General features: G+C 36.4%; 4 protein-coding genes across 9 annotated transcripts in view; 2 read left to right on the forward strand and 2 right to left on the reverse strand.

Annotated features, from left to right (window-relative positions):
• Positions 1-2,964, forward strand: part of LOC143436449 (olfactory receptor 6C74-like) — a 7,526-nt gene extending 4,562 nt beyond the window's left edge. For both annotated transcript variants that reach the window (XM_076920832.1, XM_076920833.1), the window contains one exon: positions 113-2,964. In XM_076920832.1, the coding sequence (XP_076776947.1) occupies positions 138-1,076 (939 nt within the window). In that variant the 5' untranslated portion in view covers positions 113-137 and the 3' untranslated portion in view covers positions 1,077-2,964. The remainder of the gene's footprint in view (positions 1-112) is intronic.
• Positions 2,965-17,089: 14,125 nt separating this feature from the next.
• Or10a7 (olfactory receptor family 10 subfamily A member 7) lies at positions 17,090-18,096 on the forward strand. Its single transcript, XM_076919206.1, is given in 5 exon segments — positions 17,090-17,190; positions 17,246-17,314; positions 17,316-17,465; positions 17,467-17,687; positions 17,690-18,096. Coding segments are annotated over 5 exon segments (948 nt in total).
• A 25,167-nt stretch (positions 18,097-43,263) lies between these two features.
• On the reverse strand, positions 43,264-49,477 carry LOC143436450 (olfactory receptor OR9H1-like). Of its 5 annotated transcripts, XM_076920838.1 has the most exons (4): positions 49,318-49,457; positions 48,008-48,050; positions 46,815-47,577; positions 43,264-44,198 (listed from the first exon to the last, which is right to left on the reverse strand). In XM_076920838.1, the coding sequence occupies exons 3-4, from the start codon at positions 47,562-47,564 to the stop codon at positions 44,187-44,189; spliced, it is 762 nt and encodes a 253-aa protein (XP_076776953.1). In that variant the 5' UTR covers positions 47,565-47,577; positions 48,008-48,050; positions 49,318-49,457; the 3' UTR covers positions 43,264-44,186. The 5 variants fall into 5 exon arrangements, with proteins under 5 accessions (XP_076776953.1, XP_076776951.1, XP_076776950.1 ...); XM_076920836.1 differs by having other exon boundaries at positions 43,264-47,347; positions 49,423-49,477; XM_076920835.1 differs by having other exon boundaries at positions 43,264-47,577; positions 49,423-49,477.
• A 19,778-nt stretch (positions 49,478-69,255) lies between these two features.
• The window catches only part of LOC143435752 (olfactory receptor OR9H1-like), a 3,070-nt gene continuing 236 nt past the window's right edge, over positions 69,256-72,089 (reverse strand). Inside the window, exon 2 of the mRNA XM_076919207.1 lies at positions 69,256-70,360. Coding sequence (XP_076775322.1) covers positions 69,397-70,341 — 945 coding nt within the window. The 5' untranslated portion in view covers positions 70,342-70,360 and the 3' untranslated portion in view covers positions 69,256-69,396. The remainder of the gene's footprint in view (positions 70,361-72,089) is intronic.

Below are 72,089 nucleotides of genomic sequence, written 5' to 3' on the forward strand. Positions count from 1 at the left end.
TAGAAATGTTGTTCTGTCTGAAAACTGGCTTTTGCAATGCTTATGGTACCTCTACATGGCCTATCACTAGTACAGTTTTGTAGTAACTCCACCTGCTCTCTTTTCCATCTAGATATGCTAACAGTCAGAGAATCACAATGAAGAACCATACAAGAGTGACAATTTTCATCCTAGCAGGTTTGACTGATGACCCACAGTGGAAAGTAGTGTTATTCATCTTTCTGCTTCTTACCTATCTGCTCAGCATCACTGGCAATCTGACCATCATCACACTCACACTGGTGGATAGTCACCTGAAGACACCCATGTATTTTTTCCTTCGGAATTTTTCCTTCTTAGAGATTTCCTACACTACTACATGCATCCCCAAATTGATTGTTACTATGGCAACAGGAGACAAAACCATTTCTTATGACAGTTGTGCCACTCAGGTGTTTTTTGCTTTCCTTCTTGGAGCATCAGAATTTTACCTGCTGGCAGCCATGTCCTATGACAGATATGTAGCCATCTGCAAGCCCCTGCACTATATGACCATCATGAACAATAAAGTCTGTGCACAGCTGGTCCTCAGTTGTTGGCTTGCTGGTTTTTTTGTCATCTTTCCACCACTCGTGTTAGGTTTAGATCTTGATTTTTGTGCTTCCAACATTATTGATCATTTCTACTGTGATACCACTCCACTCCTTCAGATTTCTTGTACAGACACACAGCTCCTGGAGATGATGGGATTTGTCTCAGCTTTGGTGACACTCTTACTTACATTGGTAATGGTGATTATATCTTACACCTACATTGCTATGACAATTCTAAAAATCCCTTCAACCAGCCAAAGGAAAAGGGCTTTCTCTACATGTTCTTCTCACATGATTGTAATATCCCTCTCATATGGCAGCTGCATCTTCATGTATGTTAAACCTTCATTCAAGCAGAGAGTATCTATTTCCAAGGGAATTTCTGTGCTCAATACCTCAGTGGCTCCACTTCTGAATCCTTTTATCTATACCTTGAGGAATCAGCAAGTGAAAAAGGCATTCATTAATACAATCCACAGGATTGTATCTTTCTCAAAGAAATAACTATACTATTTCCTTATATGAAGTAAATGAAGAAAGGAGATTTAAATGACACTAATTATTTCTAAGATAAGTCTGGTTCACTTTCCTCATTTTGTTTTGTTATTCATTTTTATATCTCCAAGAAAATTTTGCTCTAAAGAAGCTAAGTTTATGTTTTGGAGAGCATGGATTTAATTTAACTTAGGGCTTTATACATGCTAATGCAACACAGTACTATTGAGCTTTGATCTCACCTGTACATAATCCAAAAATCTAAAGACATTTTTTCCTAAATCTAACCTTCCTCTTTTTTCTAAGTGGGAAATAATAGAAAATGACATTACTTTTTAATGTCTCTTTTGTTAAATAGACATTATAGTTATGATGTTGAATTTGACTCAGTTGTAGAGGAATCGCCCAATATAAATTCACCTGGTTTTGAGCCCCAACACTACAAACTACAAAAAATGAGTTTTAAAAATACAATTAGTCAAACCTATAAAATTTTGTTTTATTTTATGTTATATTTAGTGTATTGTTTAATGGGAACATTATTAAGCTACTCTGTGTTTATGAAAATTTGTATAAGGCTGAGGCATTATTTAATATTTATTTTTATTTACATCCTTCTAATTTTTAAAATGTATTTCATTCATAGAAACTGAAGACTAGCAAAATGGCTTACCAATTAGAGCACTAGTTGCTAATCCTTACTACTTGAATTTTGTCCCTATGCACACATGGCAAATTGACAGAACCGACTTCACAAAAGATATCTGATCTCCTTCAAAGGTAGTGCTACTTTTTTCTTCTATTTATATTTGACAAATATTTCTAGATGTATCTAAATGGAACTGTGGAAGTCATATTGTTCACTTTAAATCTTAGCAATAAAATGGGTATTGCTGCTTGCAAAATTTTGAGTAACTTACTAAACTCTTTGAGATCATGAGAGATGATTTGTGAAAAATTACTAAATAAAAACAAGGCTAACTCTATCATTTATCATTTTTAAACTTGCTTTTGTGATGTATATTTCAGATATAACTTTTTGACACACATAAACAAATAGACAAAGAGAGAAATATATACATGTATAGATAGATGTTCCATTCAACTTGTAAAACAAAAAAGTTTCAAAATCAAGTCCTCCACTTAAGGGGAATTTTTAACTACTAATCAACATCAAATGGGGACTCAAAGACAATCAAAGTTAATTTGTTAGTTATCAAAATTTCAAAAAGTAAATAGAATAGACAGTAATACTTTTGCAGGTATACATTGTATTTCATGAGCTGCTTTTTAAATACATGTGGGTTTTGTGTTTTACTTTTCACACTGCAATTTTTGAAATATAAATCCTTTTTAATTTTTTAAATTTTTTATTCAAAAGCCAATAATAATTGTTTTGTTTGAAAATTGGAATGTTTAAACACAAACACAGCTTCTGAAAGAATTTTTTTAAATACACACTTTTCCTTCTTAAAGCAAAGAAGAATGGAGTGGGGTGGAGTCATAAGATGAATTTAGGAAGTGAGATGACTTCAAAACAGTAGGTATAATCTTGTTCTTAGAGAAGAGTTCATGGAGATTATTACTATACTTCATAACTTACACATGTTATGTATTAAATACACATTTACTCCTTCAAAACTAAGATTTCTAACAGTCTTATCAAATTTTGTAAATTTTCAAAAAGACCTAGTGTTCCTGAAATTCAGGCCTGTGTTGTTATATGTAAGATCTTAGTATGTTATGACTAGTTTATTCATGGTATTTCCTCCTGGTGTTTTGTGAGATATGACATTAATATCTATTTAAGTTCAAAGTCCAGAAATCTATGTTTGTATCTCTAGGTGAGAACATCTAGATTGAAAACTAACATTAAAAATATTACTGTAGAATATTACTCAGCATGTTTTTACTAAGTATTTCACAGTATTTACGATTCCTTTTCCTAACACAGTTTTCAGGTGTCTTGATAAATAACTTTCTCTTGGTAGTCTTACTTTCTCACATTATGAAAATACAGGTTTACACAAATATATAACATGATAATATAGTAAATTACATTTGAAATTTTCTGATCTGATTTCATTGTTGATTCCAATAGACAATCATACAGGCAGCAATGCTATTTGAGGAGAAGTAGAAAAATATATGTTCAGCTGTTTAGAAGGTAGCTGAGAGAAAAGAATAGCACTGGTCTATGTTGACATGAATCAGTAGAATGAAAAGAAATAATAAACTCTCACAAACTGAAGGGAGATTTGGTCACTGGTTGATATCTTCATGTATTCTGGTCTGTTTTTCAGGAAGCTGGGTCATAACTCTTACTAGTAAAGTCTCCTGAGGTTGTCTGTGCTAGTCTAAACTATAGAAAGGCAAGTCCTGTAGGCTTCCCCTGTCTCCCATGGTGCATAGAGCTGTCATTCTGATGGGCAATATTGAGGCAGTGACTGTGATTCTCATTCCCTGCATGACACTACTCATCTCTTGCCTAGTTTTGCTCCACATTAGAGAAGATCTGTACCCCATAGCAATCACACCACAGTCCTGTCACTACAGGTCCCATCCACAAAACATTGTATGAATCTGGAGTTTTTCTTTTCTTGTAGAATAAAGAGTGAGCCCTTTTGTCCTGTGAATCTTGTTTGGGGAAAAAAATGTCCATGTTGCTATCAGTTGTTGCCTTGCCCTAATTATTCCATATTCTGTAACCCAATGGTTTTTCTGGCTCTTTCCCAAGAGATTTTGTTTTAAAACCAGCTTTTGACTATTTTGAAGATGGAATATGACTCTGGACATGGATAGAGACATGAATGGAACTACTCTGTCTAAAACCACTAAAATAGAAATATACTAGCACACAGCTTATTCTCAAGAGTATAAAGAACATCACCCCATAAATTTATCAGAACAAATTGAGATGATAGTAGTACATGAGCATATTGAAATCTTATCAGAGGAACTACATCCAATAGTTTTAGAACTTCCTAGATCAAAAATGATTTACTTCCCTGATTTGACTTCATAAAGAAGTGAATATCTCACATTGAAATAGTAATGTGCCCCACCAGCTTGTCCTATGATTACCCAAAATGAAGACCAAACAAGAAGAGGATTCTTGACTTCCCTAAGAATATCATTTCCTCCTATGACTTTGCCTATTTTGAGCCAGTTTGCAGATTGAGAAATCATGAGTGAATGGATAGGAAAGTGCCCCTCAGGAAGGACATTGATAAAATGCCTGAATTTTACTTTTAGCCTTTCTCCAGAGCTTCCCTCAAAGCCTTTGTTCAGACTTTCCCTACTTCCTTTTACAAAGGTAAGTGTACACTAGGGAAAAGGAAACAATCAGACTTTCCAGTATCTATTGGAGTCTGGTTTTGAATTGACACTGATTCTGAGAGACTCCATGAAATATTATGATCCAAGAAACAATTAAAATAGGATCTGATGGAAGTTAGATGATTAATAGAACTTTCACTGATCCAACTCACAGTGGGTCCAGTAGATTCCCAAACTCATCTTGGGGTTATTTCTTTATTCCCAGAATGTATAATGGAGTATATATACTTAGAAGGTGTCATGATTTCTATATTAGTTCCCAAAACTGTAGCATACAAGCTATTTTGTTGGAAAGATTTAATGGAAACTTTTTCAATTGCCTCTGCCAGGGAAAATAATGAGACAAAACCAGTATTGCCTCTCAGGAGGAACTGCAATTTTTAGTGCTAGCATCAGGACTAGAAAGAAGAAGCGGTGGTGCTTCCCACTTCATCCCTTCAATTTGTCCTATGCAGAATTCAAATGAATAACAATGGCAGTTCAGTATTTCAAACTTAATAAGTAGATAGAATGATCAAGTCAGCTTCCTTCCACAGCCATCCTTATTGCTAATGAACACGTGTACACAGTGGCTATGGTGGAATTGAGGTTATTCATGAGTCCAACAATATGGACTTTCACTCACCAAGACTGACCTGCCTACAGCTGTTTTTGAGTATCAAGTCTGCTAACAGAGAAAAACACTGAGCCCCAGGGACACCATTCCCCACGGTGACCAATAAGCTACCTGATAGCAGACTGACTATATCAAACCACTTTCTTCATGAAAAAGTCAATGCTTTGTCTTAGCCAATACTCTAGTTATGAATTTGCCTTTCCAGCATGTAATGCTTCTGCCCAAACCAGCATCCATGGACTTACAGAATTCCTTGTACATTGTCATGGTATTCCACATAGCATTGCTTCTGACCAAGGGTCTCACTTCATAGACAAAGAAGTGCAACAGTGGTCCCATGCTTATGGAATCCACTATTCTTACTATTTTTCCCACCTTTCTGAAGCATCTGGCCTAAAAGAATAATAAAATAACCTCTTGAAGATGTAGGTACAGTGCAGTGCCAATTAGGTAGAAGTGGGTTGGTGAACTAGGTCAGGATTCTCCAGAAGACAGTATAGGTTTTGACTCAGCATCCAATATATGGTATTGGATCCAAAACCAGGACTCATAGGTCCTAGAATAAGGGTTGGAAAACAAAATGGTTCTACTCACTATTACTCCTAAGGACACATTAAAAAAAATTGCTTACTATTGTGAAGACTTTAAATCCTAATGGCCTAGAAGTTTTAGTTCCAGAATGGAGAGCTGCCTGTCATGAGATACAGCACACATTCTACTAAAATGGAAACTCAGATTTCCACCTGGTCTCTTTGGGCTTCTAATAATCCTAAGCCAATAGAAATAATAGTGTTAGAAAGGGTGATTGATCTAGACTACCAAGGAGAAACTGGATTGCTTGTCTACAATAGAGGTAAACAAGATTATGTCTGGAGTGCAGTAGATCTTTTTAGGCATCTCTTGGTATTACTATGTCCTATGATTAAAGTTAATGGCAAGCTACAGCAAATCAATCCAGGCAGGATGACAAAGTACTCAGACTTTTTAGCAATGAAGGTATGGATGATTCCTCCAGGAAAAGAAGCAAGACCTGCTGGAAGCACTTGCTGAAGGTGGAGAAAATACAGAATGGGGAATAAACGAACGTAGCTATAAATACCAGTTAGGGCCATATAACCAGGTACAGAAATGAAGATTATACTTAGCATGACCGTTTCTACTGTATTTTAAGTATATTTTTGTGCAGATATTTGTGTTTTTTCATTGGTTTCTTTATCATGTAATGTAACATCAATTGAGAGAATATGACTCATATTCATATTTAAGTTTTTATATACTAAATAATGTCCTTTAAGGTACATTGGTTCTAAGTGGATTAACTATGTCATGTTAAGTGTAATTATTACCAAGCTAAATATATAATGTATTTTCATTTGTACATGGGATAGGTATATCATGTTAGGCATAATTATGACTTGGAATTCATTTTCATTTTGAAATTAATTATGATATAGAGGTATGATTGTGTGTCTAGTTGACAAGAGATAGACTTGTGATGGCAATTCTTTTTTGTCAATTTGTCTACATTTGGAATTAACTAAAAACCCAAGCCATTGGGCATACCCCTGAGGGAATTTTGGTTAATTGGATCATTTGAGGTAGGAACAGTCATCTTTAATTTCATACATTCTCTTGGCAGACTATATAAAGGACAAGGGGAAAAAAAGGAAGCGTTTTCTTTGACTGCTTTCCTGACTCTTACAGGCAAGTCTATTCCAACACTGGTATTATAACCTGCTTCTATAGAATTCTAAGATGTACTAAAGGCCAACTGAGATATCCAGCCTTATGTACCAAACAGCTTCTGGGTTCTTGGACTTTCCACTGAGAGAGACCATTGGAATATCAGATCATGGCTCACAAGCCACTCTAATAAATCCTATAAAACTATAAGTTCTGTTCTTCTAGAGAACCCTGATCAATACAGCTTGAATATACACTATAAGGAGTTTATCTCATGTATTAATCATTTCTGTATCATTTTTTGTTCTGTCCATTGAAAATACCAAAGTCCTGACTTGTGGCTGAATATTAAACAGATTCTTTATGGGAGAAAAATATAATCAAATCATTTCATCTTACAATTATTCTATTTTCTCTCAAACAACTAATTTATTTTGAAATATTTAACACTATAGTATTCTGTAAATCACACTTCACATATAAAATTTTTCTTTACTTTTATCTCCTGAAGCAAGGCTGTGAATAAAAAGTTGAAAACATATGTATCAAACATGTTTAAAAGTTAATAATGCTTAAAACTTATGTGTAACATTTTTATAAGCTATTATTTAAATTGAATATAACCAACTAGGTTTATTTTGTCTTTCTCTTTACTTATTTATATTCTCTTTTCTTGGTGTAACAATTGAAAGATAAATTGTACCCACAGTTTTTAAAACCCCTATTCACAAGAAAATGTATCATTATAAATAGCTCGTTTTATACAAGGGAGTATGAAGCTCCTGGCTCTTAGAATTACATATTCTAATTCTTGTAAACTAAAAGCAAAATGTATTCTAACATTTTATGTATGTGATCATTATGTTTTATAAATTGACACAAGCCTAGAAATAGCTTAAAAGAAGGAATCTCGTGTAAGAAACTGCGTGTATCAGATTGGCCTGTAGGCAAAGCTGATTGCACTTTCTTGATTAATGTCTGATGTTGTGGTGCCATCACTGGGCAGAGTTCTGGAGTGCTGTAATAAAAAATGCTGGGAAAGCCATAGAACAAACCAGTAAGCAGTGTTCCTCCATGCCTTCTGTTTTAGTTTCTGCCTCCAGGTTCTTTTCTTAGCTTCCCTCAAAGGACTGCAGCACAGGATATGTAAGCTAAATAATTCCTTTCCTTCCAATGTTGCTTTTGGTTATGGTCTTGATCACAGTAATAAAAACTAAACTAAAACTGTGTGTGTGTGTGTGTGTGTGTGTGTGTGTGTGTGTGTGTGTGTGTGTGTGTGCATGTGCGTGTGTGTGTGTATGTCATGAGGGAAAGGCTTATACCTCATGGCACACATGCATGTAGAGATCAAGTGACAGATATTTATTTTGGTCCTTGCCTTCCACTCTAATTGGGACAGGGTTTTCCTGTTTGCTACCTCTCCAAGACTAACTGGCTTTCAAGCTTTGAAGGAATCTCCTGTCCTTTTCCTCCCATTTTAGCAAAAGTAGCTTAGGATTACAAATGCATACTAATGTGCTTGACTTAATATGCCTTCTAGGGATTTGAACCCAGATCCTCATGTTTTTACAAGTACTTACCCTCCTAAGATATCTTTTTAAGATATTCAAATATTCTGTAAATTTAATACTTTTCTACAATAGTTGAAGAGCAGAAGACAGAGCTTTTAAGGTTATTATATCACTATCTGAATGCATATGAAAAATAAAAATAATTAATAAGGAAGAGATCTAGTGGGCGTAGATCAGAGGAATCATAGCAATGTATAACAGGCCTCTAAAATGTTTCTAAAACTCAAGAAAAGTAGGGTGTTCCACAGTCACTGCTTCCCTCATCTCTCTTGTTTAAACTTAATAGAAAAAATGGGCTGAAAAAAAATGAAAGACATCAATTGAATTGCAAATTCATTTTATTGAAAGTTTTAGGTGTTCTAATTGTGTTGATTTTAGTAATTAATATTGTTCTGAGAGTCATAGAAACTGATGATTATATAGAGGGCAATATATAGGGAATAAAGAATTGTTGGAAAAATCTGAAACTATTCATAGTTTCCTTTTGGATGAAATGAATCTTTTGTTTAAATATTTCACTCCATTATTTGAAAGCCAGTTACATATATGCAGTATTTAAATATTTTGCCTTGACTAAAAAAAGAATTTAATGACTAGAGTCATCAATGCTCACATAGTTTCTCATTTCAGAATCTACAAATCATTGACTATCTTATTCATAGCACATTGTATAGGCTGATATCTACTTTAATAAAAGTTCTTAAATGTTTCAACCTCTCTTATAGAACACCAACCAAAGGTAGAGGAGGAAGATGGTTACTAGGACAAAGAGAATATGGACCTGTTCAGAAATAGTTCTTTGGGGTGGTTCCAATCTTCATTGTCAGTAGTCCAGTCCACTAGCAAAGTACCAAACATGAATCAGCAGTGGCAGTCCAGAACAAACTATCAGGCTCTGCCAATTGGCATGAGTCTGAAGAAGCAGCAAGAAGTCACCAAAATATCACAAGAAGGTTTTTGATGCATTTCTCCCTATAAAATCAAAAGTGAAGATTGGAAAAAAAAAAAAAAGCCCAACAAAGACTAGCAAAGCAAACCAATTTCAGAGCATTATCAACAAAGACCAGTGACAGTGAAGCCCAAAAATGACCAGCAAGAGGAACCATCCACTGTCTGTTGGGTTATACTTATACTCTTCACAAAAAATTACCTGTCCTTTCAATCATCCACTCCAGCAAAACATCATCAGGCAACTTCCAGAAAAACGCCATATGTCTGTTCTCAGCACAACATGCTCTCAGGTATCTGCTTCAGCAAAACATCCTCTCATAAGACAGTTTCCAGAAAAGTACTATATAACACAACAGAGTCTCCAAAGAAACCAAAAATTTCTGCTTCAATATTGCTATTAAACTTTGAATTAAAACATCTATTCTTAAACCTATATAACATGCAACATTTATAGAACCTATCTACTTTACCATCAGAGCTCCTCCTTGTTAGTATTCTAAACCTTTTCAACTATTTTAGTAAGATAACCGCTAGTTCTCTATAAAGGTATGTGTAAAATAAACTTTGTATTTTGGAAGAGAATGCTTGCCCCTTTAAGGAAATAGATGTATTTCCTAATGGTAAGAACAAACCGTCATCTCAAAGAAATAAATAAGAAGAATTGACTGTGAAGATAGCTGAAATTAAAAATATTTTAAAAAATAAAATGTTATTAATAGACTGATGCTTGCTAAGGTCATGAAAATATTTCATACACTGTAGTTCTATTGCATATACATATCTGCATGTGTGTGCACATTCATGTAGAGGGCAAAGGTCAATATCCAGTGTTTTCACCAGTTGCTTTCTTTCTTATTATAAATTTCTTTAGTAGGTGGGTGTTCGTACCTATTCCATACAAACATGAAGGTCAACTCTTGCTTCTCTTATTACAAATGTTATAAAGATAAAATATTTCTGTTTTGTTTTCATTGCCATATCATAAACACTAGCACTGCAGTGTACCAATTTGAAATAGGAAATCCAAGTTTTATCTTATTCCTCATTTGAAAGTTTAAGGCATTTCAAACTAGACATGTTTAAATTAAATGTATAATAATGTTTGGCTGAAAATATCATCAAAACTTTTTTCTGTATGTTAGCATTAATTTCTACAACTTCCATTTTGTTGTGGATGAAAAAATCTTAGGCTTCTTTTTTAGCATATGTCTATTGCTTTATCTTTCATAAAACAGTGAGTTTTACAATAGAAAATGATAGTAATTTTATCTATTCTTTATTTACTCTGATAAAATCTAACCATTATCTTTGACCATTTATTTATCACTCCCATGTACATTTAGACAGACTTGCTTATCTTTTCCAATATTCAATCCTAGTGAAAATTGCAAATTTCACTGTATCACCAACATATTTAAATAGAAGTGATGGTCTCCATTTCTCTCAGATAAAAGACCAAATGATTTTTCTACCTAATTTGTCCTGTATGATCTGATACCTATTGGGTTTATCAACCTTATCTATTACATGTTTATTTTATGCAATTTTGATGACTTTCTGTGGATTTTCAGTTCTGAAAATAACTGATTAGGAAGACTAAGTTTTATTAAGCATGAAGTCATGAAGCCCCAATAGGGGGCCTCCTTAGCTTCAGAGACTCCATCTTGTATATAGTCTCCATTTTGTATTAGAGTAAATTCTGAGAAACAGCTGAATTTTTAGAAATGTCTTCTGATACCAAAGTGCCCCATATGAACCTAGAACACAATATCCCACCCTACATTTTGTTGCTTAGGATCCAGCTGGGATACACAGAAATTGACATCTGTTATCAAGAAAGCCATCTGGGGTATTTGACAGGTAGTAACCCACTTAAGATACCAGGTATTAAAAAAAAAGGTAAAAACTCCCCTGGGCATTGGGGCTCCCACCCGCTCAGAGTAGAAGGGGAGAGGGCATAGGGAAAGGATTGTGGGAGAGATTGACTGGGAAGGGGCAGCGAGCAGATGCAAAGTGAATAAATAAATGAATGAATATATAAATAAACAGTGAGAAATATGCAACATGCATGTACCTGGTTGGTTGCCTCAACCCTTGCCCCTAACCCAATTAATTTGTAATTTTTTGCTTTAAAAAGGTTGCTCTGTTTTGCCTCTATACACCAACCACTGACTTGGTTTGGATCCTAAACCCTGCCATCTCCATGATATGTCACTTTCTTTTGCTAGCTTAAACTTGGTTTTCATAGTATATTATTTTCCAAATTATTATAACAAAACTACTGAGAGTGCAGTAAAAGCATAGACAGACCATGAATTCAGTAACATGGTAGTATTGTTACTAAATCACTCTCACCCATAATCAACTAAGTTGGTTTGTATTTTAAGCCCAAGATTTTGTGAAAATTAGGAATATGCAGAATTCTCAATATGTATTTTACTTAACAGTTTGCTTTCCAGGTGTTAGAGTTAAAAAACTGTGCCTGCATTCCTCTATTACTCCAACATCAGAGACACTTTTTGGAGTGTGTGTGTGTGTGTGTGTGTGTGTGTGTGTGTGTGTGTGCGTGTGTCCTGAGCAGATTTTTTGCTTTGCTTCTTACTGGAGAAACACACCTCCCAAGTCTCAACTGCAAATTAGCACTATAAAAAGACAAGGATGGGCATGAGGACATAACCTTGAAGAGACAGTCTGAAAGGTTCACACTGGAAGTTTTAATTAAAACTCTGGAGTGTTGGCCTTCCTGTTCAGGTGGGAAGGTGCCCTAGGACTTAGGAGCCCAGGAACCACAGCTCTGGGATGGGACAGTATTCCAATAAAGAGCATCCTGAAACAGGAAGGGTGTTCTCAGCTAAACTCAGGAGCTCAGGAACCTCAGCCCTGCTCCTTCTCTTTGCTTTCTCCCTTCTCATCATTGCTTCTTGGCTTCTTTCCACGAGAAAGTCACACCAGGCAGCAAATCTTATAAAAGAGAATTATTGGGAGTGCCCAGGGTGTAGAGGGATGAATCCAGGGGTGGGTACCCCTTCTCTCAGGAGTGGCCAGCAGGAACCTGAGCAAACAGAGCCTTTGTATAGTGTTTTGGGGAACTAGGGGGTGGAATAGCTTTCTAGGGCAGACATTTCCAGTGTGTGGATTGGTGGGATTTCAAGTCCTGAGCTTTTGGGAGCTCAGGGATTGGTGGATTTTCCTGTTCAGGGACTGATGGGTTTACAAAGCATAAAAAAAGTTTACAAAAGGAGTCCATTGCATGAATTTCTTCCACTTGAGTGTCATGAATAGCCAACACAGAGTTTTTAAAAATTATACTGTTTTTTCATGTTTGGTTGTTGTCTCTTAGAGGCTATCTTAGTTAAGGTCTCTACTACTACTGCTACAATATACTATGACCAAAAAGTAAGTTGTGAAGGAAAGAGTTTATTCAGCTTATACTTCCACACTGTTTTTCACACCAAAGGAAGTCAGTTCAGGGACTCAAAAAGTGCAGGAACTTGGAGGCAGGAGCCATGCAGGAGCCATGCTGCTTACTGGCTTGTTCCCCTGGTTTGCTCAGCCTGCTTTCCTATAGAACTCAAAGCCATCAGCCCAGGTAAGGTACTATTCACAATTCACAAGCCCACCCCAAATCCCACTGATCACTAATTGAGAAAATGTCTTCCAGCTGGATCTTATAGAGGCATTTCCTCAACTGAGGCTATTTCTTCTCTGATGACTCTAGTTTGTGTCAAGTTGACACAAAGGCCTACTTCTTTCTGAAGGAACATGGAAGGGGAGTTGATTTGGGAGAGAGGTGAGGTGGGGGGAGCTGGGAGGAATAGAGAGAGTCAAAACTGTTGTTGGGATATTGTATGAAAGAAGAATCTATTTTCAATTTTAAAAAGTGGAAGAATATTATCATTTCTATTAGAGTTGACCTTAAATGGAAAGAAATATCTCTAGTTCTTTTGTATGCTATAGCCCAAGGAAAAAGAGTAACTTGAGAGCATTGTCAATGGAAAGAAACCATTGCACATTATAAGGCATGATAGAAACCTGTAAATAGCCGGGCAGTGGTGGCACACGCCTTTAATCCCAGCACTTGGGAGGCAGAGGCAGGCAGATTTCTGAGTTCGAGGCCAGCCTGATCTATAGAATGAGTTCCAGGATAGCCAGGACTACACAGAGAAACCCTGTCTCGAAAAAAACCGTAAAAAAAAAAAAAGAAACCTGTAAATACAGTTTTACTAACATTCTAGAATATTCATTACATAAAATAATATATTCTAATGTGTCTATCATTTGTTCACATGATTTTCAGAATAGATGTTTTTCTGTTGGTCTGTTTCTCTTTACTCTGGCAGGATATGTGTTCATGTTGGGGTCCAGGAATTGCCTCACAAATCACACAAACACCAATCTCCATCAGACAGGGATAGTTTAATGATCCTACACTCCAAGACTGATCAATCAGAGCCATGGTCCAAATTCAGGAAGTGAACCGTGACATTGAGTTAAGATCCTACAGGATTTTTAAGCCTAAAATCCACAAACATCTTTGCCAAGTTATTCCACCAATCAGGATTTAGGGATAAGGGATTTCCTTAGGAGCCTGTCTTTGTTGTACATTTATCATGTTCCCACTGGTTGGTGCATTCAACTGTGGCAGGGAACTTGCCTTGTATAATATTCATGTCCTAACTTGTCTACCAGGATAGGACTTGTCTAACATTGATGTATTAACTTGCCAACCAGGATGTCAGTTACCCACATACACTTCTTTCTGCCAAGTAAAATTTCAGTTTCCAGGAAGGTCTTAGGAACTTAAACTCCACCCCTAGTCAAAATGGAAGTCTTATTTTAAATAGATGCAGATGTCTCTCTTATGTTGGGGTCCATCCCAGGGGCAGCTTATAAAAGCAAATACCATAAAAGCTTATACACAGGTACAGGGAGTCTTGCTGGGTGGTTGGTTCGGCCATAGTAGGTCAAAAGGCAGAGGAAACAACCAAGCTGACAGGAAGTGAACATAAGTAAACAGAAGGGTCTTTTGAGTTGAAAGGTATTTAAGCAGCATAAAGAAGGAAACAGAGCTTTTTCCTTTGGGGCCATTGATAGAGTTGGAAGGTCAAATGGACGCTTTCTCCGGCTCTCTGAGCTAGCAGGCTTTCACCACAGCATCTGGCTCCTGAGTCTTCATTTGGAAAATCATACATCTGGGATTTTGTTTTAAAACAACAATTAACTATGTGTATATTCATGATGTGAATTACTTAAAGTAAAGAGAGGTTTTATTTTAATACTCACATCCTGAGATTCAAGTCCAAGTTCATACTGAGCTTTCCATTGATTTGTTTCTTTGTTTTGTTTTGTTTTGTCTTATGGCACATGATAAGAGGAAAACATCATGGTAGGAGTATGCCTAATTGCATCTTGTTCAAAAAAGTAAAGTATGGGAAAGAAAGAAAGAGAGGAAGAGAAGGAGGGGAGGTAAGAGGAGGAGAAAGTCAGGATCTGACAGTTCCCTTTTGGTCACAGCTTCAGTGTCCTGAGTAAGAACAAACATCTCAAAAGTACCACCATCTATGATGCTATCTGAGGGACCAAAATTTTACAAAGGTAGGCCTTTGGGGAACATCTGTCCAAATGGCAGTATCCTCCCCACCATACACACCCCCAACACACAGTGTTTAAGAAATAATTATGTAATAATTTAAAAAACATTCTAAATATAGTAACTATAAGTGCTACTGCCTGGATTTTAAACTATTTTTATTTTCTGGTGGTATAGATTGAACTTAGGATGTAAGTACATTATGCAAGTACATTAGATATTGAGCTATATTTGGTCTAAATAATTATTAAGTTATAAATTGATTCACTATTACAATTTAATTTTTTACTTTATAAAGCAATGCATATGTAAAATTAAGCAAATATTTTCTCCTCGGTCTCTACATGCAGTTGCCACTAGTCAAGAACAAGTAGAAAATAGTTGCTGATAACAAGTGCAGTGATCTAGCAGTAGCATTGTTCACCTATAAAAGTAATAATCTACAATGGGTATATATAGCCACAAATTTACAGCAAACTGTACACATCTTCAATTGCATACATTCAAATTGTTTACTTACAACAAATGCCTTTGTAAAAAAAAAAAAAAAATTACAACTAAATTTTCACATTACCAGTACTGTGAGTGTGCTTTATACTAAACAGTGAAAAATTGAGAACACAAAAAGCTCTGCAGCGACATCTGGTGGACATACCTCACAATGTTTGTAGCTGATCATGTCTAAGCACTTTGTTGATAGATAGATAGATAGATAGATAGATAGATAGATAGATAGATAGATATTTTCCCACTTTTTGGGGTATTTTATTTATTACATTTCAAATGTTATCCCCTTTTCGGTTTTCCCTTTGGAAATCCCCTATCCAATCCTCCCTCCCCCTGCTTCTATGAGGGTGATTCCCCCACCTACCCAACCACACCTTCCTCCCCTCTATGGCATTCTCCTACATTGAGGCATCGAGCCTTTTGAGGACCAAGGGCCTCTCCTCCCATTGATGTTCAACAAAGCTATCCTCTGCTACATATGTGGCTGGAGCCATGGGTCCCTCCATGTGTACTCTTTGTTTGGTGGTTTAGTCCCTAGAGCTAAGAGGAGGAGTGAGTCTGGTTGGTTGATATTATTGTTCTTCCTATAGGGTTGCAAACCCCTTCAGATCCTTCAGTCCTTTTTCTAACTCCTCCATTGGGGACCCCATGTTCAGTCCAATGGTTGGCTATGAGCATCTGCCTCTGTATTTGTTAGCTTTCAGGCTTCTGTCAGCAAGTACTTCTTGGCATCTGCAATAGTGTCTGGGTTTGGTGTCTGTATATGGGATGGATCCCCAGGTGGGGCAGTGTCTGGATGGCCTTTCCTTCAGTCTCTGCTCCACTCTTTGTTTCTGTATTTCCTCCCTTGAGTATTTTGTTCCCACTTCCAAGAAGGACTGAAACATCCACACTTAAGTCTTCCTTCTTCTTGAACTTCATGTTGTCTGTGAGTTGTATCTTGGGTATTCCAAGCTTTTGGTTTACTGAATCTTCAATGAAATATTTGACAACAACTTTTCTCTGGAAATATAAAAGAAAATGAAGCCCAAATTGAGTAAGGATCATAACTTGCTGCTATGTTTTAAAAAGTATTCCTCTTGAGACTAATATACCACTCAGGAATATAATTCCCTATGGTCTCTTGCAAGGTAAAAATGTTGAGTATGCCATTATGTCACAGTGGAATTATAGGCAACCCTGAATACCAACAAGAAGAACAGTTACCTTTTATTCTAGGTATGTCCTCCAAGTCAAAATTTCTTGGATAAATACATCAATACAGTGTAAAGGAGATGAAGGTTATAGATATTCTTGGATCATAGTTTTCTATTGGTTAACATTCTATTTCACTTAAGTGAGAATAAGACATATATGGACTTGCAAATATGTTGCTTGGAATATTCTTTCTGTTAGGCACTCAAGTGTAGTTTTGAGAATGGTTCTAGAGGTCAGAAAATCAGAACGAGATACTTTGTATGCAATTTTACAGTGTTTTGTAATATAACATTTTTATATGTCAAGTATTAAATAGATTAGTACATGATTAGTATATCTATATGATAAAGAAAATTAAAAATACATTTAAAGTTATGTTTTAATCCAAGTTTCTTTGAAAATAGAACAATATCCACAACAGAAATCTGCATCCTCACAGGAGTTGTGAAGTTTCTGTTCTCTTGTTAGTACACTGATAGTGGGAAAGTTTCTTTGTAGAGAGTAATTGACACTTAGAGCAGCAGACTGTGTCCTATGGGACCATCTGCCTGCTCTATTGTCTTCACAGATGTATAATTCTGAGCTCATAAAGAATAGAAGACTGTCCCTCTGTACTGAATTCACATTGGTGGTCTTTTCCTCTCAAGTAGAGCTACAGCTTGTTGTTTTGTGTGTGTGTGTGTGTGTGTGTGTGTGTGTGTGCACGCGCGCGCGTGCGCGTGCGCGTGTGTGTGTTCTTGGCAATCTACTTATTTACTACGGGGAGAAACTTCACCATCATGTGTGTGATCTGGGCCATCTTTCCTGCACATGCCCATGTACTTCTCCCTGGCCAACCTCTCCTTTCTGGAGATGTGCTATATCAGCAGTGTGGTGCCTCAGATGCTCGTACACGTGCTGGTGCAGTTCAAAACCATAAGTGTGGGAGGCTGTGCAGCTCAGATGTGTGTTCACCATCCTGGGGCTGACAGAATGCTGCTTTCTGGAAACCATGGCTTATGATCACTTTGTGGCTATTTGTTACCCACTGCATTACACTCTGTGGATAGGCCCTTTATCTGTTTGAAGTTGTCTGGGGGCATTTTGGATGAATGGGATCCTGGTAGAATCAGCCCAGACCACCTGGGTCTTTATTCTGCCCTTTTGTGGAGCAGGAACAATTCAGCACTTTTTTGTGACATCATGCCTGTGGTAAAATTAGCTTGTGTGGATACTTTAGAGAATAAATTTGCCATGTTTATATTTTGCATTATCTTCATTATGACTCCCTGTCTTTTCATTCTTTGCTCCTATGTCCACATTATTCCGACCATCTTGTAAACACCCTCAGCAGTGGGCAGACACAAAGCTTTCCCCACCTGTTCCTCTCACATCCTGATTGTTTCTCTTTTCTATGGCACTGCCTTGTTCACTTGTCTCCAACCCGAGAGTTTACACACCCCAGACACAGACAATGTTCTATACACTGCAGTCAACCCTGCCCTGAATCCTGATACTTACATTTTGAGGAACAAAGAAGTGAAAGAAGCCTTTCAAAAGGTAAAGTAGAGGAAACTTCATAGACAAATAGACTAATTTAGTATTAGCAGCTGAAACTGTCTTGAATGTTTGGAAATCTTCTGCAACTTTTTGACCTTTTTACCAATATATGTTGTCATTGAAGCACCAGTAGCCTAACAACCAAAAGACATTTAAAATGTTGCATATTTCAACATTAATAATGAAAGGAGAATATCTAATAGGATCATTCAATTGTTTAATCATTCATTCATTCATTCAAATTTTTTTGTAGTGCTGGAATTCAAACCAACAACTCTTACATACTTGACAAGCTCTCTACCATTAAGCTCCATCTCCATCTTTCTTCTCACTTTTGTATTTTCAGACGGGCCTTGAAGTTATTCTATAGCTCAGAAAGGGCTTGAACTAATGATTTTCTTCCTCAGTACCCTGACAAAGTTGGGAGCACAAACCTATTTTTGTTAAAGAATCCCATGCATCATGGCTATCATTATTTTTAAGTTGATACATACAACTTGATCTTGTGACATAAATATTGTAAAACACAATCTTAAATTTTATTTCTTTTTATACACTCATAGCTATGGAAAATCAAAATATCCATACATATAAAACAATTTAAATTTTGTAACAAAATAAATTTATTACAATAATCATTTTTCTCTGTTTTATGTTTGGCTCTTCCTAGTGAAATTCTCAAAGTTCTGAGTTGTAGCTGTATATCAAACCGACTTTTTAAAGTATTTATTTATTTATACTTTATTTATGTATGTGTACATACATGTATAAATGGCAAATTGTAGGTGCTTATGAAGACCAGAGGAGAGGAGGGCTTCAGTTCCACTGGAACTGGGACAGGCAGTTGTGCACTGCCTGATGTTTAAAGTAGAAACAGAATCCAGGTCCTCTGTAAGATCAGGAAGTACTCTTAAACACTGAATCATCTTTTAAGTCATCAGACAGACTTTTTACAGGTAAAAATATAATCAAACATATTTTATATTAATTAAATATATTCTATTATGTCAATTCCTTTTTGTTCTGCTTTCTTTCATACTATTGACTTATTTTTAAATATCTAACACTATTATATTCCTTAAAGGAAAACTCACAAATAAAACTATAACCCTGTTTTGTGAGTAAATTAAAGACTGTGAATGAAGGTTCCAAACACGTGTCCAGATCAAGCATGCAAAATGTTCTTAATTTTTTTAAACTTTTGAATGAATTTTTCTTATAACCCATTATTTAAACAGAATAAAGTAGCCATTTCCACTATGTCTTTCTCTTTATTATGAGGAAAAGATAAAGTCTACCATCAGGTTCTGAAATAATTTTTGAGGGAGGGGTCTGGGTGGGAGAAAGGACAGGGAGGGGGGAAGGGGAACATGAAAAGGTATTGAGTGGGGAAAATAGGACTGAAGCCCTGACGCCCAGCAGAAAGAATGGAAACAGGCAACTTCAGGAGGTAGGAGGTGGAGGACTCTCTAGAATGTACCAGAAATCTGGGAGATGAGAGACTATCAGGACTCAAAAGGAAGGACCTTAGATGATATGCCCAACAGTGGGGAGAGGAAACTTGTAGAGTCCATCTCTGGTAGAAAGACAGGACATCAAGTAAAGAGATGAGGTTGCCATCCTACAGTCAATAACTCTGACCCAGAGTTGTTCTTGTCTTAAAAAACTGCAGGGACAAAGATAGAGAAGAGACTGGGGCAATGGAGGTCCAGTGACAGGCTCAAATTGGGATCCAGCTCAAGGGAAGGCCCCAAGGCCTGACACTATTACTGATGCTTTGGTGTGCTTACAAACAGGAGCCTCGCCTGGCTGCCCTTCAAGAGGCCCAACAAGCAGCTAAAAGAGTCAGATGCAGATACTTACACCCAACCAATGGACAGAAGCCAGGGACCCCTGTGGTTGAATTAGGGAAAGGCTGGAAGAGGCTGAGGAAGAGGGCTACTCCATAGGAAGACCAGCAGTCTCAACTAACCTGGACCCCTGAGATCTCTCAGACACTGAGCCACAAACCAGGCAGCATACACCAGCTGATATGAGGCTTCCAACATATAGACAGCAGAGGATTGCTTTGTCTGGCCCCAGAGAGAAGAAGCACCTAATCCTCGAGGGAGTGTTAGGGAGTGCAGAGGTCTGGTGCTGTGGGAAGCCACAGATCAGTGTCCATTACAAGATGGCGATGACTGCAACCCAAAGCGGTGTGAATAAGCAATGTGCGCATGTGCAGGATGGGTAAAGCGCCAAGTCACTGCCCGCCCCAGGGTGTGTAAATGAGAGCCTGTAAGCGGAACCAATCCTGTGTGGCCACACCACTCCTAGGCTTATATAAGCAGCTCCATTTTCCGGGCTTGGGGTCTTTCGCATCTGCTCACAGACCTTCCCAATAAACGTGTGCAAAAGAATCCTGTTGTTGGCATCTTCCTTGCTGGTGAGTCGGGCGTCCACATGGTGGGTGGAGTGTTGGTGAGGGGGTGGTGACATCCTCTTATAAACCAGGAGGATGTATGGGATGAGAAACAGTCAGAGGGTGGACCAGGAGGGGAATAATGACTAGACTATAAAAAGGATTAAAGAATAAACATTTAAAAATTTAGAAATAATTTTTGAGTAGAAAAGCTATCTATATTTTTGATAACACAAGTTTATGTTGCTGAGGATGTGGAGCAAGGGGAACATGCCTCCAATGCTGGTGTAAATGTAGACTTGTACAGCCACTTGGAAATCAATATGGCTGTTTCTCAGAAATTTGTGAACTGATCTACCTCAAGACCCAGCTACACCACTCCTGGGCATATACTGGACAGACACTTCATTCTACCACAAGGACACTTGCTCAACTATGTTTATCCCACTTTCATTCATAATAGCCAGAAACTGAAAATAACCTAGATGTATTTCAACCACAGAATGAATAAAGAAAATGTGGTGTATTTACACAATGGAATATTACTGAGATGCTGGAAAATAAAGGCATCATGAATGTTTGGGGTTACAAATAGCTTTACCACCTCCAAGATGAGATACATAGCATGTATTCATATGCACACATATACTTTTACGTAACTGCAGACTTTTCCTCCTGTCCTCTTTTTTTCCAGAATAATTACTTTGAGACTGAATTATTATGAATTGCTTGGATCATAGGCTAGGGCTTTTTCCCTAAAACTAGGGCATAACTTAGTTACCCATTTATTCTAAGTTCTGCCACATTATTAGTTACCTCTCCTCAGGCTTATGTTACCAGCTCTTCAAGAGTTCAAAGTGAATTTCTCTATTCTGACTCTTTCCCAGAATTCTCTTTCTCTATTTCTCTCCTGAATATCCCACCTCCTATTTCTTGCCTAAACCAACTCAACATTGGCTTTTTGTTGACAAGTGTCACTTCCATACAGTAAATAATAGATTTTTCTCTACACATATACCCATGCAATGTGCATACCTGCTTTTTTAAAATCCTACCATTCATCATTAAGGGGAAATCTAGCTTCTTACAGTATATTTAAACTTTAAAGTATATTTATTACACATATCACAAGAGGTAAACCAATAATGGCCATTGGTTTGAAAGAGTGGGGATAGGTTCAAAAGAAAACCTCAAAAAAAGTTATTGACAAAAGATATGAAAAAAATGGTTCCTTATTGATCTAGAATGTAAAGGATAAAATGTTGAGGGAACCAATAAAATGTTTCTTTAATGTACATCTCTTCTGAAAATTGAGCAGCTCTTATCTCCACCATGTTACGACTACTTAATATAACAATTTGTACAACCAAAGTTGATAGTACTTCCACAAATCTACAGATGAGAAAGACTATGACATATTTTATTCCTTTTCTTGAGATATTTTAAAATCATGTTATGAACTGAATGTAGAATTCAACTGGACTATACGGAACTCAACTGAACTCAACTCCACCACCCTTGCACTGCTCTTAAGTAACCTTTCTTTCCTCTCTTTTCTTGTGAGAGTTGGGCACATTTCTAACTCGTTCTGTCAAATCTTTCGCTGATTCATCACTTTGTCTTCCCCTCAATTAAATGTCATTGGGGGAGGATTAAAGGTATGTATCAAAGGTATGTCTGTATTTCAGCCAGAGGGATTAAAGTGTGCACAAAATGTGTATCTGTATTACAGCTAGATCACACAGACCTAGGTCTTTAGCTACGATTCTTTGCTAAAGTAGCCCTGTTGCTGGACTAAAATTCTCCAGAAAATCACCATGGCCATTTACAGGCACTAACTTCTTTTTTATTATTTATTTTATTTTATTATTGTTTTCCCCAAGTAGGCCCCCTACACAATATCCTCTTCCTCCTCTTTTCATATTCCCTCTTTTTTCTCCCCCAGATTTATTTCTTTTCCATTTTTCTTCAGAAAAGTGTAGGATTCCTATGGATATCAGTCAAACATGGAATAACAAGATAAGACTAAATCCTCATATCAAGGCTGAGTGAGGCTACCCAGTAGCAGAAAAAGAGTCTCCAGATCAGGTTTTTTTTTTAAAAAAAAAAAAAGCAAGAAACACCCCATTTTTGCTGTTAGGAGACCCACAAAATCACCAATCTAAGAACCGTAATATACAGAGGTCCAAGTTCAGGTTCATGCATGCTCCATGAGTGTTGCTTTTTGTTTTTTGAGGGTTTTTTTGGGGGGGGGGGAGTTGTTTGTTTGTTTTTGGTTAACAATGCCTTAAGAAACTGTAAGAGAGGCTCCAGGAAAATAGTCAGAAGGCCTTTTACCTCAAGTGCATTTTGTTTTCTAGATTGTTCTCGGATATGATTTTGTGCTTCCTATGACAAACACTTACATTCAATTTAGAAGATATATTTATTCTTGTTGGATATTAGAATATGAATGTAGAACCCAACATGGTGAAAGGATATGCTGAGTGCTGTCCTTAGTGTACTGTAAATCTGAGTATGGCCTTCTCCATTGATTTCAGGATTTCTCAGATATAAGCTATTATACATGCCAGGCAATTGTGTTCAAATTGGTCTGTCCTGAGAAAGTACTGTTCTGTTAATATTTAGTATGTGCTTTTTGGCATTTATTCATGTTTTCCTGATTGTTGAGACCTGGGCTGCCCCGCATTTGGTGGCCACTGTATCCTGGTCCAAGCTGCTTCTCTGGTCCGCGGATCGAGGTTCAGCAAGAGAGAGAGTGAGGACGAACTCAAAGAATGGAGACCAGACAGAGTGTGTTTCAATCCCTTTTATTCTTCAGTCTCTCTTCCTGGTCCAAGTCCCAAGTCTAGCTGTACTGTCTAAAGAGTCTCCCTAAAGAGTATATTTCCTCTAAGTGTCTTAAGTCCTAAGTTCCTAGTCCCTAGTTCCTAGTCCCTAGTGCCTAGTCCCTAGTGCCTCCAAGTTCCAAGTTACTTCTTCCAAGTTCTCTTCCAAGTGCCTGCTTCTCTGTCTTCTCTCTGCTGTGTCTGATTCTCTACCATCTGCCTCTGCCTTTTATATGTCTCACTTCTAAGCCATGCCTTTTGGTCACACCTTTAATCATGCCCTTAGGTCTTATCTCTAAATCTGATCTCTACACTTCTAAGTCATACTCTTAAATTACACACCTTTAATCTCATACACTTTTAATCTCACACACCCAAGGTATCTAAACCAAGATTATCGGAGTGTGCTCAGCTGTTGTAGGCTATTGTAATCCAAGTCTCATGTCAGGGTATATGGCTCAAGATGGCTGCAAAGCTGATAGCTGCTTTCTGCTAAAAGTCGGCCCCCAACACCTGATCGTCTCTTGCAGACACAGATCTGCAGGAGTTGATGAAAGTTGACATGTAAACACTAGGCTTATTTCACTTCCAAGGAAAAGTACAGTTTTTAAATGCCATTTTATAATGCATTTAAAAGTTCATAGTCTTCTGTATAAAAATTTCAATATAGAAGAGGGAGAGGCTGGCAAGAATAGTTTCTAGCTAAGGAAATATTTGTAGTTGGTAGCAACTAGGCAAGTGAGAGTCTCTTTCCTTGTGGATTGACAACGGTGGGATACCCATGCCCAAACAGATTGTCACAAATCTGTGTGCATATTAGTAGCACTAATTAGGCCCAGTAAATTATTTTAAAAAATTAAGAAGACATGAAGATGGAAGGATGATGTATTGGAAGTGGTAAGGGTAGTTGGAGAAGGGAGTAGAAATGGATATGATCAAAATACACTGAATAAATATGTGTGAAATTCCCAAAACTAAATAAAATGTAATGACAGGAGGATTATAGAAGTCTAGGGCATAATGGTATACATGGTGAGTACCAGACTTATAGACATATGGCCTCTATGAAGAAAGCTATACATTATGTGGAACAAAATCAAAGACACAAAATAAATACATTTACCATGTGATGGATCAGAAGACCAATCACTGTGAACATGTTCATTAGGACAATTGTTTTTTATAATAGTGCAGCAAGAATGCTTACAGGATGTCATACCCAGTCCTCAATATATTTTTTGATGCAGTGTCTCTCACTGAACCTGGGACTTGTTAGTTCTGGTATACTGGATGTCAAAAAAGCACCAAGAATCCTCCTGTGTCTATACATCACCCCCAAGCACACCATCTCTGGGATTGCAGCAAAAAGCTGAGGTACCCAGCTTTTCACACAGGTGCTGAGGATCCAAACTGAGGGGCTCATGTTTATATGGTAAGTACTTGACCAACTCAGAAGTCTTGCTATCCCTGATTTCACACTTCTAAGACCTACTTTGGCTTCAAACATAAAACTATCATTAGCCAATTCCTTCAGTAAAGGACTCATAAAATTTCAAACCAACTTTGAATAAGCAGTTTGGGTATGGGTTCCATCTTGTGGTGTGAGCCTTCCATCAAATCAGATATTAGATGGTTACTCTCATAAGCTTTATGTAGATACAGCTTGACTTCTCCATGAAGTCAACTTCTTCAATGAACTGTGGAGGTATTGTCTTCAGATATGAGTTCTTATTGTCATTTTGTGGAAAGCAAACAATAGTCTTACCGACAGCTTGAGTTATTTGGGAATTTCCATGGGACCTTTTGGCCAAGAGCTCAGCTAGATATAAACCAATCCTGAGACTTGAAACTTCATTTTCTGATAAGAGATGTGCAACTGGGGCTCTGTCTCTCACATTATCTGGAAATTCCATTTATTTCACCTCCATGATATGTATATATTTTAGGGAGCTTCTACAGTATTAGGTTTCCATAATATCCTTAAAATGGTTTTTATTTTTAGCTGTCACTTTCTATATTCTCTCCATCATCCTTCTCTTCCAGCCCCCTTCCCAAAAATATTTTTAAAGTTTTTAAATTTTTAAAAGAATGTTTAAATAAGATTAAAACAAATACTTTATCCTCAGCTTTTAAATATAGTAGCCATTACTTAGGAGCAACACCAGATAGCTATTGATAACTAGTGATTGGACTGGCAGCCCTATTTCATCCAGTAAAAATGTATCTAGAATAAGACTTTATATACAACTATAAACTTTTACAGTTCTTCAATTTTACACACTCAAATTATTGACTGCTAAATAAAGGTCTCACAAGAAAGCCATTTTCTTCCTACCTCTATTTTCACTGCACAATAAAAGTAGTTATTTTACTGTATAAAGGGAGAATTTAAAAAGTTAAAGAAGGATTGGGTCTAAGCCTTGTATTCCTAAATGTGTTATACAGGCACAATGCCTATGAGAGTAACAATATTCATCTCACTTTTATATCAATAAGAAGTTCGTACCAATGAAAACCTTAAATTTGAAATCAAAGTAAATTTTGTACCATTTGAGAAATTATAACTTCATCTTGATAAAAATTATACAGTTTTCTACCAATAGGTTATGGATATGAAATAAATCCTAGCTAATCCTCCCTGTTCCAACAAAACCACTACTTTTCCCTAGAAAGACAGCCCAATATTAACCACCTTAGTCCCCAAGCCCAGGGAATAGGGACGCTGACTCTTCATTAACTTCTTCAAGCTGATTACGGGCATTGAGATATTAGAAGAGGGGTGGGGGAAAGAGTAAATTGATAAGCCTCTGACACTGTCTTCACTGCATCCAGCTGGAATTCCAGGACATCAGAGGTTTGAGCAGGTCTGCTCAGCTTGCTTGATGAGTAGACACACCAAGGCTTTGTATTCTGCAATATACAATTTCTCAAAACAAATTTTAATATCAAGATAATTTTTTTAAAGAGGGATGACATTTTATTAAAGATGTTGGTTCTAACAACTTTTTTTCCTTTTTTATTGGATATTATATTTACATTTCAAATTTTATCCCCTTACCCCATTCCCTGCACCACCCAGGAACCCCTTATTCCATCCCCCCTCCTCCTGCTTCTATGAGAGTGTGCCCCCACTTATCCCCACTCCCACCTCCCACCCTCAGATTCACCCCCACTCAGTGTTCAGCCTTCATGAGACCAAAAATCTCTTCTCCCACCTATGCCCAACAAGGCCATCCTCCCCTACATATACAGCTGGAGTCATGGGTACCTCCCTATGTGCTCCCAGGCTGGTGGTTTAGACCCTGGGAGCTCTAGTTGGTTATTTTATATACCACTTTTGAATGAGTTTATTTGATATTTAAAATAAAATTTAAAAGTCATGTTCTAAGTGAGTACTATAAATTTATATAAATACTAAATCTCATTTTTTTTCTCACAAACCTTCATAGAGGAGTTAACAGACAACAGTTCAGATTGCCTTACATGGATAGTTGGTTTTCAAAACATCAGAAGTCCATAGAATTGGCGTTACAAACATTTCTGTATTAATGTTCATTTTGATTAGAGACCTGTCTGCTCCTGACAGCTTCCTGTCTTGGATTCTAAGAAGAAATTGAGCATCTTTGGAGTTACTCCAGTTGTGGTGAGACAGCCACTAGGCAAGAATTGCCTCTTTCCATCTACAGACAAATTACTGTCCAGAAAAGGACACACTTGCAGAATAGTCGACTGATTATATCTGCCTAAACAGAGTAATCAGCCCTTAATAATTCTGCAGCACTAAGGTCTGTCAGATGATCCTGGGCCAGAAGGCTGAAGATCAGATGCTCCAACCTTTTGTAGTAGAGGGAGTGTCCAGGTGTTCAGCAGTCTCTATAAATTGGCTAAGTTTTAGAAGCTATGCTTTGTGCTTCCCATAATTTCAGTTAACTCAGTCATTCTGGATTTCTGATGGGGTTGAAAACTTATAGTCTCATAGCCAATCCTGGCTATTTACTTTGAGAGAAAAGATTTGAGAGAATGGTTTTCAGCTGACATTCATTCTAAAGCCAAGAAAAAAGCCAGGTTCAGAACTAAGTCTTTTAGTTAGGAGAAATGACAGAGGTTCTGGTTAGTCAACAAAATGATGGATGGGGTATTAGGACTATCTTGTACCTCACTGGTACAAATTGGTATAATTGTGCTCTAATTGTATTTTGAGAGAAAAGTTTTATTTTAACAGGAAGGGTGATATGTAGGAGAAGCTAAGGTGGGAGGAGTACTGAGAGGAAGAGAAGGAGTAAGGAGAGGAGGAGAAGAAGGAGAGGAGAAGCTAGGTGATGAGAGAGAGAAAGAGAGAGAAGGGGGGGACATGGAGGCAGATGTTCACGTGTCTCCACCAGTCAAAGATAGTTGATATATCTAGGTTGGGTATTGGGTTACACTTCTGATTGAGCATTACCAAACTTATAAAGCCTTTAATTAACATTTTTTAAAAAATGTATAAAAGCAAAAAGGAAAAGGGAGCATGGGATAGAGGTTTTCTATGGAGGGGAAATGGGGAAAGGAAATGGCATCCGAAATGTAAATAAAATAGCCAATAAAAAAAAGAAATTAAAAAAAGAAATCAAAAGAATAAAAAAATGTTGTGTTATTCAAAAAAATGTGTGAATTAATTTGGCATGCAGTTAAAAATTTATCAGTGCCATCTGGTGGACACAATTACTGTAGCTACAGCTGACTGTGTGCCATATCTACACATTTCATATGAAAAAATCCAATATGACCCTACTGTGAAATTTAGCTCTCAATATAATGTAATAAATGTATTTTTATTAAAGTATTATATCATTTAAAGTTTAGTCAAGTTGCTTCATTCTGTCCTTTGCTCCTTCACTCTGTCATATGTATATTACTAAATATAGCTCTTATGTGGCTCTCTTTTGTCATCCAACACTATTCACTGGCATGAATTTTCAGTGATTTTAATTGGATTCATTGTATGGCAAACTCTGTCTTTGCCATATTTTTAACCAGAATGCCCATGTAGTGTATGTCATTACCTGTGAAAGAGAGGACCAATATAGTAGTATAAAAGCTTTTTAAACTATAAGAACAAATTAGTATTAGGTTAAATTATCAATTTCACTACATGTTAAAGGTCAAATATCTTAGTGGAGTCGGGTAACAGGTATGGCCAGAATTGTTATGTTTGGCTAGCATAGACAAGCTTTAACCACAACTATTATGAAAGCTCAATATTTTCCAAGAAAACTGAAGTCATTGCCATCGTGCATTTAAAGGATGAACACAAGCATTGGACCAATTCTAAAGAACACAAAGAGTAGATCTTAAAAATGACATAGGAACTCAATGAAAACACCTTTTTGATAATAAAGAAAACTTCACAAAAAAACCAAATAAATTGTCTGAAAATAAAATGACTATTTGAAAAAATAAGAAATTCTCTACTATGGTGCTATGACGTCATCTCACTGATTACTGATTTAGGAAGTATTCAAGTAGGATTCACATATAATTATATAAATTATATGTAATAAATCTATGGCACTTGGGAGGCAGAGTAAGGCTAATATCTAAGGCCATCCAGGCCTTGAGAGTCAGTCAGGGCTACAAAGAGAAACCCAGTCTACATACATTATGTATGTATGTATGTATGTATGTATGTATGTATGTATGTATATATATATGTATATATGTATGTATGTATTATATATATAATTATAATATATAGCATATATATTAAACATTAAATGAGAGTATCTGAAATATAACTCATTTTTGTTTTCCTCTAAAGTTTTATTTCCTATTTGTAGGTAGACTATAATTTTGAGTCTTTGGAGGTATTATTTATGTGAATAATCATATAATATAGACAAGGAAAAATAAACTTTTCCTTAGGAATAATTATTTTCTACAGCATAATTATCTGACAATCTGTTGATAAAAATAATATTCTCAGAAAAATGACATGGATATGTATAGACTTTAGGGATATCTTTAATATTTAAAGCACTAACTGTCTCTTTTAGTGGGAACTTGTACCCTCTGCTTGATATATGTTCTGAGAAATGTGAAATGATGGGTTTTAAATAATCACTTAATATATTTAGCTTCAGTCACAAAGTACAATGCTTTAATGTTGATTGACAGCACAATGCCTTGTTTTCATTTCTAAAGATTATTTTATATGTAGATTATAGAAATACAACATTTTTTAGCATTTCATTCTCTTTTGTATTTAACAGTTTTGGTCCTCTTACAAGTGTCTCAATAAATTTTAATAGCATATCAAAAATCACTAAAATTTATCCTATTTTGACATTCAAAATTAACTTCTTAAAAGAAAAAAAATCCAAAAAATCTTTGGAAGGAATCACACAAAATAGTATTTTTGCATTACTGTACTAGAAACAGCAGAAACTATAGTCTACATGATTTTATAGAGAAGGGAAAGACTTTCATAAATAAGAGCTTTATTTTCTTCTATCTGTTCTAAGCTACACTAATATATAATACAACAGCATTTCCACTGAAAGAGGGTATCATACATATATTAACTTACAAGGATTAATATAAAGTCATTTATAATAAAAACTATAAGTTATTCTTTCAAATAAATTTAAAGAGAAAGAAAGAAATATGACATAAGGTAGGTGTATTTCTTCATGGAAGGAATCCAAATATGGTTGCAAACATATTAAAATTATATGTTAAAAACTAAAAGCTTAATATATGAACTCTTTGGTAAATAGTATAATACTGTTTGTATCCACCCAAGAGATATATTTGACTCTCTCTCTCTCTCTCTCTCTCTCTCTCTCTCTCTCTCTCTCTCTCTCTCTCTGTGTGTGTGTGTGTGTGTGTATGTGTATAACTCTGAAAACTTAAAAATTTCCATATGATTCTGTAGCCTTTAACATCTATGTACTGTTTGTATTCACCCAAGAGATATATTTGTCTCTCTCTCTCTCTCTCTCTCTCTCTCTCTCTCTCTCTCTCTCTCTCTCTCTCTCTCTCTCTTTCTGTGTGTGTGTATGTGTATAACTCTGAAAACTTAAAAATTTCCCTATGATTCTGTAGCCTTTAACATCTATGTACCACTTACAGAAACCCTTTCTGTACCACATACAGAAAATAGCACATACAGAAACTTTTTCTGTAATCATCTGTCCAGGGATTTCATTGGGTTACTTCCAATTTTGTTCCTTGCTAAATTCACTTTTTAATAATTCCCTGTGAGACTGATTAAATTATTGAGATATTTTACACAGACTTAACTGAAGTTAATTCACAGTAGAATACAAAAGTTTCATTCCACCTTTTGAGAATCATCTAGTTTCCCTACTATAATTAATAACTAATTGTGACAAAGTAAATCAGTTTATTAAGTTTGAAAAATTATCTTCCCAATAACTAAATTTTACTTAGAAACAAGCAAAATCCCAGCTCACATTAACCTTCTCAAAGTCACAAATTTATCTTTTGGGACTCTCTAACTAATGCACCTAAGTATGGAAGTGGAGTATTAGGTAAATCATCTATAGGGAATCACTATGTTTGTAAACCAGCAATATAAAATTGGCTTGGACATGCTATATTGAGAAAGACTTTTTATTTAATTAGACATGTTTTTAAAAAAATAGTCTCAATGGATGAAAATAATTAGTGGCAATGATAGAAGAGTATTACATAAGTTTTTGGATTGTTTTCAGTGTTCACTATATTGAAAGTGCAAATTTATATTGAATAAAATACTTCAGAAATCACCAATATTTTAGGAGAAAAAAAAAAAGCTTAAAGGGGTTAATGGAAGAAGAGGCTGTCTCAACACTGAGATGAAACTCTCCTCAAAAGAAAGGCAATCAGAAAATATTCCCATCAATTTAATAAATTCTTAGGTTTAAAATGTGAACAGGATTATAGGAAATCTTAGAACTAAGCAAACAGATTGTTGAGTTGCAGCTGGGAATTTGAACCTTTGATGAGTGTTAAAATGTGTTCATTACTTTGTGCTTTAAGAAGTTCTATTTTTAAAATATGAAGAACTCTATGCTTATGTCACACACAGATTACTATAACATGGCTAACTATAAAAACAGAATATTAAGTTAAACATCTATAGAGAATCATGTATTATGAATCATCAATGCAGAATTGGCTTGAACATACTATATTGAGAAAGACTTCTCTTAAGACTTCATATTTAATTAGAAATATTTGTATAAACACAATGTATGAAAATATCAGTGGTAACAGTAGAAGAGTGTTATGTTTGGGTTTCCAAAATAGGTGTGTGTGTGTGTGTGTGTGTGCATGTGTGTGTATCACATCAATTAAAGAGAAACAGTCCATTAATTTGAGAGATAAAAGAGGTACATAGGAGGGTGTCTTAGGATTTCATTGCTGTGAAGAGACAACATAACCACAGCAACTCTTACAAAGATATACATTTAGTTGGGTTGGCTTACAGTTTTATCTGTTTAATCCATTATTATCATGGTAGGATATACAGCAGTCTGCAGGCAGGCATGGTGCTGGAGAAGGAACTGAGAGTTCTATATTTTGATCTGCAGGCAGCAGAAGGAGACTGACTCAATTGGCTTAACTTGAGCATAGAAGACCCCAAAGTCTATCCTCACAGTGATACATTTCCTCCAATAAGGCCATATTTAATCCAACAAAGCTATGCCTTTTAATAGTGCCACTTCTTATGAGCCAAGTATTCAAACACATGAGTCTATTCAAATCCCCCACATTCCAATCCCTGTCCCCCATAGACTTGTAGCTATACCATAGTACAGAAATGCATTCAGTCTAACTTCAAATGTAAAAGTTCAAACTTCAAAGTCTTTTCTGAGATTCATGTAATCTCTTAACTCTAATTCCCTGTAAAATCAAAATGAAAAAGCAGATCACATACTTCTAACACACAGTGGTATAACATACAGGATATTCATTACCATTCCAAAAGGGAATATGTGAGGAAATACTGGACCAAAGTAAGACTAAACACCAGCTAAATCTTAAATCTCTCTCTCTCTCTCTCTCTCTCTCTCTCTCTCTCTCTCTCTCTCTCTCTCTCTCTCTCTCTCCCTCCCTCCCTCCCTCCCTCCCTCCCTCCCTCCTTCCCTCCCTCTCTTGCCTTTCTTGACAGGTATTTCACAACTCTGGCATCTCCAACATTTTGGGGTCTCCAAGGCAACTTCAACTTCACAACTTCATGCAACGGCCTCTCTGGGCCTCCAGTCAACAGACAGTCCTGCCACACACCTGGTCTCTGCGACCTTCCTAAGTAACAGAGGGAAATTCCATAACCTCTTTTGTTCTATCCTTGTCTAATGCCAGAACCACATGATTCAAGTTGCCAGGTTCTGCTACTTGCTGGGATTGAAACACTTCCCCCTTGTTCAATTACATCTTCACCAGCTTTCTGTTTTCCATGGTTTCCTTCACTTAAACAGGACTGTCCTGGAACTTGCTCTGTAGAGCAGGCTGACCTTGAACTTAGAGATCTGCATGCCTTTATCTCCAGAGTGCTAAGGCTAAAGGTGTGTCCCACTATGCCTGGACAAAAGCTATTTTTTTATTCCTTTTCACAAGATGGAATTCCTCTCACAAAGTTAGCCGGGTGGGGTCTTCCCCTGAGGTCACCTCTACATTTATTTAATTTCTTAATATTTAGATCCTTGAACATAGGATTTAGCTCCATCCACTTTTTGGTACCCCTAGTCTCCTCAATCTATACATTTTGTATTTTTTTTCTTGCTCAACTTACTTTTTTTCATCAAAATGCACTTCATAAGAGTGAACAGTAGTAACCACACAATAAAGTCTATACTAGGCTGTTTTGAAATTTCCTTTGGTAATGCCATGAATCTAAATCTCTTCATTTTAGCCTCAGGCAATCTCTTTAGACAAGGGCAAAAAGCAGCCACATTCTTTACCAAAATCTCACCAGAATGATCTCTAGGCAACATACTAAAATTCTATTCCTCTGAAGCCTCTTGAGCCAGGCACCAACAGTTCAAATCTCCCACCGTATCATTGTCTTCTATTAAGACAGCTATATCTTAATGTGTGGCCCATTAAGCAGAGAGAAAGAATTTCAATGCTTTCTTAACCCAACCAAAGTTCCCAAATCTACATTCCTCCAAACAAGAGTGGTCAGGCTTACCACAGCAAAATCCTAGTCCCTAGTACATACTTCTATCTTAGTTAGGGTTTCATTGCTATGAAGAGACATTATAACAGCAACACTTATAAATAAAAAGATTTAATTGGGGCTGCCTCACAATTTCATAAGTTTAGTACATTATTGTCATGGTAGGAAACATGACAGCATTTAGGCAGGCATGAGTCTATTGGGGGAGGGGGGAGAGGCATACCTATTCAAACCATTACAAAAGAATTGAAGAAAGGAAAAGAAAAGGGTAAATAATATTATAATTTCAAAAAATTAAATATTGTTATGAAAAAGGCATCATTATTAAGTCTTTTAAATTTACCTTGTACTTTTTTCTTCACAGTTTTTTTTTTTTTTTTGCTTTACCACACAGTAAGGAAAATCATAACAATTTTACCATTATGACCAAATATGGCAAAATGAGTTAATTCATTTAAAATCTATATAATAAGAAATTGTGGGCTGCAGAAATGGTTCAGCCATTCAAGGCTAGGCTCACAACCAAAACTTTAAGAAATTTTAGTATTTTAAGGAACATCATGTATGGCAACAGACAAATAGGAAAACTGAAAATACACAAAAACTATAAACACAGATAAATTTTAGTATCTAAATGTTTGCCATTGAAAAAATATTTACTTCAGATATTCATAGAAATTATTTTATCAGATATTAATATAAAATAGCATTTACAAGATAAATTATAGACTAAAATTAAGTTTTCTGGGAAGAAATAAGGAAAAAATCACAGAATGAGAAAAATTTGATTAGCTTTACAACAAAAGCAAGCCAAACTTTATAAAAGAGTCTTAAATTTAACAATAAATAAACCTGAATTATGCATCTATTTGATAATATAAAAAGTACCATAAACTTCAAATATTTCATTTTGTTTTTTAAAATGAGGTTGAAAGATGCTTCAGTGTAGTTAAGAGCACTTGTTGCTCTTGATAGGGACCTCAGATGTTCAACACCCACACTGGGTAGCTCACATACACCTGTAACTCCCATTCCAGGGGACCTGAATTCTCTTTTGGCCTCCATGGACACCTGCATGTACATAGCACACGCATACACACTCAGGCACATACATGTAAACAAACTAGTAAATAAATAAATAAATAAAGATAAGAAACTGAATATTATAATCAAGGAAGTAGAAAATGCCTATAGCTCAATATTAGAGTGTTTGCCTAGTATGAACTAGGCTATATGCATTATGCCCACCTTGGAAGAAAAATTAAGAATAGTAACAAGAATAACGACTTGCTCTGCTTGTCATTAATGAACTATATCTTATCTGTTATATATCACAGAATTGCCTTGAATCTAATACTTTTTAAAATTACAGATAAAAATCAAAGTGCCAAAGCTGAATAGTATGGTGTAAAAAAGTGATCTAACCTCAGTGGCATAGGACAATAATCATAGAAGTTCAAGGTCTGTTATATTTTTATTTTCTTAGTATTATGTCATTTACTAAATGAAAGATGTGTTTTATCTTAAGCACAGCTCATTCTTCCTAAAGTTTTGAATATATATTTTTATGTCAGTTTCTTTATTTGACTATTCAAATAATATTAACGTGGACATAGAAGGCAACAATAGGGGTTCCTCTAGCCAAAGGGGGATCAGATTTACCTATATTTGTTTAAGCCAAATTTGTAGTGCTTTTACTAGGTAAGCCCTGACAGAACATCTATATTAAGTAATAAAAGAAATTATACAAAGAATGACAGCATGAGTTTATGTGATATGAGGCAATGAAAATCTAGTGTCACTTTTGTGATAGTCCCACAAAGGATGAAAGTAGTAAATCCTCCTATCAAGGCATTTTAGGAAAATCCAAACTCATCAACAGTCTCTAAAATAGGTAGTCAATAATGTTCCATGTTGTCAATGTTATATTAAAAACACTGAGAAGCCATTTCAAACTGACAGAATCTGAGAAGATATAATATTGGGATTCAATGTATATTACTGATATAGATCCTTATTTCAAAAAAATTGGAAAAACTGATCTAACAAATAAAGTGTCAGATTAAATGGAATAACATTGATTTTAATGGTTACAAATCTAGTTCTTGAATAAAATGAGTTTGAACTCAGCCCACCCACATATAGGAAAATACTTTTTATAAATTTATAATTTGAACAAAACAGATAAATAGAAAATTTAAAAATTAAAACAAAATTAGACATGTCACAAATGCATAAAGCATACATAGATGGTAGTCTGTTAAAAACACTATAATATATAATAAAACATTTAAAATGAGCTGAATTTCACATACCACTAAGCCTGGTGACCTGAATTCAACCCATTGGTGGAAGGAGAAAATGAACTTCTAAAATGTCTCCCCTGGCCTCCGTACATATGTCATGAAATATGCATTCATATGCATACACATATAATCATACACCTAAATTATGTTCAATAAACATAATTTTTATTGAAAATAGATTTTTTTCTCACACAATATATATTGATTACTATTTCCATTCTCTTTACTCCTCCTGGTTCCTCACAACCTCCTCTTCCATCTGGATCTATTTCTTTTCTGTCTCTCACTAGAAAAAGACAGGAATATAATATAATAATATAATATAATAAATATATGATAAAACAAAACAGACACATATGAATTGGATAAAACAAATAAATAGGAAAAAGAGAGCACAATAATCAGAAACACAGTAGTTCTCACTCTCAGGAATCCAAAAAAGAACACTAAACTAGAAACCTTAATATATTACAGAGGACCTGGTTCATATCCATGTAGGCCTCAATCTCTATGAGTTCATAAGAGTTTAGATCATGTTCATTTACTATACCTAAACAAAAACTGTTATATCAGTCAATAGAATCAAATTAAAGACACAAACATGACTCCATACACCTATGGACATGTGATATTTGACATGAAAGCCAGAAATACACATTGGAAAAAAGATGGCATCTTCAATAAATGGTGTTTGACAAACTATAGAACTGCATATAAAAGAACCCAAAAGAGATCCTTATATATCACCTTACATAAAACTCAACTCAAAATGAATCAAAGACCTCATCATAAAACCAGATACACTAAACCCGATAGAAGTAAAAGTAAATACATTGAACAGGAGACAACTTTCTGAACAGAACACAGATAGCACATGCACTAAAATCAGCAATTAATAAATGGGACCTTGTGAAATAGAAGCCTTCACCCAACAAAAGACACAAAGTGGCAGCCTATGGAATGGTAAAATATTTTTTTACCAGCTACATAGAGGACTAAATTCCAAAATATATAAAGATCTCAAATAACTAAATATGGAGAAAATAAATGACAATTAAAAATGGAATGCAGATCTAAACAGAAATTTCAGAAGAGGAAGCCCAGATGGCTGAGAAACATTTTTTATATTGGATATTATATTTACATTTCAGATTTTATACCCTTACCCCATTCCCCCACACCCAGGAACCCCCTATCCCATCCCCCTCCTCCTGCTTCTATAAGGATGTGCCCCCACCTACCCTCTTACTCCCACCTCCCCACCCTTGAATTCCCCCCCCCCCCTACTCGGTGTCCAGCCTTCATGGGACCAAGGATCTCCTTACCCACCTATGCCTGAAAGGCCATCCTCCCCTACATATACAGCTGAAGTAATGGGTCCCTCCCTATGTGCTCCCAGGCTGGTGGTTAGGACCCTAGGAAGCTCTGGTTGGTTGGTATTGTTGCTCTCCTTGTGGGGCCACAAACCCTTTCAGCTCCCTCAGTCTTTTCTCTCACTCCTCCATTGGGAACCCCTTGATCAGATCAATGGTTAGCTGTGAGCATCCACATCTGAATATGTCAGACTCTGGCAGACCTCTAAGGAGACAGCTATATCAGGCTCTTGTCAGCATGCACTTCCTGACATCCACATAAGCGTCTACCTTTAGAGATTGCACATGGGATGGATACACAGGTGGAATGGTCTCCAGACGGCCCCTCCTCAGTTTCTCTCACATTTTGTCTCCATATTTGCTCCCTTGAGTATTTTGTTACTCTTTCTAAGTAGGACCGAGGCATCCACACATGGTCTTTTTTTTTCATGAGCTTCATGTGGTCTGTTAGTTGAATCTTGGCTATTTCAAGCTTTTGGGCTAATATCCAATTATCAGCGAGTAGATACCATGTGTGTTCTTTTGTGATTGGGTTACCACACTCAGGATGATATTTTCTAGTTCCATCCATTTACCTAAGAATTTCTTGAATTCATTATTTTTAATAGCTGAGTAATACTCCATTGTGTAAATGTACCACATTTTTTGTATCCATTCCTCTGTTGAAGGACATCTGGGTTCTTTCTAGCTGATGGCTATTATAAATAAAGCTGCTATGAACATAGTGGAGCATATGTCCTTGTTATATGTTGGAGCATCTTCTGGGTATATGCCCAGAAGTGGTATAGCTGGATCCTCAAGTAATGCTATGTCTAATTTTCTGAGGAATCCCCAGACTAATTTCCAGAGTGGTTGTAAGAGCTTACAATCCCACCAACAATGGAGGAGTGTTACTTTCTCCACATCCTCTCCAGCATCTACAATCACCTAAATTTTTGATCTTAGCCATTCTGACTGGTGGGAGGTGGTATCACGAGGTTGTTTTGATTTCCATTTCCCTGATGACTAAGAATGTTGAGCATTTCTTAAGGTGCTTCTTGGCCATTTAAGTTTTCTCAGTTGAGAATACCTTGTTTGGCTCTGTACCCCATTTTTAATAGGGTTATTTGGTTGTCTGGAGTCAAAGTTCTTGAGTTCTTTATATAAATTTGATATTAGCCCTCTATTGAATGTAGGATTGGCAATGATCTTTTCCCAATCTGTCGGTTGCTGTTTTGTCCTATTGACTGTCTCCTTTGCCTTACAGAAGCTTTGCAATTTTATGAGGTCCCATTTGTCAATTCTTGATCTTAGAGCAAAAGCCATTGGTGTTCTATTCAGGAACTTTTCCCCTGTGCCTGGGTATTGGTTGTCTGGAGTCAAAGTTCTTGAGTTCTTTATATAAATTTGATATTAGCCCTCTATTGAATGTAGGATTGGCAATGATCTTTTCCCAATCTGTCGGTTGCTGTTTTGTCCTATTGACTGTCTCCTTTGCCTTACAGAAGCTTTGCAATTTTATGAGGTCCCATTTGTCAATTCTTGATCTTAGAGCAAAAGCCATTGGTGTTCTATTCAGGAACTTTTCCCCTGTGCCTGGGTATTCGAGGGTCTTCCCCACCTTCTTGTCTATTAGTCTCAGTGTATCTGGTTTTATGTGAAGGTCCTTTATCCACTTGGAGTTGAGCTTTGTACAAGGGGATCAGAATGGATCAATTTGCACTCTTCTACATGCTGACCTCCAGTTGAGACAGCACCATTTGTTGAAAATGCTGTCCTTTTTCCACTGGATGGCTTTAGCTCCTTTGTCAAAAATCAAGTGACCATAGGTGTGTGGGTTCATTTCTGGATCTTCAATTCTATTCCACTGATCTTCCTGCCTGTCTCTGTACCAATACCATGCAGTTTTTTTTATCACTATTGCTCTGTAGTACAGTTTGAGATCCGGGATGGTGATTCCCCCAAAAGTTCTTTTATTGTTAAGAATAGTTCCCACTATCCTAGGGTTTTTGTTATTCCAAATGAATTTGTAAATTTCTCTTTCTATCTCTATAAAGAATTGATTTGGAATTTTGATGGTCCTGGCCTATTTTTTTTGGTGGGGAGACTTTTAATGACTGCTTCAATTTCTTTAGGGGTTATGGGACTGTTTAGATGGTTTATCTGATCCTGATTTAATTTTGGCACCTGGTATCTGTCTAGAAAGTTGTCCATTTCATCTAGATTTTCCAATATTGTTGAGTACAGGCCTTTGTAGTAGAATCTGATGATTTTTGTAATTTCCTCAGTTTCTGTTGTTATGTCTCCCTTTTCAGTTCTGATTTTATTTATTTGAATTCTGTCTCTGTGCCCTTTGGTTAGTCTGGCTAAGGGTTTATCTATCTTGTTGATTTTCTCAAAGAACCAGCTCCTGGTTTTGTTGATATTTTGTATAGTTCTTTTTGTTTCAACTTGGTTGATTTCAGCCCTGAGTTTGATTATTTCTTGCTGTCTACTCCTCTTGGGTATATTAACTTCTTTTTGTTCTAAGGCTTTCAGGTGTGCTGTCAAGTTGTTAATGTATGCTCTTTCCATTTTCTTTTTGTGGGCACTTAGAGCTATGATTTTTCCTCTTAGTACTGCTTTCATGGAGTCCCACAAGTTTTGGTATGATGTGTCCTCATTTTCATTAAATTCTAAAAAGTCTTTAATTTCTTTCTTTATTTCTTCCTTGATCAAGTCATCATTGAGTAGAGCATTGTTCAGTTTCCACGTGTATGTGGGCTTTCTATTGTTTTTGTCATTTATTAAAGACCAGCCTTAGTCCATGGTGATCTGATAGGGTACAAGGAATTATTTCAATCTTTCTGTATCTGTTGAGGCCTGTTTTGTGACCAACTATATGGTCAATTTTGGAGATGGTATGGTGAGGTGCTGAGAAAAAAGGTATATATATATATATATATATATATATATATGATGAAATGTTTTATAGATATCAGTTAAATCCATTTGGTTCATAACTTCTGTTAGTTTCATTGTATCTCTGTATAGTTTCTGTTTCCATGATCTGTCCATTGTTGAGAGTGGGGTGTTTAAATCCCCCACTATTATTGTGTGAGGTGCAATGTATGCTTTGAGCTTTAGTAAAGTTTCTTTTACATATGTGGCTGCCCTTGCATTTGGGGCATAGATGTTCAGAATTGAGAGTTCATCTTGGTAGATTTTTTCTTTGATGAGTATGAAGTGTCCTTACTTATCTTTTTTGATTACTTTTGGTTGAAAATCAATTTTATTTGATATTAGAATTGCTACTCCAGCTTGTTTCTTGGGACCATTTGCTTGAAAGATTGTTTTCCATCCTTTTACTCTGAGGTAGTGTCTGTCTTTTTCACTGAGGTGCATTTTCTGCATGCAGCAAATTTTTTAGTCCAGTCTGATAGTCTATGTCTTTTTATTGGAGAATTGATATCTATTGATATTAATAATATCCATTGATATTAAGAGATATTAAGAAAAAAGGATTGTTGTTTCCTGTTATTTTTGTTATTAAGGGTGGAATTATGTTTTTGTAACTATCTTCTTTTGGAGTTGTTGGAAGATTACTCCCTTGCTTTTTCTAGGTTGTAGTTTCCATCCTTGTGATGGAGTTTTCCATCAATTATCCTGTGAAATGCTGGATTTGTGGGAAGATATTGTGTAAATGTGGTTTTGTCGTGGAGTGTCTTGGTTTCTCCATCAATAGTTTTGCTGGGTATAATAGTCTGGCCTGGCATTTATGTTCTCTTAGGGTCTGTATGGATCTTCTAGCTTTTATAATCTCTGGTGAGAAGTCTGGTATAATTCTTATAGGTCTGCCTTTATATGTTACTTGACCTTTTTCCCTTACTGCTTTTAGTATTTTTTTCTTTGTTTTGTACATTTTATGTTTTGATTATTATGTGATAGGAGGTATTTCTTTTCTGGTCTAGTCTATTTGGAGTTCTGTAGGCTTCTTGTATATTCATGGACATCTCTTTCTTTAGGTTAGGGAAGTTTTCCTCTATAATTTTGTTGAAGATATTTACTGGCCCTTAAGGTTGAGAGTCTTTACCCTCATCTATACTTATTATTCTTAGGTTTGGCCTTCTCATCCTGTCCTGGATTTCCTGGATGTTTTGGGTTAGTAGCTTTTTGCATTTTGCATTTTCTTTGACAGTTGTGTCAATGTTTTTCATGGTATCTTCTGCACATGAGATTCTCTCTTCTATCTCTTGTATTCTGTTGGTGATGGTGTCTATGACTCCTGATCTTTTTTCTAGGTTTTCTATCTCCAGGGTAGTCTCTCTTTGAGATTTCTTCATTGTTTCTACTTCCATTCTTATGTCATGGACAGTTTTGTTTAATTCCTTCACCTGTTTGGTTGTGTTTTCTTTTAATTCTTTAAGGGATTTTTGTGTTTCCTCTTTAAGTGCTTCTACCTGTTTACCTGTGTTCTCCTCTACTTTTTTAAGGGAGTTATTTATGTCCTTCGTAAAGTCCTTTATCATCATCATGATAAGTGATTTTAATTCTCAATCCTGCTTTTCCAGTGTAATTGGGTGTCCAGGGCTTGCTATGGTGGGAGACCTGTGTTCTGATGATGCCAAGTAACTTTGGTTTCTGTTGCTTATGTTTTTGTGCTTGCCTTTCACTATCTGGTTAACTCTAGTACTACCTGCACTCACTGTCTCTGACTGGAGCCTATCTTTCCAGTTATCTTGCTTGTGTCAGAACTCATCAGGGTCCAGATGTCTCTGTGATCCTTTGATCCTGAGCTCCAGCTGCTCTGAATGCAGTGGCTCCTCTAATATGTCTCAGGATATGGTGTCTCCATGGTAGCAGACCAGCTAGGTGTCTGTTTCCCTGGGTACAATGTCTCCTCTGGGATGTCTCAGGATACGGTCTCTTCATGGGAGCAGACCACCTAGGTGTCTGCTATTCTGAGTGCAGTGGCTCCTCTAGGATGTCTCAGGATATGGTGTCTCCACAGTAGCAGACCAGCTAGGTGTCTGCCCCAGCCACAAGGACCAAGCAAGGGGTGGAAGTGGGTGGTATTCTGCAGGGGCAGGGTTTGGGTACCCAGTGGGTTCTGAGAGCCCCCTGCTCCCAGCTGTAGCTCTGGGGCGTAGGGTAGTAGGAGAGTGGTCTTACCTGCTGCTCTTTGTGCAGTGGATCCTCTAGGATGTCTCAGGATATGGTATCTTCATGGGAGCAGACCAGCTAGGTCAAGAAACATTTTTTTTTAATGTTGAACTTCCTTAACTATAAGAGAAATAGAGATCTACACTGCTTTGAAATTTGATCTTACATCCATTAGATTGGCTAAGATCAATAAATCAAGTTACAGTACATTCTGGCAAGAATGTGGCAAGGATTGCTGATGATGCTGAAAATTGTACTGCCACCATAGAAACAAGTATGGAGATTCCTCAAGAAAACAGGAGTCAATCTACTTCGAGATCCAGCTATGCCACATGAACTTTTATCATGAAATATTGTTGAGCTTTGTCAAGGGCATTTTTGCATATAATGAGATGATCATGAGGTATTTTCTTTTAGTTTGTTTATATGGACATACCAATTTACCTTATGAACATAAATAAAAACTTTTCAATACAATGTACTTACAAATCAAATTCTAGAATACCTCAAAAATATCATCCACCATGATCAAATAGGCTTCACCATAAATATACAGGGATGGTTAAACAAGAGTAAATAATAAGTTTAAGTTGGTGTGTGATTCTCCCTTATTATTGGGTCTGGTTTTTTGTGTATGTCAAGATAACTGTGGCCTCATAAAACAAACTGGGCAATGTTCCTTCTGTTGTGGAACATTCTGCTGTGAGTAGTTTTGGCATTAACTCTTCTTTGAAAATCTGGTAGAATTATGGACTAAAACCATCTGTCCTTGGGCTTTGTTTTGGTTGGAAAACTTAATGACAGCTTTTCTTTTACTAGGTACAATAAGTCTGTATAAATTGCTATCTGATCTAGTTTTAGCTTTGTTATATGGAATGTATCAAGAAAAATATTCATTTCTTTTAGATCTCCCAATTTGTTGGAGTATTAGTTTTTAAAATATGCCCTCGTGATTCTCTGGGTTACCATGATGTTTCTTCTTATGCCCTTGTTTTCATTTCTAATTTTCTACATTTCTTAATGTGGATAACCTCTCTCTCTTTCTTAGTTAATTTGGATTAGAATTTGTTAATCTTATGGTTTTACTAAAAAAAAAAAAAAATCTCTTTGTTTCATTGGTTCTTTGTATTTTATTTTATTTATTTTAGTCCATAGTATGATTATTTTCTTGCATTCTAGTCCCTGTGAGTACAGTTCCTTTTATTTGATCTAGAGCTTTCAAGTGTGCTGTTAAATTACCATATGAGTGCTTACCCTCTCCCCTTTAAATTTAGTGCTATGAGCTTTCCTTTAGAACTGCCTTCATTGTGTTTTACAAGTTTGTGTATTTTATATATTCATCATCATTCAATTCTATACAGTCTTTAATTTCTTGATTTATTTCTATCTTGACCCATATTTTATTTTTTTTAATTATTCACTTTACATCCTGCACATTGGCCCTCTGCTGGTCACCCCCTCCCACAATCGTTCCCTCCAATCCCCTACCCTTCTCTGAGAAGGTGGGGGCCCCAGTAGGTATCCTGCCACTCTCCCTCATCAAGTTTGTGAGGCTATGTGCATCCTCTTCCACGGAGGGCAGACAAGGCAGTCCAGCTAGAAGAACATATCCTACATACAGCTTTTGGGATAACCCTGGCTCCAGTTGTTCAAGACCCACATGAAGACCAAGCTGTACATCTGCTACATATGTTCTGGGAGGCCTTGGTCGAGTCTGTTTAAGTTCTTTGTTTGGTAGTTCAGTCTTCAAGAGCCTTAAAGGTCCAGGTTAGTTGATTCTGTTAGTCTTCCTGTGTAGTTTCTATCCCCTTATAGGTCACAATCCTTCCTTCTGTTCTTCCAGAGTCCCCAAGCTCCAATCATTATTTGGCTGTGGGTCTCTGCATCTGTCCGAGTCAGCTGCTAGGTGGAGGCTCTCAGAGGACAGCCATACTAGACTCCTGTCTGCAAGCATAAGTGGTATCATTAATAGTGTCAGGGATTGGTGCTTGCCCATGGGATGGGTCTCAAGTTGGTCCAGTTATTGGTTGGCCATTCCCTTAGTCTCTGCTCCATTCCCCATACATGCATTTCTTGTAGACAGGATAAAATTTGGGGCTGAAAATTTTGTAGGTAGGTTGGTGTTTCTATCCCTCCATTGGGGTTCCTGCCTGGCTACAGGAAGTAGATTCTTTAGATTCAATTTCCCCAGTGCTGTGAGTCACAGCTCAGGACATTCCCCATTGATTCTGTGTACTTCCCTTATCCCAGCTCACTGTGTCTTTGTGCAGATGCCCCTTAGGTTTCCACCCCCATCAGTTGCAGATTTCCATTCATTCTCATAGCTACCTGGCTATCTCTCCTGTACCTCCTCACACCTGATGCTTCCTCTCCCCATTCCCTCTCTCACCCATTTCTATCCCTCCATCTTCCTCTATGACTATTTTATTTCTCCTTCTGAGTGACATTCAGCCATCCTTGCTTCCTTCTTGTTTAGCTTCTTTGGGTCTGTAAAGTGTAACATGGTACATGTATTATCTGACTAATATCTACTTATAAGTGAGTACGTACCATACATTTTTTTTTTTGAACTGGGTTACCTCACTCAGGATGTTATACTCAAGTTTCATCTATTTGTCTGCGAACCCAGACCCTTGGGTCTCTCAGAGTCAGAATGACCAACCAAAGAACATAAATGAGCTGGACCTACCTCATACGTAGCAGATGTGCAGCTTGACCTTCATGTGGGTCTAGAACAATTGGAACAGGGGCTATCCCAAAAGGTGTTGGCTGTATGAAAGATATGATCTACTAGTTGGGCAGCCAACCCTGACCTCAGTGGGAAAGGAAAGTCCATTCTAGCTGAGACTTATAGTACCAAGGTTGGGGAGTAATCCCAGGGGGGCCTAACCCCATGCAGAGAAGAGGGGGTATGGAGGAATGATTGTGGAAGGGAGCCAGTGAGCAGGTTTTAAAGTAAAAAGAATTAAATTAATTTTTTAAAAAAGGAATGTGTCAAGAAAATAGACTATACTGAAATAATAAATTAATTTAAACAGCCCTTTGGTGAATGCAACACTACATACCACAGTACAAATACCTATAAACAATGAAAATGTACATTTATATTAATGACTGTACAGCTTTTTAACACAATTAAAAAAATTGAAGTAACACTATGCAATATTTAAATTCACAAAAAGAAAGTTAACAAGACCAAAAGAACTTCAGAAAATAGTTATAGGCCATGAACATTTTCTATAAGATATTATTCATATATAATATATGCATTTATTTTAGATGTATTATAACTTTGAATATATTAGATCAATATAAAACAAAATAAAGACATATAATAACTTAATGCATCATTGTAAGATTAAAAATGGATATGAAACTCAAAATGAACTTTACAGTAAAACTCTTGGCATATCTAAAGGAGAAATTAGGGTAAAATTGTTAAGATATACTTAAAAGGTATGCATAAGCCTTGGTGAATAGTACCAACTTAGATGAGAACAAGTGAATCATAGGCAGAGTCATAGTGACCTGTCCCCTGAACCTTCACCCAGCTGATACCCTGCTATGACAGATATCTGTACTCTCCCTGAACACATATGCTCCTGTGTCATCCCCTTCCCCACACACTGCATATTTGGGTTTATAACACCTGTGTGAAAAAGTAAAAATTAAGATTTGAATTTTTTAAAAAAGAAAAGGGTACAGGATGAAGGAAACAATAAAAAAAGAATTTTTCTTTAAAAAAAAAAAGAAAGAAAGAAGAGTATTGCTCCAGTATTTTCTGAGGCTGCAGGGGCTGAGAGTCTCATTGTTTCACCAAGGCATAAACATGGAGGAAAGGAAGGATGAAAACAAACCTTTTAAATCATGAAAAAAAAAAGAATGTATGCTTATCTGAAACCATTGAAATACTCAACTTATTCTGAGAAAATATTTTCTGTAATAGCATTGAAATAATTTTTCAAATTTGGAACAAAATCCATAATTTTAATTTGGATATAATATTTTGAAATAAATAACATAGATATGAAATCATTAGGCAACCATTAAAGAAATTGACCATCAAAACTTATTAGGACAACAATGGCTAGATAGGTTTTAATCAATTCAATGTATATTTGATTTGGTAGTATGCAATTTTAACTGTAGTTTTACAATTGTAATAACCAGCTATTACAATATGATTAAATAGAAGCAAAATGAAAATGTATATTGACTTTTATATTTATCTTAAAAAGATATATAAATCACCTAAAATAAAATTTAATATCCAAAACTTGGAGATGCCTTTGATTGAACTATTCCATAAATGATTGATAGTGTTGCTTTTAGTTGACTTTACAGTTTGAAGAAAAATGAAAGTCAATGCCAGGGTATTTTTCTCAGCAATGTCCTCTTCAAAGCATTTTTTACCTCTGTGTTTCTTAAGCTATAAATCAGAGGATTCAACATTGGGATAATAAGTGTGTAGAATACAGCTACAATCTTGCTTTTCTCTGGTGACGATATGGACCCAGGCTGGGCATACATGAAGAACACAGTTCCATAAAATAAACTCACCACTGCTATATGAGAACCACAGGTAGAGAAGGTCTTACTTCTGCCATGGGTGGAGGGGATCTTCAGGACAGTGGAAAGAATGTAGACATAGGAAACCACAATTATAGATATGGTGGAGATGATGATGAGAGCAGAGAGAATAAACAGCACAATCTCATTCACAAAGGTGTCAACACAGGAGATCTTGATCAGAGCTGGGACATCACAGAAAAAGTGGTCCAGCCTGCTTTCTCCACAGAAACGCAGGCTGAAGGTGAATCCTGTTTGTATCATGGAGTTGATGCACCCACAGATATAGGAGCCAGCCACCAGACGAATACAAGCTGGCTGAGACATATGGACTGTATACAGGAAAGGGGAGCAAATGGCTGAGAAGCGATCATATGCCATCACAGCCAAAAGGAAGCCTTCTGTTCCAACAAAAAGAGCAAAGAAAAAGAACTGTGTTGCACATTCATTGTATGAAATTTTCTTTTCCTTGGAGAAAAAGGTAGCTAGAGTTTTGGGTGCAATGACTGTGGAGTAGCAGAGATCTAGAAAGGATAAATTTTGGAGAAAGAAATACATTGGTGTATGAAGTCTGGTGTCTATTTTAATGACAGTTAACATGCTGATGTTTCCCAATACAATGACCAGATAGATAAGCAAGAATAGTAGGAATAGGGGAACCCGTGCTTCTGGAGATGTCCAGAATCCCAGCAGAATAAAGTCTGTTAGCTCAGTGTAGTTCCTGCTCTGCTCCGCTTCCATAACTGAGATCTATCTGAGAAAATAGATCACAGAGCAGTGTGATCAACTTGTGGTTCCTATTGAGGGTGGGGAAATGCTAATAATGTAAATTGATGCATTTTCAGCTTTTTTCCTTGGCTTAGCTAATGTTCTGCCAAAAATTGAGCCATTCATTAGCTTTGAGATAATAAATCCCTACATAAACTCAGACATGAGAGTGAGAGACACCTAAGAAAGTTTGAGATGTTTTCCAATGTTTCAGTACATCAAAGTCCATCTCTGTCCAATGGGAAATTCTAATACCTGCTGTATGAGGTTGTTAGAATTACATGAGACACAGCATAAAGCAATAGTGTTTGTAATGACCCAAACCTATTAAAAATTTAATAGTAGCCAAATGCTCAAACACGTACACATATGATCCTTTGAAATTTAGAGATGAGAAATTGAGTGAAAATACCCACCACAAAATGCAGTTGTTTTGGTTCTTTTGAAAGGGCATGACATCTGGAATGTAAATGAATAAAAAATTCAATTAAAAAAAAAACAAAAAAAAATAATGAAGGAAAAAAACTCTAAATTTGAAAGAGAGCAAGGAAGGATCTCTGCAATACTTCAGAGGAAGGAAACAAGTGGAAATTATATAAGTATATTATAATCTCAAAAATAAAGAAATAAAGAACATTGTCGTAAATACATAAAGACCTTGGGTCACAGGGAGTTGCAGTATCACAGGTGAAGTACCAGCCTGGAAGAATATCATCCAAGTGAAAACTCAGCTTTGTGTCCTCTATGCTAGACTTACACCAATAGCTTCTGTTTTACACATTGATTTCTGCTCATCTATAAATGTCAGTGGCTATTTTAGGGATAGCCATGTTCCAGCATCTCTTTTCTCTTACTATTTTAGACATATGAATTATTTGTTTGTTTAAAAAATCATTCATGGCTGACATCTATAATTAATTTCCCCAACATGAAATATTTTTCTCATGTAATTCTTTAGTAACTATAAACAGTTACTATCAAATATCAGAAAGTACACAAATAAAAAATAATGATTAAAATATCTGAAAAGTTAAAAGTAATTAAAAGAATGGATTTTATAATCTTGGGGAACTACCTGTCAATAATTTCATATCTACAAAAGCAGTTCATTTTCTTTGAGGGACTCAATGAACCATAAACTTGTACATTTTTATTTCAAAATCCTGTAAAATTAAAAGTAAAAAAGAGACAGAAGAAGATAAAATGACTTAGCTTTTGTCATGTCCTATAAAGGACAAATGAATTTGTTTATAATATTATGATGTTTTTATCCATATTAACTTGGGTTCTAACCCATTCTTTTTCTGCCACCTTCTGAGTCATCTCAGGAACTTGGTTAAATTCCATGTTTGTATTTGATTATCAGTAATCTGTGAGTTAGAAAATTGACCCAATAGATTGTCAGAAAGACTGCCCAAAGTTGTATATAAAAGTTAAGTAAAATTCTAGCCCCGGTAATAGAAAGTATTGAATAAATAAGATCTACAGAAAAATAAATAAGTAACATCTACAGAAAAACTACAGTTATTATTTTTGAAATCCAAACACCCTACTACTTCCAATATGGCTACCTAAAAAGCCTCACTAAAGAACTTTAAAAGTTTATTGATTTTTTAAAAGTCATATTAGGAAAACTATAATAACTGACAAAAATGATTTGTCTTTTATATAGATTCTTCAAGTACTGAACCACATGCACAGAGCAGGTTTGTTTGTTTCCTCTTACCACATGTTCTCACTTCATTAGCCTCAGAAGAAATTCCTTTGCTGGGTCTTAAGGCAAACTTAAGAATAATTCTTTTATATTGTGTAAATGTGAAAATAAAAGTACCTCCTATGATTGAAGTTCTTTAATCCAGCTGCATAATACTCTCAAACAAGGAAAGAAAATCAGAAACTTGTATTATATACAGATCTATTTCTATTTAAAATAAAATAAGCCCCAGAGGTCAATTAGGTCAGCATTTGCTATACTTTCTGACTCAGTAGAATCACCTGGGAAGTTGTTTTGCTTTTCTATTTGATACTTTTTCCTGGGTACCACATTAGTACTAATTAATCTAAAATTGTGAAATGTCTACAGGTGAGATGAGTTTAGGGTAGGATGTGTTCATTTTCTGATTCCTACTGACCATTATAATTTCTGTCTATGAAAAAGTTCAGAGACAAAGTAGGTTGCATGCTTCCAAGCAGAACAAATATTTCCTCACTCAAAATTAGTCATCGATTATAAAGAATCTTTGAAAGGATATTATATTATTTCACAACTTCTGCCTCTAGGAGTCCCTGCCTTTATTCAACAGAAACATGTAATAAACCTCACCCAATTCTCTTATTTCTGATGTCAGTTCATGCTGAGAAGTGGATCACACATTTGTAATACTGCTCACTGGATAAACACTTATGTAACACTGATGCTTTATATTAAAAAAATGGACCTAATCTCATTAAGACATATTCCTTCAGTGTTTTTATAATTTCCTTTTGTAATTTCCACTTTATGTATATAGCTTTTCTCAGCATTGAAAGGCTATTTAGAAATAACATGAAAATAGTAAACCTTATTATATACTGTATTGGATCTTTATATGGGATATTTGAAGAGGCTTTTGAGTTACAAGGTCCAAATAATTGAATTTAAATTGTTGTGTATTTAAATTAGAGGTAATTTTCTGAATACTATCAATTTAAAAAATAAGTGCTGACCTAAAATAATTAGCAATAAACATTAAAGTGAATATATATATATATATATATATATATCCCAAACTTCCTAAAACTATTTAAATCAAATCAGTAATTCTGTAAAATCATTAATTCATTCAAATAATATTAATTTATGAAAGTTCATCTTCATATTGATCTCCAGGAAAATTTTTTAATAGAGTGGGCTGTCTATTAAGAAGCAATCACACCAGACTATAGACAGTGAGAGTCTCCCCATGCCCAATCACACCATGCTAGATATATGAAGAATATAGAAATGACAAACATGAGAAGACACAGCAGCAACAAGAAGTAATCCAAAGATGAAGTCCCTGGGACTGTGCCTCACTGAGGTACATCCATCACAGCTGTGCAAAACAGTGGAGCATCCCACTTTCTTACTGCAGGTCTTCCTAAATGGCATCTGCCAATTTTTCTTAAAATTTGCAAAGTAGTCTTTACTACCTTCTACACAGTCAATCAATATGATAATACATGGTACAAAACTTCACATAGCATACATGTTAATATTTAATTTTATAGTCTTTACATATTCTGACATCATATTTCTAAAAATATAAAAGCTGGAGGGGGAAATTATTTAGTGAGTTAAGCACTTGTCACATAATGTTAGGGTCTGATTTTTGATTTCCAGAAGTCACATAAAGTTGTATGCAGTAGAATGTGCTTGTAATTCCAGAAGTCCTATGGCAAGGTGAATGTGGAGATAGAAGAGTCTATGAAAGCTGTTGGGATACCTAGCTTGGTGTATGCAATGTTCACAAAAAGAAATTCTTTCTCAAATCAGATAGAAGGTGAAGAAAAACTAATGATCAATTTTCTCTTTGTTCTCTGTGACAAACACCCACACCCATGCTTCCTCATGCAAACACACACACACACACATGCACACTCATACACACACACAAACACACACCACTAAGAAGGCTCTTGAGTATACGAGTATAGGATATAAAACATATAAAATGCTCAGAACTAGGAAAAGTGATCCTGAAGGTCAACTAGCTGTAGAGAATGAGACTATTCTTTGGAAGAAAAAAAACCTTAGGACTCTCTTTTTGAACCTTTCCTAGACTTTAAATGTAATTTTCATAGTTATACTGAGTCTATCACAAAGTTTAGGTAAAATTCAATCAGAAAACTTTAATATTAATAAGAAACAATGAATATATGACATTGATCAAAGTTACAGAAGTTTTTAACTAAATATTAATAATAAATTTCAAAACCAAAAGGGCAAAAGTATGTATTACTGATACACAAATTTAAAATATTTTATTTTTAACTGAAAAATAAGATGATATGGCAATTTTAACAACACTATACTGCATTTGTTTAAGGTATATGAACAACTCGAAAAAAGTTGTACATTTTTGTAAGGGAAAAACTATAAGTATTTGTTAGTCTTACAAATTGAAAATTAAAATGTGACACATTTTATTGCATTGTTTAGGCATATAGTACTCTGTAAATAAAACAATTAAAAATATTATCCTGTTGGTATAATAGTATACATAAGTGACTCTAAAATACACTTGATTTCTCCTTGAGCTGATAAACACTTTCAGCAAAGTAGCTGAATATAAAATTATCTCACAAAATTATGCAGCCTTCCAATGAACAAATGAAAAATGGACTGAGAAAGAAATCAGGGACACAAAATCTATCAAGATATTCCTTAGTAATATAAAATATTATTCATATGTAAATATATATATATATATATATATGTGTGTGTGTGTGTGTACATGTGTATATATATAATTTATATAATATGTATAATACATATATATACATGTAATATATATATATATATATATATATATATATATATATATCTTTAACCAAGCAAGTGAAACACTTGTATTTTAAAAAATTTAAAACCTTGAAGAAAGAATTTGAAGAAGATATCAGAAGATGAAATTATTCCCATGCTGATGGATTAGTAGGACTAATCTGGTAAAAATGGCCATTCTATTCTACATATTAGTGAGGAGGCCTAGTCCAGAGGACATATTGTCTCAGAGGACAAATATGTTCCTGTCTGCAAGCATAACAGAGTATCATTAACAGTGTTAGGGATTGGTGCTTGCCCATGGAATGGATGAGTCTCAAGTTGGGTCAGTTATTAGTTTGCCATTACCCTAGTCTCTGCTCCCTCCCTTTAAGGGTAGGCTTCATTCCTACCAGTAAATGACCAACAGAATGAAATCATTGGTATCTTTGGAGGCTTTTTTACCCCTCATAATGTTCTCTCTTTTTTACCCCTCATAATGTTCTTTAAAATAAAATAAAATACATTTTATTTTTATTTTATTCTATTTTATCTACATTTTTCTTCTCTCTTGTTCTACATGTCATATGTCTCTCTGTGTGTGTCTATGTGTGTCTGTGTATGTCTGTGTGTGTGGTGTGTGTTTGTCTGTGTCTGTGTGTGTGTCTGTCTGTGTACGTCTCTGTGTGTGTCTGTGTGTGTATGTCTGTGTGTGTGTCTGTGTGTGTGTCTGTGTGTGTGTCTGTGTGTGTCTGTGTGCATGTCTGTGTGTCTGTGTGTGTCTGTGTGTCTCTCTGTGTGTGTATGTGTGTCTGTGTGTGTCTGTGTATGTGTCTGTGTCTGTGTGTGTCTGTGTGTGTATCTGTGTGGGGGGATGTGGCTTGGTGTGGCTGTGTGTGTGTGTGTGTGTCTGTTTCTTGTGTGTGTATGTATGTGTGTGTGTGTCTGTGTGTGTGTCTCTGTGTGTGTATATTATGGCACCAATTAGTGTTTGGGGGGAATTCCTGAATGTGTCTCTGTTATTATGCTTTCTCTTAAGCTCTTTTTCTTTTGTTTATTTTTTGTCCAATTATGATGTGTTAGTTTTATCTTATTTTATTTTATTTATTTATTTTAATGTTATCTCTTAAAAGCCCGTTTTTCCTAATGAGAGACAGAAAGGGAGTAGATTTGGTTGGGACAGGGATGGAGATGGACTTCAAGAGCAGAGGGATGGGAAACAGTAATCAGGATATGTAAACAAAGAAATCTATTTTCAATAAAATGAAGAATAAAAAAGAGGAGAAACCTCAAATTATAGTATAGAATATATGTATGTGTTTTATGCACTTTCTCTACATAGTCATACAAATATATTTTAAAATATGTAGTGAATAGTCAAGCCTTATTGGAATTGTAGATATAACAGCTTCATTATTTTGATAATTAAAAATATTCTTTCATGATATATTCATTCAACGTGAAAAACTAAACAGACATGTGAAAATTTCCCATATCAAGAAATTCCCTAAAAGAAGCTATCGTAGTTTATTGTTTTTTGGCAAAAATAGAACATTAGAAAATCTTTTGGAGTTGGAAATTTATTTTCCACAGTTCTGCAGATGAAGATCAAAGTATCAGGATCTGCTGAGGTAAGGACCTTCTCCCTCGTCCTCACATAGTAGAAGATGGAAAAACACAGCTTCACAAGTCCCTTTCTTTCTTTCTTTCTTTCTTTCTTTCTTTCTTTCTTTCTTTCTTTCTTCCTTCCTTCCTTCCTTCCTTCCTTCCTTTCTTCCTTCCTTCCTTCCTTTCTTTCTTTCTTTCTTTCTTTCTTTCTTTCTTTCTTTCTTTCTTTCTTTCTTAGTTTAATATTTATCTATCTATCTATCTATCTATCTATTTATTTATTTATTTTTACACTCCAGTTTTTATCTCTGCCACATCCACCCTTCAACTGTTCCACATCCCATACCTCCTCCCCACCCCCACCCCAACCCCCACCCCCTGTCTTCACGAAGATGTCCCCACCACCAACCTCCCACTCAACCACATTTCTAAACTCCCTGGGGCCTCCAGTCTCTTGAGGGTTAGGTGCACCTTCTCTAACTGAACCCAGACCCGGCCATACTCCGCTATATATGTATTGGGGGGCCTCATATCAGCTGGTGTATGCTTCCTGGTTGGTGGTCCAGTCTTTGAGAAATCTCTGGGATCTAGGTTAATTGAGATTGCTGGTCCTCCTACAGGGTCACCATCCTCAGTTTCTTCCAGCTTTTCCCTAATTCAACCACAGTGGTCAGAAGCTTCTGTCTATTGGTTGGGTGCACATATCTGCATCTGACTCTTTCAACTGCTTGTTGGGTCTTTCAGAAGGCAGTCATTATAGGTCCTTTTTTGTGAGTGCTCCATAGCCTCAGTAATAGTGTCAGTCCTTGGGACCTCCCCTTGAATTAGATCCCACTTTGGGCCTGTCACTGAACCTTCTTTTCCTCAGGCTCCTCTTCATTTTCATCCCTGCAGTTCTTTCAGACAGGAACAATTTCTTAACAACATTAATTCATTCATGAGTACTGTAGGATAGATCTGTAAGCTCTGCCAATACTCTGTGTTAAAAAAAAAAAAAAACAAAACAAACAAACAAAAAAAAAAAAACAAAACTTCAGTGTCCAGCTTGGTGCTTGGAAACACAGCTGATTTCTTTTCTCCCTCAGTGGACTGCACAATACCTTTTGAAACTATGTAGGCTAGCCAGAAAAAAAATCTTGGCCTTTACAGTTGAAGTTGATTTTCTGTGTTTTACAGACTAAGTGAGAAATGTCTTCAGCAGTAACATACTACCTTCTAGTTATGGGAAGCATACAAGAGGAATTGCAATAATATGTAGTATTTTGGGTACTTCTGGGGTCTCCTTGACTCATAGGTAGCCTGACTTTGGGATTTTCACTTAATAACCTATGTTTTCTGTAGCAACATTGTCCATTCATGCAGGAAACTTCTGTTTAAAATCTTTTGTTATGTTCATATATTTGATTAAATCTGTGATTTAATCTGTAATCTCGATTAAGCTTGTATATTTCCATAAAACTTCTTCATATATCCTTAATTTTGTCTAAGCATACTATATATTTTCTTTTCCCCAATCTTCCTATTACTATAGAAATATTTAATCTCAAGAAAACAATCCTCTCCTTTTATTTCACCTGCATTTTACTATGTCCAGTAATTACTTTTCCCTTGGACTGGAGAAAACTAGGCTTCCATAGAATTTTTTTATGTACTTTCATTTTGAGTAAGCTTTCTACCATTCCCTAATTTTTCCATTCTCTGATGCTTTACTTCTCCACTGTGACCCCTTCAGTGTGTTTTACCTTCTCTACAGCCCAAAGTATTCATTCTAGTATTTTCTGTAGAGCCTGGTCTAGTTGTCATAAATTGTTTTAATCTATTTTTATCATGGAAAGTTTGTTTTTATCATCTAATTTTAATAGTCAGTTTTGCTGGGTATAAGGGTCCAGGGTGGCAGTTGTGATATTTGCAGACAACTCTGGCTTTAAAAGCTTCTATCAAATAACTGAGTGTTCTGGTTAGCCTGCCTCTATAACTGACAGAAGCCTCTTATGAAGCTTTCAACATCCTTCCTTTATTTTGTGCTTGTAGTATTTCAGTTGCAATGTTTTCTTGTGAATTTTCTTTTCTAGTCTTGCTTAATTGGTGTTTTGAAGGCCTCTTACACCTGGATTAGCATCTCTTCCTTTGGTTTAGAATTTTTTCTTCTATGGTTTTATTAAATCATTTTAATTAAAATTATTGTCTTGCTTTAAATGTGGTATTTTTCTTTTTCTGTGCACATAATTCAAGAGTTAGGTCTTTTCATGATATCTCAAAGTTCCCCCACATTCCATTCATTTTTTAAAAAAAATTTACCCTTAATCTATACTGATAGATTCAATTCCTTTATTTTATCTGCAGTTCTAAAACTGTTTTCTACTTGATTTCTTCTATTGGTGAAGTTTTCCACTTGCGTTATTTAACATATTGAGCTTCTCTGTTCTAGCATCATTTCAATTTGATTGTTATTCAGACATTTTATCTTTTCTTTAATTATATCTTCATATCTTGTACTGGTGTCTTCATTTCATTCATCTCTAGTTTTGGTGGCTTTTTTTGGAGTATATGTATGGCTTCTTTGAGTTTTTAGGAGAGTTACAATTATTCTTTGGAATTTATGGTAAGTTCTTCTGGGTTGTTCTTTTTTATTCTTCTTTTACTTTCTTTTTTACAGTCCAGTCTTTATCCCCTTCCTGGTCTGCCCTCTGACTGTTCCACATCCCATAACTCCTCCTGACTCCTCAACTCCAAGAGGATGTCCTTACTCCCAACCCCACCACACCAGACCTCCCCACCCCCTGGGGCCTCAAGTCTCCTGAGGGTTGGGTTCATCATCTGTCACTGAGTCAAGACCTGGCAGTCTTTTGCTGTGTATGTGTTGGGGGCCTCATATCAGCTGATGTGTGCTGCCTGGTTAGTATTCCAGTATATGAGAGATCTCAGGGGTCCAGGTAAATTGAGACTCCTGGTCCAGCTACAGGGTCACCATCCTCCTCAGCTTCTTCCATCTTTTTTCCTAATTCAACCATAAGGGTTAGCAGCTTCTGACCGTTGGTTGGATGTAAATATCTGCATCTGACTATTTCAGCTGCAGATGGGTCTTTCAGAGGGCAGTCATGCTAGGCTCGTGTTTGTAAGCATATATAGTATCAATAATAGTGTCAGGCCTTGGGGCCTCCCCATAAGCTGGATCTCAATTTGGGCCTGTCACTGGACCTCCTTTCCCTCAGGCTCTTCTTCATTTTTGACTCTGCAGTTCTTTCAGACAGGAACAATTCTGAGTCAAAGTTTTTGACTCTGGGATGGCAACACCATCCCTCCACTTGATGCCCTGTCTTTCTACTGGAGGTGGACTCTACAAGTTCCCTCTCTTCTCTGTAGGGCATTTCATCTAAGGTCCCTCGCTTTGAGTCCTGAGAGTCTCTTACCTCTCAGGTCTCTGGTACATTTTAGAGGGTTCCCTACCTCCTACCTCTCGAAGTTGCTTGTTTCTATTCTTTCTGCTGGCCCTCAGGGCTTCAATCCTGTTCCTCCTCCCCAATACCTACCTAATCATGTCCCCCTCTTCCCTCCTTGTCCCCTTTCCCACCCAGGTCCCACCCCTCCAGTCCCCCACCCATGATTGCTTTCTTCTTTCTTCCAAGTTGGATTGAGACATCCTCACTTGGGTCCTTTTACTTGTTAACCTTATTGAGTTCTGTAGATTGTATCCTGGGTATTCTATTCTTTTTTGGTTAATATGCACTTATTAGTGAGTACATACCATGCATGTCCTTTTAGGTTTGAGTTACTTCACTAAGGATGATATTTTCTAGTTCCATCCATTTGCCTGCAAAACTCAGGATGTTTTCGTTCTTAATTGCTGAGTAAATTTGTGTAAATGAACCATATTTTCTGTAACTATTCTTCTGTTGTGGGACATCTGGGTTGTTTCCAGCTTCTAGCTATTACAAATAAGTCTACTATGAGCATAGTGGAACATGTGCCCCCACAGCACAGTAGGGCATCTTTTGGGTATATACCCAAGAGTGGTATAGCTGGATCTTCAGGTAGATCTATTTCCAATTTTCTGAGAAATCTCCAGATTGATTTCCAGAGTGGCTGTACCAGTTTGCAATCCCACCAGCAATGGAGAAGTGTTCTCTCCCTTCACATCTTCGCCAACATGTGCTGTCACCGGAGTTTTTTTATCTTAGCCATTCTGATTGGTGTAAGGTGGAATCTCAGGGTTGTTTTGACTTGCATTTCCCTGATCACTAAGGATTTTGAACATTTCTTTAGGTGCTTCTCAGCCATTCGACATTCCTTTGTTGTGAATTCTCTATTTAGTTATTATTGGTTATTTTTATACATTTAGAATATTTCAAGAAGACATGTTGTCATATAGTACCTGATTTGCTTTGTAATAGTGAGTCATTATCATGTATTATCCATCTATCTATATATCTATCATCTATCTAACATCTATCATCTATCTATATCTGGCTTTCTATCACCTATCATCTTTCTCATCTATCTGTCTCTATCATCTGTCTATCATCTGTTCATCCAGCTAGCAGATTAGCTATTATGTATTTCTCTAGCTAGCTAGCTATTATCTACCATCTATCTATCATCTATTTTTATATCTATCTATCTATCTATCTATCTATCTATCTATCTATCTATCTCATCTATTCATCCACCTAGCTATTACCTAATTATCTAGTTATCTATCTAGCAATTACCTCTCATTTAACTATCATCTATTTATCTATCTAATCTATTTATAATCTATGTATTTAATCTATCTTTATCATCTATCTATCATCTATCAAGATCTATTGATCTCTATCATCTATATATATAGCTAGTATCTATCTAGCTATCTATCTAGCTATTATCTATCATCTGTCTTTTATCTATCATATTCATATATCATATACATATCTATCATCATCTTCTACATATTTCTATCTACCTATCTATCATCTTCAACCTCTTCTCTGAATTACTTTTCTCATTTCAGTGGACACATATGCAATGTTCAGGAGAAAACTGGGATTGAAGATAGTTGAGACATTGTTTTATTCTAATGGACTGGTCCTAGGGACTACAGGTTCTATACCTGATCATCTTTTGAGAGCCCACTATTATCTGAACTAATAGTCACTGTCCAAGTGCCATCATATCATGTGCTTGTCTTCTTTGCTGTCTCTTGAAATAACTTTTTCTGGTCAATCAGAGGTTGGGGTCAAGAGATTCTGTAAAATTCATGTGTAAAATTAGAAGGGCTAAGCAAAACAGGAAAGGATAGGAAAGAATTGTGTTTAACTGGCAGCTTCAGAGAAGCAAGATCTCAGAGAAGTTGGATATATGGTGGAAAGAAGATGACACAACCATAAGTGTGGTATATGAGATCCCACATCAGCTAGCCAGCCAGCCAGGCAACCTGGTGATTCGAGGAAGTGATATCTTCTATCTTCTATCTATTCTAGATATTCTAGAACAGGGTGTAAAGTCAAAACTGAGTGGCCTAGAAGTGCTGGGAAGCAAAATAAGAGGCTCTGGAAGGTCTATGGGTTAGGGCAGAGAAGCATCTACCAGGTGGTACAGGAAAGCAAGATTCCAATGAGCTATATGGCAGAACCAGATTGGACTTACTTGGCAGCACAGAGAAGAGAGAGCACAGAGGAACAAGGAATCTCTGGCAGCATGAAAAAACTGATCTTCATGTGGGTCCTGAAAACTGGAACAGACTATCCCCAAAGTTGCCTGTATGTAAGATGTTATTCTAGCTGGGCTACCTTGTCTGGCCTAAGGGGGAAAGAAAGCACCTAGCCTCACAGAGACTTGAAGTGTTGGGGGCCAACTTTTAGCAGAAAGTGGCTATCAGCTTTGCAGCCATCTTGAGCCATATACCCTGACATGAGACTTGGATTACAATAGCCTACAACAGCTGAGCACACTCTGATAATCTTGGTTTAGATACCTTGGGTGTGTGAGATTAAAGGTGTGTGAGATTAAAGGTGTGTAACTTAAGAGTGTGACTTAGAAGTGGAGAGATCAGATTTAGAGACAAGACCTAAGGGCATGATTAAAGGTGTGACCAAAAGGCATGGCTTAGAAGTGAGACATATAAAAGGCAGAGGCAGATTAGAGAGAATCAGACACTTAGAGGAAGAGAGACTTAAGAATAAATGGGATTGAAACACACTCTGTCTGGTCTCCTTTTTTGATTCCATCCTCACTCTCTCTCTTGCTGAACCCTGACCTGTGGACCAGAGCGGCAGCTTGGGCCGGGAAATAGTAGCCACCAAGCGTGGAATGGAGAGGGCCGCAATATTTTTGGCCACCCAAATTGGGGCAGCTTGGGCCTCAACATTTTGCTCAGGCCTCAACATTTTTCGCGCCCGAACAGGGACTAGTGCGGTTCTCAACATTTTTTGGCGCCCAACGTGGGGGGCCAAAAAATGCCGCAGCTCAAGCAAAATGTTGAGGCCCGGGCTGCCCCGCGTTTGGTGGCCACTGTATCCTGGCCCAAGCTGCCGCTCCAGTCCGCGGGTCGGGGTTCAGCAAGAGAGAGAGTGAGGACAGACTTGAAGAATGGAGACCAGACAGAGTGTGATTCAATACTGTTTATTCTTCAGTCTCTCTTCCTGGTCCAAGTCCCAAGACTTGAGTTCCTAGTTGCTAGTTGTACTCCCTGAAGTGTCTGATTCTCTCTCATCTGCCTCTGCCTTTTATATGTCCCAAGGTATCTAAACCAAGATTATCAGAGTGTGCTCAGCTGTTGTAGGCTACTGTAATCCAAGTCTCATGTCAGGGTATATGGCTCAAGATGGCTGCAAAGCTGATAGCCACTTTCTGCCAAAAGTTGGCTCCCAACAGACCATCAATGATCCCAACAGATCATTAAGATTAGCCACAGATCATCCAGAGAAGGGAAACGCTGAGGCTTTCCCTGTATCAGAGACCAGAGACAATCAAGGGATTGCATGGAGACATCACACAGGATTTAATTTTCAAATTATTAAGGAATTAAAAATGCAGTATCACAATATGGTGCCACTGCTCCTTTTACTCTTGCAATTTTAGAGTCTATGGCAGAGGAGTGGCTGACTCCTAGTGATTGGAATAAGTTAGTGAGAGCAGTTCTTAGCGGTGGAGACTATCTTATTTGGAAATCAGAGTATCATGAGAATTGTAAAGAAACAGCTAGGAGAAATATTCAGGCAGGCAATGGTTGGTCCTTTGATGCCTTAGTAAGAGAAGGGCAATTTGCTTCTAGTGATAATCAGATACAATATGACCCAGGTTTATATGCTCAAATTCAAAATGCAGCCATGAAGGCTTGACATAAACTTCCAGTAAAGGGAGACCCTGGTGCATCTTTAACAACAGTCAGGCAAGGGCCTGATGAACAATTTTCTGACTTTGTTCATCGATTAATGACAACAGCAGGGAGGATTTTTGGTAATGCAGAGGCAGGTATAGATTATGTGAAACAACTTGCATATGAAAATGCTAATCCTGCCTGCCAAGTGGCCATTAGACCTTATAGGAAAAAGACAGACCTTACAGGGTATATCAGACTTTGTTCTGACATAGGTCCTTCTTACCAACAGGGCTTAGCTATGACGGCTGCCATGCAAGGACAATCAGTAAGAGATTTTTTGGCAAGTAAAGACAAAAAGGCATGTTTTAAATGTGGTAAGCCTGGACAGTTTGCAAGAGATTGCAAGGTAGAAAATTAGTTAAGCCAGAGACAGCCCAGAAAACAGCCTGGGCTCTGGCCACGTTGCAAACGTGGAAGGCATTGGGCTAGTGATTGTAGGTCTAAACAAGATGCACAAGGTAACACCTTTTCCCATAATCAGGGAAACAGGAACAGGGGCCAGCTCCAGGCCCCGAACCAACGCAAGCCAAAACAGGCTTATGGAGCAGTCAGTGTCCTACCAGCAAACACCAATCCCTTTCTGAACTTAGTCGAGCAACACCAGGAAGCACAGGACTAAACCTCAGTTCTGCCACCCACACAGTATTAACCCCAGAAATGAGATCTCAGGCCTTACCCACTGAAGTGGCTTTATCAGATTCTCAATCTAACTTGGATCAGGCCATAAAGGCTCATGAGTTACATCACCTTAATTCTAAAACTTTAAAAGGTATGTTTAAAATTACCAGAGAACAAGCTAGACAAAATGTTAAACAATGTCAATCATGTGTTAAACTTTTACCAGTTCCTCATTTGGGTGTAAATCCAAAGGGACCGATACCAAACAGTATCTGGCAAATGGATGTTACTCATTATAATGAATTTGGCAAGCAAAAATATATACATGTATGTGTAGACACATACAGTGGTTTCATTTATGCAACATTACAAACTGGAGAAGCAAGCAAGCATGTGATCGCTCATATGCTTGCTACAATCACTGTACTGGATGTGCCTAAACAGATAAAAACTGACAATGGCCCAGGTTATACAAGCTCCAGTTTCCACCAATTTTGTGAAAGATTGGGAATACTACATAAAACGGGTATTCCATATAATCCACAGGGCCAAGATATGGTAGAAAGGGCACATCAAACCATTAAATGTCAATTTGAAAAAATTAAAAAGAGGGAATGGTACCCTACCAAGGGATCTCCTAGAAATATCCTTCATCATGCACTGTTCATTTTAAATTTTTTAACTTTGGATTCTGAAGGAAAATCTGCTGCAGATAGATTCTGGCATCCTGATACCAAAAAGAATTTTGCAACAGTCCTCTGGAAAGACCCATTAACTGGAACCTGGAATGGGCCAGATCCAGTGCTTATCTGGGGAAGAGGTTCTGTTTGCATATATTCCCAAACTGCAGATGATGCACATTGGCTGCCAGAGAGACTGATTAAACAAATAGACAACAATAACAAATCCAGGGAGGACAAACCCCCTGAGAAGCGTATTTTTTCTTCACAGGAAACACGAAGATGCTTCACAACTGCCTTCAAACTGGAACAGATCAACGAGTAAACCTGACTTGGGAAATTATCAGTGCTGAAGGAGACATCACCACCTGAATCTCCAGGGTGGCTCTATTGGACTCTTGATTCCCTGACTTATGATTTAGTGGGGAACTAGATTGTTTTAGACTTAGTGGGAATTTAGATTGTTTAGACCCAGGAGAAAATCCACTACCACAGTTACTATAGTTGTTTTTTGGGTTTGAGATTGACTAGAGCAGGAACAGGGATTTCCTTACTTGTTTTCTTTAGATCAAAGCTATGATCAGTTTTGTATTTCTATAGATTTAGATTCTGATATAAGACATTTATAAACAGAATAGAAAAGGCTTACACTTTTTACTCCTCTGATAGAGGGAGTTATGTGTTGCCCTTAAAAAAGAGTGCTGCTGTCATACTGACTGTTCAGGCATTGTTAAGTCTCTTGTTTCTTGGGTTGATGCGGTTCAACTGACTGATGGCTTTCATATGACAACAGATATACGCTATTCAAATGAAACCCACACAGGTCCATTATTACAGGATGGAAGTAGGGGATTGTAAAACCTCTGTCATCAAGACTAATGAGGTATATCCCCTAACTTACACGCTAAGCCGGATAGTCAAAGACGGGTAAGAGAGCATACCGAGACCCTTGCCCCTAAAAGAAGGGAGGCCTTACCACCCTAAGACAGGAGCTCAACCAATGGCTGTTGAGTATCCAAGGACAGGAAAGGGAGGCTGGGGTCCTTTGTTCCAACCTAGGACAGGCACAGTTTCTGTAAGTTTTCCCAGCCTTCCCTTTTGAAAAAAAATTTAAAAAGGGGGACCTGTTGGGAGCCGACTTTTAGCAGAAAGCAGCTATCAGCTTTGCAGCCATCTTGAGCCATATACCCTGACATGAGACTTGTATTACAATAGCCTACAACAGCTGAGCACACTCTGATAATCTTGGTTTAGATACCTTGGGTGAGTATTAAAGGTGTGTGAGATTAAAGGTGTGTAACTTAAGAGTGTGACTTAGAAGTGTAGAGATTAGATTTAGAGACAAGACCTAAGGGCATGATTAAAGGTGTGACCAAAAGGCATGGCTTAGAAGTGAGACATATAAAAGGCAGAGGCAGATGAAAGAGAATCAGACACTTCAGGGAGTACAACCAGGAACTAGGAATTCAAGACTTGGGACTTGGACCAGGAAGAGAGACTGAAGAATAAACAGTATTGAATCACACTGTCTGGTCTCCATTCTTCGAGTCCGTCCTCACTCTATCTCTTGCTGAACCCCGACCCGTGGACTGGAGTGGCAGCTTGGGCCAGGATACAGTGGCCACAAAATGGGGGCAGCCTGGGCCTCAACATTTTGCTCGGGCTGAGACATTGAAGTGCCAAGGTGGGGGGGATATCCAGCGGGACCCCCACTGACTCAGAGGAGAAAGGGAAGTTGGGATGGGAGAATGATTGTGGGAGGAAGTGACCAGGGGTGGTCAATGAGCAGAATGTAAAGTAAATAAATAAAACAAAAAATGAATTTAATTTAAAAAAAAAGAAAAAAAGAAAGAAAATCCCACACAGGCATGTCCATGGACCAATGGAATCTTTACAAGGAGGGCAATTGAGACTCTCTTTCTAAGTGACTGTAGTTCCTACCAAGTTGACAATTGAAAAAAAAAACATCATAGAATAACCAGAATAATAATTCTAATGTACAATAAGTTTAAAGAAAACATTATACAGTTTCATTCTCAAAATTGGTTAAAATATTAAATGAAAATAGAAACAAAACATATAACAATAATTACTGAAAAATCAAATGTTATATACCAGAGCTGGGTGTGTGTGTGTGTGTGTGTGTGTGTGTGTGTGTGTGTATCAACATCCAACAATGATTGTCTCTAGCCTGTGTGGTTATATTTTTATATCACTTCACATTCACTTGGATGCCACAGTTTCCTCCTTTGGAAGAATGATGATAAAGAGTGTCTGTGGTAAATATGTGTGGTATTTATATAGAAGCAACTATTATTTGTTATCTATCCTTTTCTGGGAAAACATGAACAACTATCTATTCATGCCAGATATGGCACTATGAGAGACAAATGAAGTTTCCACCTAAGTCTAGCTTGGGTGACCACTGTGTCAATTAAGGTTAATGATAAGACCATGGTAACTCAAAAGCAGATGCATTACTGAACAGCCACCCAGCATAGGATACAAATTGTGAAACCTTTGTCACTGAAACTCCTTGCCCAGAAAACCCCACCAGATACTCTCCCCTTGCCATCAATCCTCAATAGTTTTATAACCTCAGGGAGGGGTCTTTTGAATTTTGTAACTTCTTTGCTTGCTGAATATAGTAAATTCTGTGAGATTTTAGACCATTGGAAGTTTTATTTAGTTTCCTTTTATGAGCCTTCTTTCTCCTCCCTCCATGAGGATATGTTCCTATTCTAAGAAAATATTCACTCACAATCCACCTCTCTCTCTAGCTTTTACATTCTTTTCTGCAAACTCTTCCATGATGTTCCCTGAACCCTGAGAATGTGATATACTATACAGATTCATTTTGTCCATTGATACCTGAACATTAGGACACTGTCAGGGTTACATATTTCCATGAGCTTGAACAGTTATGGGTCTTTGCATTAACCACATTGCACTGAAAAAGTAGTTGGTCAAGGCTAAAAACGACAGTAATCTGTAGGCACAGACTCAAATGTCTACAGGGGAGCTTGGCAATCACCACATAACCACATTTTTGTCACTTCAGTTTTTTGGCATTTGACTTCTTTACATGATTTTGTCCTGGCTCAAAGTGTCTGTGAAGTAGGCTTCGAGTCTATTCATAAAGCAGTTTGCTGAATCGATAATAATTTGTCACTACTGTACCATTGACCTCTCTTTCCTGACATGTTGTCTGTGTAGCATGCAGGATACATAGCTTATCAGGACTATAAGGGAAAAAAATCAGTCCCCAACAATGAACAAAGTATATTTCAGTGCTAAGAAAGTCAGTTAGCAAATACCAGCCTCCTCTGTCACAGTTTGATTTCTCCATGTCCTGCAAACAAAACTTGCAGTGCCTTCAACCATATTGACTTACTCTATAGTTCTGGCATGGAATCAATAGCAGTAACAATAGTCTTATGATTTTGAAAGGCTTCCTAACCAACAATTCATAGGGAGGTAGCTCACTCCAGCACTGAGATTTCCACCAAAATTATGGCTCCTCAGAGTACTTTCCCCGAAACATGTATGGTGCTTTTGTTAAAACCCTCAATTATTTTTTGTCCTCCCAGAAGCCTCCAAATCTCTATGACACTCAAAGGATAATATATAATGAAAAAAATTTACAGGGAATAAACAGGATCCTTAAAAAGAAATCAGCTTTCATTATAAGTAAACTTGTATTGTTTTGGTATTCAGTAAGTAATGATATAATGAGATAAAACATTAGTATAGTTCTATACAGCATGAAATACAACATAACTTGAATGAAACATTACTCAAAAAGCAATGTTGGAGAAAATCAGCATACATGGAATACACTACCACATCTAGCACTCCCTAACCCACAGTTATTTTCCATGAGCCCCATAGTGCCCTCTTCCTGGGACTTGGCCATGACTGTCAGACCACTGCATGTCTCCTTATCCTCAGTGTTCTTGACCAGGCCAACTTTCACTCTGTTAAAGTTTAAAGAGAAGCAGGACTACAATCTTATTTCTCTGTTAGCCACACGTAACTGCTGAAGGTGCTTCAGGTTATGTAAACATTCTCTACCACCAATTATTATACAAATCATATATATATATATATATATATATATATATATATATATATATATCTTTGCTTGAGAGATATGCACACAATGTACTCTTTGGGGGAATCACTACTTAATCTTTGTAAGCTGTGCTGTTTTGTCCTGAGTGTCTTCTGTGAACAGTTACTGGACTTTATTCAGAAGCTCAATGGCACACCACTTGGCTCTCTGCCAGTATTTTCCTTAAGACACCTTGCTAAATGAGAATTTTTTCATATTTGCCTTTAAGAGACCCACATGAGCACTGTTGTTACCTGTTTTTCCCCTTTCTTTTTCTCTACCATCTGCTTTATGAAACCAATTTAACTGAGGACCTAATTAATTCAGATCTTCTACTTCACAAAGATTATGCCCAATTATGAAGTTCAGAAAATCTACTAAGACTCAGTATCAGTCTTAAGGTCCCTTCTGCATCAACTGTTTTGTTAAAACTGCTTTGTCAACTCAGCATCAAATGCTACATCTTGCATATCAAGTTACCTGAGTATAAGAGTTTTTCTTCTATTGTCCTCCAGCTTCTTATTCTCATGGACTCAATGAAAGATCCTTGGCTCCTAAAACCAGTCTATCATGGAACAAGTTCCCTTTAATTGATTCAGGTTATGGAACCTGTCTCAAGAAAGGAAGGAAGGAAGGAAGGAAGGAAGGAAGGAAGGAAGGAAGGAAGGAAGGAAAGAGATATTGCTCTTTTCTCCACTTTCATAGCACTCAAGAGTCCTGTCTATCTCTGTCTCCAAACCTCAGAATATAGGCTTTAAAGGGTCTTTTCATTCTTTGCTTATCTCTCCCATAATTGAAGCAGTTCAGACACTTGAGTATGGTAGTTTCCTATCATTATTATGTCTCCCATATGCATGATACAAGGACTTTCCCTTTCTGTGTTAAAAGTTAGAACTGAATGGTATGCTTTGTCACTTCAGCTTTTTTCCCTTCACTGTTCAGTACTTACCATGAGATCTAAGTCCTTTTGTTGGGAAAAAAAAAAGGCTGGGGATCCCAGGGTTCCTCCCGCCATGCTGTGGGTAGTTGGCTGGGAAAGCTCTGGGTTCCTCCAGTTGGAAGTTGGGCCCCGCTGCTCATTAACTAAAAGCCTCTCCCCGGCTCCTCACAGTTCCTCATGGCGGTGCGGCCCCAACACACTAGGAAGCCCTTGGGTTTCCAAAACTGGTTTATTCACGTGGCGGATGGTGGAAGGGGAGGGGAGAAGGGGGGAGGGGCTGGGGAGGAATATTTAATCGGCTCCACCTCTGGCCTTCAGGTACCTCATTAGTATGTAAATCTCTCTATGGCCTGTTCCCCCTCCACCTGCCCTCCACCTGTGTACCTGACTGAAGGGTGAAGGTAGAATGGAGATTAGACCTCATGTTAGGCCCAACATCCTTAGATCCCAGGATGGACTGTTGATTACATTTCTAATGTGTACAATTTTGCCACTGGATTACAATAGCCACAATAAATGACTCTTTTTATTCTTCTTTAATTTAATCACTTTTCCTAGTAAATTTCAGGCTAATGATTAAGCATCATGTGTTTTTCCTACTGTAATTGATCTCTTACATAGCTAAGTTTTTTCAAGACAGCAAACTCTGCCTCAACTGCTTGTAATAATGTCTATAGTAAAGGCCATGAAACACTTGCCAGAGTCTACATTTTCATCTCTTATATACTTTCAGTATCTGCAATATGCTCCAAAGTTCACACCCATTTGATGCAATTATTATATTTATGAAGTGGTCCCCATTCATCAGTAAGGCATGCCACCATGTTCTTCATAGAAAAAAATTGTATGGAATTTCCTCTGAGATTTCCTCTGAAAACACAATCTTCTCTTGTATTACATATCACCAATCACAAAGCATATCCAATTGTCATTACAGTGAGGAGGCACACCATTTCATAACATATGGGGAACTGTAGACATATACAGATTCCCCCAACAAACATTTTACCCTCAGAGAGATTAGTCTTTGCCTCCTATCTCAAGAGTCAAAGAATTTCTCATGCAAACTTATTCTTAGATTTATTGTTTGGTGTCACTTTAGGTACAAATTGTGTTGTGTGACTTTTCCTGTGGAGACATGAATAAATGTCTACTTATCCCAGTGATTCCACCTAAGTCTAGATTGTTATACCAATGCAAATATTTGACAGTATTTACAAGAAGATGGATACTACAGAGATAGCTAAATTACCCTAAAATCCACCTTACTTTTACTGGAAATTCTGCAACTTTTTGCTCAGTGTATAAACAGTTCCAGTAAACAAAGTCTTATCTGCTCAACAGTTGTTTCCTGTTTTATATCTTTGGAATTCTGAACTTCCAGAGCCTATTAAGTTTCATGAACCTTCTGCATCATTTAAGTTTTATTTAGCTTTCAGAGTCCTATGAGTCTCTCTTTCCCGCAAGAAGACATGTTTACGCTAACAGAAAATATGTATATGGCATCTTATTTAATACAATATTTTATATTATGAGGAGAAATGAGGAAATACACTTTGAAAGAATACATGTATTTGTGTGAAGAAATGCTTCACATATAATTTTGTTAACTTCAATGATAAAAGTTTCTAAAATATAAATGTAGATACTTGCTCCACAATAAGCTTTCATGCCAAATGTATGCTATGATCATGCTTTCATTTAGCCACTATTACAATGCCTTTGAACTTGTAATAAAAAAAAATATAACATACATATATGGCATAAATTTTATCAATTATATAGGAACAATTTTTATATTTACTACATAGTCAAATGCAATTATACTATAAGATGAGAACTTGATTTGCTTTCATATATTTAGTACAAACAAAATAATTCCTATGCCTCTATGCTAGAATTATTACTATATAAAATTTATGAAATTATATTTGTTGTCATATACAACAGGAAAAATGTCTACTAAATTAAGATTTTATAAATATCACTGAGAACATTTCCCATCTAATATTTTTTTTGCAGCATCCTTCACATCTCTATTTCTTAAACTATATATTAGAGGGTTCAACATGGATGTTATAAGTGTGTAGAAAACAGCTACAATCTTGCTTTTCTCTGGTGAGGATTTGGACCCAGGCTGGGCATACATGAAGAATACAGTTCCATAGAATAAGCTCACCACTGCTATATGAGAGCCACAGGTAGAAAAGGTCTTACTCCTACCATGGGTGGAGGGGATCTTCAGGACAGTGGAAAGGATGTAAGCATAGGAAATCAGAATGATGATTATGGTGGAGATGACAATGAGAGCAGAGAGAATAAACAGCACAATCTCATTCACAAAGGTGTCAACACAGGAGATCTTGATCAGAGCTGGGACATCACAGAAAAAGTGGTCCACCCTGTTTTCTCCACAGAAACGCAAGCTGAAGGTAAATCCTGTTTGTATCATGGAGTTGATGCACCCACAGATATAGGAGCCAGTTACTAACCGAACACAGACTTTTTGGGACATGTGCACATGGTAAAGGAGAGGAGAGCAGATGGCTGAGAATTGATCAAATGCCATGACAGCAAGAAGGAAGCATTCAGTTGTAACAAACAAAGCAAAGAAGAAGAATTGGGCAGCACAACCATTGTAGGAAATTTTCTTTTCACTTGTCCAAAAGTTGGCTAAGGTTTTGGGAGCAATGACTGTAGAATAGCAGAGATCTAAATAGGACAAGTTTCTAAGAAAAAAATACATAGGTGTTTGCAGCCTAGAGTCCATCTTAATGACAGTTATCATGCTGACATTCCCTACCACAGAGACCAGGTACATCATCAAGAATACTAAGAATAAGAAGACCTGAAACTTTGGAGAAGCTTTGAATCCCAACAGGATAAATTCTGTTAGCTCTGAGTAATTCCTCTTCAATTGAATCTTCATAACTAATATGAAGATAAAACTGGAAAATAGCAAAATAAATAAGTGATGGGGTAAGATCTCATTTTAGTTTAAAAAACTGTTGAATCAGCATAAAAGGGAACTTACCTCATTTCTTTTATTTTATAAACATAAACAATTTAATAAACATAAACAATCTGCTGCTATTGTTAAAGTCTTCCCATTGAGTAGCTTAGTCCAGTGAGAGTTTTTCACTATACTTATGTGTAATAAAGGCAGATTGAAGCTCTATGTTCTATATGGAAAAACTGAAGTTCCAGAAAGATGTCTGAAATGAAGTTTCATTTTGATTTTACCCCTTGATTTTATAACCTGTTTACTTTCATTAAAATTTCTGAATATCAATGGTTGATAATATATTGAATACATTATAATCTTTCTAGAATATATATTATTTAGAAAATCAAAATATAAAGATATTTGAATAAATTTTGAGCATATATGAGAAAGTTATTTGATTTAAATGATTTTTATCTACTAAAAAAGTAACATCATTACACACACATGCATACACACATATAGAGATATAAACACCGATATACAACTTTATACATGAGAGGGAATCTTTTCCCTTTAGACAATACCCTCATATCATTATTTCCTCTATTATTTGTCTATAAGATGATATAAATTCTTGAAGGCACAACTTAATTGCCAAAGTCAGTCATCATTTTGTTTATAATTTCTAAATACAATAAAACAAGACTTTTACTTTGATTCACCCATCTCTCCCTCCTTCCTTCCTTCTTCTATTTGTTGTTTCCTTCATTTGTTACTTCATTACTTCTTTCCTATATCATCCCTTCATTCTTTCTTTTTTCAAACTTTCCTTCATCCTTTCAATCTTTATCAATATATAAACAAAAGTAGAGATTTCTTAACTCTTTGACAAATTCTCTTTTAAGAACAATCTCTAATTATTTGAACAATAGTACATACATTTATAAAATTGATGACAACACAAGACAATTTAAATATTACTGCTAGTTAAAAAGTAAAAGTAAGACTTTAGAAAGCTTCAGTAATATTTACTTAAATATATACTGTTATGTCTGTGACATATTAAGTAAAATACACTATATATATAAAGAAAGAAAAATTTATTTCAAATTTATAATTTAGAAAATTAAAATTAAAAATAGAGTTAAGTAACTTAGTCACTACCTTAATAAATATACTTGTCTACTACTCAATAATTTATTACATAGTAGAAAAGAATGATTATAAACAAAAGTTAAATCACATACTATGAAGTTGACTTTTAAATTATATAATCATATACATTAATTTTACAGCATGTTTACAACATGAATATAGAGTTATATTCACCATATAATTATAGTGAATAACTTAAATTATAATTTATACTAAGAAACTGTCTCATAATTGGTCTTATTGATATTGGAAAAACTATGAATTTTATATGTTAATGCATTTGAACCTTTGAAAGTATGTTAGAGTAAGATTGCTCTATATATAATAGTTGTCCTCTTGAATATACAGTTTAATAGCTATATAACTAGTTAATATCCACAAGTAGAGAAGTAATAAAGGTCACCTCTCACAAGGACTATTAACTAAAAAGAAACCTTAGTTTTCTTCAAATCAATATTTCACATTAACAAGTTGCTAATTTTATCAGAATTATCAAAACAAGGTTTAGAAATAAATGCTACAAGAGGTGAGTGTATAGATTAAAAAAATGAGATACAAGATTATCTTGGTAAGCA

This window comes from Arvicanthis niloticus, chromosome 22 (assembly GCF_011762505.2).
Source record: "Arvicanthis niloticus isolate mArvNil1 chromosome 22, mArvNil1.pat.X, whole genome shotgun sequence".
NCBI lineage: Eukaryota > Metazoa > Chordata > Mammalia > Rodentia > Muridae > Arvicanthis > Arvicanthis niloticus.

Coding starts and splice junctions, on each gene's coding strand:
- LOC143436450 (XM_076920835.1), bottom strand. CDS start 47,564: ATGGAAGCGGAGCAGAGCAGGAACTACACTGAGCTAACAGACTTTATT.